The sequence below is a fragment of the Triturus cristatus genome, chromosome 1_2, assembly GCF_964204655.1.
Source record: "Triturus cristatus chromosome 1_2, aTriCri1.1, whole genome shotgun sequence".
Taxonomy (NCBI): Eukaryota; Metazoa; Chordata; class Amphibia; order Caudata; family Salamandridae; genus Triturus; species Triturus cristatus.
Window position 1 is genome coordinate 594,555,048 of NC_140580.1, and position 72,089 is coordinate 594,627,136.

The window sequence follows — 72,089 nt, forward strand, 5'->3', positions numbered from 1 at the left end:
TCCAAAATTGATGCACCCGCGGGGACTGACTTACATAAAAAATCAATATAAGGGCCCCAAACCTCTTTATCATGCCTCGGTAAGTCTCCTGGTATCTTGTCTGGACCTGGAGCTTTTCCCGGTTTGACTGCATCCATAGCTAACAGAGTATATTCCAAACTAAAATGTAGAGGGGCTATAGTTGGGATTGTTACATAGTCTTGCATTTCAAATTCTATATCACTCGTAGAGATTGAATAAAGACAGGAGAAATGGCTGACCCATGTTTTAGCATCTAAGAAAAGGTCCTTGCTGCATCTCCCCGCTGTATTTCCATTAGATATCAATCGCTAAAAACTAGGATGGTCCTTGGTTTTGGCTGCACTAATCAATTCAGTCCAAATATTATCATTCCATTTTTTCTTAGTTTGTATTAGTAATTTCTTATACTTGTTACTTTTCTCCCGTAAGGTCACTATATTTTTAATTTTTGTTGCCAAAATAAGTTCCTTTTTTGCCTCATGTCACTCTTTGTTGTACCAGGGATTATTTACATCAATTTTCCCCTTTTTACATTCTTTCGGAACCCTACTCAAGATAGGTGTCAATGCATCTACCAATGCATAATGAATATCCATAATTGGGAAGGCTGAAGCAGAGAGATCTACATTCGGAGAAATAGTATCTACAAAGATTTCGTAAATCTGCTTCATGACCTCGTCATTTCCCCCTATAGAAGGATATTTTAATGCTCTACGATTGTCACTTAATAATGGTTCAATGACACTAGAATACTTGTAGTCTTTTTTATTCCATTCTAAAACAAGACTACAAGTCGTAGAATTCAAAGGAAAAAACCTGACTGGAGCAACATATCACGCATGGACTTGGGAAACTTGGCAGCTATGTCTTTTAGACGACCTCAGTGGTTGAAGAGTGTGGGATCTATTGGGAAAAATGTTCCTACTCCTTTTAAATTCTACAATAATAGTCCCATATTTTTGCATTAAACAAAAAATCTGATCTTCTGGTGCCTTTGGCTGAAAGTGAAGGGACAGAGATTCAATTTCTGTGAAGCAAAGGTGGAGGCAGAAAGCCAAAAAAGAAACACAAGTGTTATTGCTCCCAGAAACAATGTGTGCAATTACTTTATGTTACTTAGTTATATGGAATGTTTAGACTAGCTGACGTTTGTGGAATGTTTGTATTTAATTCTTACTTATGTCGCACAGTTCAGAGAAAGGATGGAAGCTGTGTCCATCCATGCTCTTCAGCTGCAAAACACATATTGCTGGCTTTTGCTCTATGAGTACTCCCTCTCAACATTGGTAACAAGTGGTGAGGAGGTACACAAATCTTTTCAAATTCTGGGATTTTATATGGTTTTGTACTCAAGACTGGATATGAAGAAGGAGATTTAAACTTGGTTTCATCTTGTTTATCATCGGAAAGAACGGATTGGAGTGTCACTGACCTTCTATTTTGCCTCAAAGGACTCAGAGGCTGGATTTAACTACTTTGAGCAATTCCTGCAGGCGAGATTGCCAGTGCGCTCTGTCTGCGGTAAACACTGCTGCATGTGCCTGTGCTTACCACCAATCCTGAGCATGCCTTTCTGGAACGTGCTGCTACAGACCTCCATCTGGATGCGTGCTGCTGCTGCATCGTGAGAGCGTGCTCAAGAGCACCTTCCCTGTCGCAGCCCGTACAGCGTCAGAGTCCCAGGCAGTAAGTGATGTTATAACGTGGGGTCATGCAGTATGACCTCATAAGGCAGCCATTTTTAGTCTTCTGCAAACACTGCTTTCTTTTGTTTTACGGCGTATTTCAGTGTTTGTTTGGACCTTTGCGGTTTTAACGGCATCAGTCGTGCAATTGCAGCATTTCCGCTGTGCTTACAGTACGCTTCAACAAATTTGTTTTCTACTGCCTATTGGTGTCTTTATCGTGCTCAGGTGTGTTTCCTACATATTTACACACTTCTGGGGATCATTGTGACTTTTTTCTGTTCTATCTCCAAGTCTGCTCTTTTGTTGTGGTGAAGAAGGGACAGTGAACTAGTCATAGTGTGAAGAGTCGACACTGGACAAATCCATTCAAAATGAGCACACAGAATTATAGCATTTGACAACCTCAAGCATTTGGGTCAGCTGGGTCAGAGCCTTCTTTAAAATGGCAGAAGTGGAAGGCATACTTCACTAATTACATCAACAGAGTAAATGAATCAGGAAAAATTGCTCCAGTACAGAAAAAGAGAATTTTGCTGCATTCCTTAGGTGTAGCTGGGTTGAAAGTATATAACCAAATGACCAACGTGCAGTCTTCTGGTGATATGAATGTGTATGATTAGGCACTTTTGAATTCAGATAGTTATCTTGCTCCTAAAGTTTGTATTGGTAGAACAAGCTTTACATTTTTCCAAAGGAAACAGGGTGAATCAGTAGATAAGTATATCTCAGAGCTCATAAAATTGTGTTGGAAGCAAATTTGGCACTATATATGATGATTTGATTAGAGATCAGATTAACATGCACACATGTAGTTCAGCTATTCAAGAGAGGCATTGGATGAATGGTGATTAATCCTTGTAGGAGATCCTCTCCATCGTACATAAGGCGGTATTTCTAGTAGATGCGCTGTTGCTCTTAAAGAAGTTACGCATAAATCTGAGGTTGTAGGGAAAGTGAATATCAGTGTGGATAGGAAAGGAGCGTCTAAATGTTGTTGCAACAAAACTAAAACTAAAGAGCAGGCAAGGTATTAGAAATGTGATAGTACAGATCATTTGGCCTACAGTAAAATATTTCCTGTGGCTAAACAAAAAGTGCAGTAGCTGCGGCATTCTAGGTCATGTTGCTAAAGTATGCAGCGTAAGGAAAACTTGTGTTAAGTATATGTGTGACTTTGGCGTGGAAAGTAATAAGTTTGGAGATAATGTGGATAATGAGGATGGTAATGCTTCAGTAAACAACCTTGTTATGAGTGTGAGGAATAATCTTGTTTTAAAAATCAGTGATACTTTATGTAAAAACAAACCAGAATGCTTGATGGAGATTTGTCGGGTGAATGTGAAAAAAAATGTATGACTTTTGTACACCATACAAAATTATCAATGAGGAATTATGGAAATCATTTTTTGTGCAAAAGGTGGGAGAACAATTGTTGAACCCTGACATACATCCAGATGTTTACAGTGGAAAAAAATGTATATGGTAGGTTATGGATGGTTTTCGTTCAAATGTTGAATAGTATCCTGGATCCTAAAAGTAAGGAGCAGATTTTAATGGTCGACGAAGGCATTACGGTGGGTGATAGAATGTTAAAACAATTTTGTTTTGTCTTCAGTAAAGAGTTGGATAATCTTCAAGGATTCAAGCACAAAATAATTTTATAGTATGATGCAGTACCCAAGGTGCATAAAAATTGCAATATTCCCTAATTGGTGAAAGATTACGTTTCTAAAGCATTAGAAAAGTTGTTCGCTTCTCGTGTAATTGAGCCAATAGAGGTTTCAGGTTGGATATCTCCCTTAGCGATCTCCAGAAAAAGCAATGACAATATAAGGCTATGTGTGTACGTGTGCCATTCCAATAACAATATTGTTATAGACAGATTTCCCTTGCCTAAAATAATTGAGATGATTATAAGTTTAAAAGATGCTAAATGGTTTTACACAATAGAATTATCCTCAGCTTACCACCTGGTTTCTTTGTGGTCAGAATCCATGAAATTAACACCTTTCGTCACCCCTTTTGGCTGCTCCCAATTTAGGCGTATGCCTTTAGGACTGGCATAGGCTGTTGCCATGTTTCAGCGTCTCATTTTCCAACTATTTAGTAAAAGAAGGGGCTACTTTCTTCCAAGACAATATCTTGGTGTTTCGCTCTAGTAAAGAAGAACATGAGACTAGATTATTGAAGGTTTTGAGGATTTTGGAAGAAAGAAGTCTTACTGTAAAACATACTAAATGGAGTGTTACTTATTTTGGGCATGTCATTGATAAGCTGTGGATCAATCCCAAACCCACCTTAGTGATAGCTATTGAGAACGCGTCTATAGCCACCAGTAAGGAGGAAGTAAGATCATTTCTGCGTATGGCACAGTTTTGTGCAAAATAAATCCCCAATTTTGTAGAGAAAAAACATACATTATTGACAAGTTGCTTAAGAAGAATTGTGCATTCCATTGGTCCCTGACTGTGATGATGATTTCAAGTTCATCAAGACAGCAATTGTAAATGAAATAGCCTTGCGACGTTTTGATCCCTCAGCACATAGCATCTTAACTACTGATGCAAGCAATAAGGGTTTATGGATGGTTTGTCCCAGAAGGACTGCAAAGGTAAAGAGCATATAATAGCGTATGCGTCCAGGTCCTTGTCTCCCATGAGGAAATATACCTGATAATTGAAAGTGACGCACTAGCTTGCGCATGGACCTTGGAGAATTTCAAGTCATATATTTGGGAGAAGGCTTAAACTATTTGCTGTGGCCATAAACCCTTAGTTAAAATTGTAACTACTGAAGGATCAGCTAATGCTTTGTCAAGACTGGGCAGACTATCAAGTCAAATGCAAAATTTGATATACAAAGTAGTCTACACTCCTGGGAAAGATAATGTTATGGTGGACTTTCTCTCAAGAATGCCTGTTATGTCAGAAAGGTGAGAAGATGAAACATGGAACGGGTTCCCGGTGGCTTTGATACACAATCAGGGTTACTCTGCCATTAACAAGAATGAATGGAATACAGGAGGTGCTATTGAAAGTGATGAATGGGTGGCAAAGAAAGGAGTCACTTAACACATTGGTCAGACCGTTTTTGGGAAATTAGGTCAGAATTGAAAGTTAATGAAGGAACCCTGTTTAGAGGAGATAGGATCATTCCACCAAAAGGTATATGTGTGATGATAGTGGAATTATGCCATGAGGGGCATTCTGGCATCGTCAGAACAAAATCTGTTCTTAAGAAATTATTCTGGTGGCCTAGGATGGATATCGCTGCAGAGAGAGTTCTGAGGGAATGCTAGTCTTAGTCCACAGTGGATAAGCCAATACATACCATGAGTGACTGATTTCTTTCTATGGAACCATAGGAGACCATCCTGATTGATATTACTGGGCCTGTGGATGATCCACAGTAGCATTTGACAGTGTTCATTGATTTATTTTCATAATGGCCAGTGGTTAAAGTAGTTGACAAGGCAGATAGTGATTCTGTTCTAGAATGTTTGAGTGACACTTTCATGTATTGGGTACTCCAGCATCCATTGTGAGTGACAATGGTGTTCAATTTCTTTCCAACAAAGCCAAAACGTACTTTGAGAGACTTGGGATAAGACATAGGACCAGATCATTATAAAATCCTATTGGCAATGGAATGGCCAAGAGATTTAACCACATATTAAAAGGCACCATTCAATTAGCTATCAGTAAAAATGGTGATTGGATTGCACAAGTTGTTAGAACGATTTGGGCTTATAGGGTCACATGCAAAGATGCAACATGTTTGCCATCATTTGTGATTATGCGAGGACGGAAGATAAGATCTAAATATAACCCCGGATGTTTGTTTTCTACTGGGGTAGAGTTATAGTCAAAGGAAGATGTACAGCACAGGATGGAACTCCCGCATTACAAACGTAAGGTGCATTACGCTTCAAAGCATGAAGTGAGACCTGCTAGTATAGAAGTTGATGACTGGGTGCATGTAAACAACCCTAGTTTTGTTTGTAAGGGAAAGAGTAGGTTCTATGAACCAAAGAGGTTGTGGAGGTGTTGCAGAATGCTCTGAGACTGGGGAATGAAAATGTATAGAATCTGAACAGGATTGCCATTGGGAGGAAGGTTGATTGCAGTGAAGCAGGTGAATTTGACTGGCTTCAGGATGAAGCTATGGTTAAGGAGTCTGGAAATGTTTCCGGAACATGTGAGCAAGCTGTGCATGAGAGTCCAACACAGGAGGTTGTTTTGAATTACTCTGCAGTTGATAATGGTGGGGAGTTGATTGGTGTGACAGAAGAGACGGTCAGTATAAGCATACCAAGCTCATTGGATAATGCAGGTGCTAATTTGTTAAAGTCTGTCAGTGTAAGCACACCAGGATGCTTGTTTCCAGTCCAGGGAAGACATGGCTTGGCAGTTCGAGCTGGACTGTTCCTATGAGGCACAGGGTCAGACTGATTTGCATATGGCCATGTCTGAACTGGGGTGGCGGAGTGAGCTAAAGAATTATGATGAATTAAACCCAGATCAGTTGACTGGGGGTGAGTGCTTGCAATGTTCAACACTCCGTCCATCATCCCCTTTGGTTTTGCTTTGTTCGCCCTAAGTTGGCAGGGTATGCCCAGACGTGGGTCCCTTGCTCACTTTGCCACTGGATTCAAGATAGCCTGGCTGATGAGGATTATGACCCCGAAACCGGTCCCAGGATGCTTGTTTCCAGTCCAGGGAAGACATGACTTTGCAGTTCGGGCTGGAGTGTTCCCATGAGGCACAGGGTCAGATTGATTTGCATATGGCCATGTCTGAACTGGGGTGGCGGAGTGAGCTAAAGAATGATGATGGATTAAACCCAGATCAGTTGACTGGGGGTGAGTGCTTGCAATGTTCAACACTCCGTCCATCATCCCCTTTGGTTTTACATTTATGTTGCAGTCAGACACTGTCAATATTTAGTTATGCATCTGCTATGTATTCTTAAGATTGATGTTCGACAATGTATTTTGTCACTTATATATGTATATAATCTATTTTAACTTTATTTATTTTAATTTGTGTTTATGGTGGGAAGGGGGACGTGTTATGCTGCTTAGTTACATGGAATACTTGGACTAGCTGGTATTCGTGGAATGTTTGTATTTAATTCTTAGGTATTTTGTACAGTTCAGTTGGGGGAAGGACACTCTACTGAAGGCCATGTCCATCCGTACTCTTCAGCTACAATAAACATATTGCTGGCATTTGCTCAATGAGTGTTCCTTTACAACAAATTGGTTATTCAGGAAATCTGAAGGCTGCTGGGGAGCCAGTACATGGTTTTATATGATGGAGATATTTAAGTCTTCATGACAACTGAGATTTATTCTTTTTGTTAGAAAATGGCCTGGTATCAGCTGAGTTCTGTGGTGTGTTCTTCTCATAGTCACTCATGAAAAGAGGTTTGCACTCGGTGCAGTCTTCATATTACTAAAAAGGTGTATATTTTTAACACACTTGTTTTATCTTGCACACTAAGGGCCTGATTACGATGTTGGTGCAGTTGCATCGGCTCTCCGCCGGTACAGCTGCGCCAAGGCCGTGTGAGGACCGACTGCCCTTTAACTACTTTTTTTGACATTGGCGACATTTCCTTTGCCGTTCCCATGGAGGTGCCTATAAAATAGGCACTGCCATGGGAATGTCAAAGGAAGTTCCAGCACGCATGGACTGAAAAATCCATGCCATGCTGGAACTTCTGTGCATGCACACAGTGGGCACATGTTGTGCTCCCCTGTGTACATCCACAATGCATGAGGCTCAAGGGGGCCTGGCAGTGCCCCCTTTCTTTCCTTACCACCACTGTTCTCATGGAGGAAAGACCTCCATGAAATCAATGGTAGTGAGGAAAGTCGTTATATGTTTGGCGGGATTTCAGCAGTCCCACCAAGCATATAGATACCTCTGGACCACCATGCCACTGCGAGGGAATGGTGGTTACCTGGCGGAGTCAGCGGTCCCAACGCAACACGACCACTAGGGTCATAATGAGGAGGTTGCAAGACCGCCACTGCCGCCTCACCACAAGTCTGGCGGTCCAACTTGGAATTGGGCCCCGAGGGCCTGATTTAGGTCTTAGCGGACGGGTTACTCCATCACAAAAGTGACGGACATCCCGTCTGCCAAAATATAAATTCCATAGGATATAATGGGATTTATATTTTGGGCAGCCGGGATATCCATCACTATTGTGATGGACTAACCTGTCTGCAAGATCTAAATCAAGCCCTAAATCTCTTTAAACATTTTGCAGCAGCCTATCTTATAATGTGTTTAATACAATTTAAAAAAAATACTTGCTTATTCACATTGCTTTTGGTCTCAGGCATCACAAATTCCCCAGTGCACCAACCAAGAATCCGTTTTTTAACTGACTGGTTACACACACTATCATCTGCACTAACCGTGTTGACCAGTTGCTCTTTCATAACATAAAATAATGGGTTTCCCATCGATTTCTTTAACTTGCATTTATTTTTTTCCTTTATTTGTATTTACCTGAATATAAAAGTACAACAAAATGGTTGTAGAACGATGTAGCCGTCTTTTTTTTTTTTTTAAGTTTAAAGTTTATTGAAGATAAATAAGTAAAAATAAAAAAGTCATAGCATACAAACAGCAGTAACAACATACAGGGAAAAACATCATATAATGAAATCAAAAAAGGGGAGATAAGGAAGAAAAAGATCCAATGTACTAACAAATATTATTGATACCTGAGGTTCTATGTCATATACAAGAACTGTAATAAATATAATACAATCATAAATTCATAAAATACAATAATGAAAAGAAAAAGGAGTCATTCAAAGTGTATACTTAAATCTAAGCTTAAAAAAGACAACATAGGATTTATGGAGGCTTTCTGACTTCATCTGGAGTATTTAATAGTAGCGGACTTAGAAGCTAATTCAGTTAGGTATGTGGATAAAGGGAGCCATAAAAGATCTCTTTTAATAGATAAGGATAAGATGTAGCCGTCTTTTTAACTGAAAGATAATGTACTTCTCTACGTGTTGTAGGGTGCCGTAAGTGGTGCTTGGCAGAGACACAACACTAGCCTTTGTAGTCCTAATGTGCAAAACAATCTAAAGGAATATGCAAATATCTCTGTACGTTCCTTTCTTAATGCCCTCATCTCCGAAACACAAGCAAACCCTTGCTCTGCTCGAGCTTCTTTTTAATCAGTATTTTCACTTGAATGTGAAACTATTGAGCAGTTAGGTTTACATTTTATATGCATATGGGCAAGCTCTTATAAAATGCGAAGACGTGATTGAAGATGGGCGGACTGGACAGCTGAAATAAACAGAAATGTCTGTGCCTTGTGCGCGGCTTCCGGAGATTTAAGCCAAGTCTATTACTGTGTTTTCCTCACTTTGTCACAAATTTAATGACCATCAATAACAGTTGAATGAGAATTGATGGGGAGATAGATTTAATTAACCCACGTGTCAGCAGCCTAGCACTGGCTGCCCGTTTTCGTGTTAATGGAGCGACTCGAGGAAGAGGAAAAAAACTCTCCCGAGTTTTCAGTGATTCCGCCAGAGGCAAGAAAATAAAACGTATTATTCATCAGCTGCTCCTTCCAGACACACTCCAAATAACTCCACGTGAAGTCTTGCCAACCTGGAGGTGGAAATCAGGCGCGCGCTGCGTTAACCAGGCAGCCACGCTACAGGGAAGCCTAGTCTCGCCGACATCTACTGGGCCAAGCCCCACCGCCGGTCCCTCCCCGGGCTGCAGGCACCCCTGGGTGCTGACCCAGCCGTACAGGCAGCAGTCTCTACAGTCCCGGAGTGTTTGATAACTGTAAATTGGTGAGAATCGCACATCGGACTCCCACAAAACGACATCTACATGAGGAGATTACTTTCTTGGCACCATCTTTTGTACCTCCAAATACCCTCCCTCTCCAAAGGAAATGTTGGTATTATATGGATGTCTTTATTCTGAGGTCTATGTGTAGAGGAGTCCTTAAGCCATGTGCCGTTCCTAGTATTAGATGCATTGATTTTCATTCTCATTAATATCAGTATAGTGATTTGAAGATCTACCGTAGAATTAAGGTTCCTAGTGGTGCATTGCTCCCACATACCTGCGGACCGTCCTCCAGGAGGGGAGTTCACGGTTAGAGGGGTGCTGGCTAGATGTCCCTCCATCACCCATGCACAATGTGAACCTGAGTGTGCAATGGTGGTGTGAGGGGCAGTATTTCTTTACCAGCAGGCCGGGTTCCAGGATTTTTGATCTAGGGTGGCCATGAAGATGAATGGCAGTGGCCACAAATTATAACAAAGTGGTTTGGATTCATTTCAGGCACTGACTTATGTCCAATATGACACATTTTACACAATAACCGCAACCCAATAAGCTACATACTTAGAGTTCCCTTAAGCAAGAATTCCTGCACCAGGACTGGTGAAGGGCGGAGGGGGGGTTGCTTGTCAGGACTTTAATGTGTAGAAGGAGGGCGGTATGTCCATGGTCATATATAGCAGTAGATCCTGACCTTCTGCTACACATGGCCCCTTTGATGATTTTAATTAAAAAGTAAATAACTTTGTCAGCTTGGCACTTTGCCAAGCATTGAAGTATAAAAATGTGATGCAATGAGCCCTGTCACTATTTTGCCCACACCTATCTAATACCATCATAAACTGTTTGCTGTTATTTATCTTTTTTCTATGCGCATGTTCACAGAAAAAAATACAGTTATGGTTCTGGCTCAAATGCAGAAGCTACCAGTTATGGTTATCAATGCACACAACACACACTATAAATCATGCCATCCGCCATGCTCAAAATATCAATTTGCCAAGAGATAAAAAACAAAGAAAAGAGCATTCAAGAGACCAACACGGCAGGCAGCATGAGCCATGTGTGTTGTGGGCGTTGTTAACCATAACTGGCCAAGAGCAATGATTTTCCACATTTAAGTGAGTACCATGACCCAGATTTTAACTGTGTCCTCTTCAGTGAACATAAGAGGAATTCAAGCTCTATTTCTGGATTATCTTTTGAAGTATGAGAATAAAGTTTACGAAACTTCAGATGCCACTCTTGAAAGTACATGTGGTTACAAGAATGAAGTAAACCTTAAGCTTTTCCTAGTGTATATAGGATGAAGACCATCTTTTAAACATCTTTTATTGTTTTCCTAATTTTTATATACAACTAACAGGACAGTACAAAAATGGCATCCGTCAGTACAAATAACAAACCAGCAATCAAGCATATGATTAGAGATACAGATGTCCTCCAGTTTGGATGAGCCAATTTTGTCCCAGGATTGAGAAGTGACCAGCCTAATCAAGTCCGGAGTCCAATCACTTAACCAAAGTGGAGTATTTTTAGGCAATTGTCTTCCTAAAGTCGTCCACTCTAGTGCATTCTGCAAACCTGTGATTGATAGTTTCACGATTAAGATTAAAGGAACAGCTGGTCTTGCACTATACAGTTGCACTAATAAGCCATGTTGTTCCAAAAAGTGCGATTCCAATCTAAGCCAGAGCATCTTGATCCCCAAGAGCCATTCAATAATAGGGATTATTTGGGCTACCCAATAATAATCATGAATGCCCAATCCTCATTAAAAGGCAATTGCACATATTATTTTATTGAATGCCATCCGTGATGGGACCCAAGCCACAGGAACATGGCTGGACTGGGAACAGCAAACAGACCTGGCAGATTGCTACTCGACTGGCCCTGGGAGCAAGGGGTGTAAATAGGGGGGGGGTGCGAGCAAGAAGTAGCCCTCCCACTTTTGTTACAGGGGGCCGATATTGTATTGCAGCGCTGCTGCAAAACCGACCCCCAGTGACAAAACCGACCCCCACAGGCAAAAAACTGTCCCCCACCCGTTGGCCATGAGGGAAATAATGGCCGGTGCCCACTACGGCCAGTCCAACCCTGCACAGGAAGGATGTCAAGATTGATTGCAGTAAGTTAAAGAAAGAGGGGGGCAATGTGAAAGGGGACTTTTGTAAGATGCAGAGAATTTGTTGGAAGGAAATCATTTTAAACAAGGCACCTCTTCCCGTTTTGTGGAGTGATAACCTCCCACAGGCCGCCATTTGTCCTTTAAGCTTATTTAAGTATGGTTCAATGTTTAAAGTCCAACTTTCCTCGGGATACATACCGATATGAATATCTAAGTATTTAAAATGTCCTAAAGTAGTTTTAAGTTTAGAAATATTTATATTAATCTTAGTGTCTTCCTCTTTCGTAAGAGAAACCAAAACGGTTTTATGGCACTTTACCTGCAAACCTGAAGCATGTCCATATATTTTTATAATATCTATGGAAGGCAATTTTCAAGCATACATATTTTATTGAGTTTTTCATTTTTTATGTTCAATTAAACAATTGGTAAATTATCATGACAACACCTCAAAAAGAAAATGCGGAGACTTTGCATGATGTACATATTACATTTATCACAAAATATGGCATAAATGCAGGCAAAATGGCATGATAATCCATAGGAACACTTATTGGCGGTTTCATCTACGAAATATTCGTGCTAACAAAATGATCACACTATTACAAGATACACCCCAAGCAACAAATCTCGTGCTAAATCATGAAAAAATATGTTGGCCACATCTTTGAAAGCTCATATTATTTTAAGCAACTTACTGTTGTTGCACAGCTGAGTTGTAACTCCGTCCCATGATAACGTGTGGGCATTTGAAGTACAGTGCAACATAAAAAATATTAAATAAAAAGCACACCTAAAAACTTGATTGAAAATAAAGTCATATATTTTAATACAGTAGTGGGTCTTTTTCGAAACAGTAAATCCAACTAAAACATTTCATACTTTCAAATAATTAGCAAAAAACAGTATCTCCAACCTGAAAAATGTAGATGGCCCTAAAATTTAAGGAGGACCTTTCTTCTTGGTCTCTTCGCAGGTGAAAACCAATAGTCCTCTGTGGGAAGCAAATGGAAAAGCACCTACCTTAAGAACTCGGGATCCCGGGATCATGGCCACACCTCTGTGGCTGACCCCGACTCGTTGGCCAAAGAGGAGGGTTTGCTTTGGGCTCCTACCGGGGCACGGGTGTCGTCACTTCCGCTCCCGCCTGATATTGGTGGGGGAGGGTTGGGGGCATATTTAGGGCGCCCCGGCCCGGGCACTCGTCCTCTTTACATCCAATGCGGGAGAGGAGGCGATGAAGGAATGTCCGGTTGGCCCTGGTCACCCTTGTGGCGGTAAGGAGAGCACATCTATTGCTCTCCTTACAATGTCAAGGGGAGTCCTCCTGCATACTCCCCAGGCCAGCACTGAGGGGGGAAAGTGACCACAGAGAGAATGGGGACACCAGCCGGGGGGCAAGGGCACTCAGTTATGCAAGCTAGGGCATGGGACTGCTGCCTCTGGTTATGCCCTATGAACCCCTGTGGACAGCCTGGTGTTGGAAGGGTGGGCCCCTAGGGTTGCAGACAAGGAGGAGATGGCAGGGGCTCACCTCTCAAGGATGCAGGTGGGTTACACCTACATGGTTCTCCTTGGGGGCGCGGATTCAGAAGGCCCTTTAGTGCTGGATGGGATAGGTGACATTCGAGAAGCACATGGATTTTGTCTTCTGTATATTGCCAAAAAATGATTCTGATATTGGCTTATATTGTTCTTATGCTGAGATGATTACGCTTGTAAATACGATTATAGAAACTGGTATTGTTAATGTTGATTCAATTTTTGAGTTTTAGATGATGTTAGAATTAAAAATATATTACACCCACAAAGCTTGCCTGTCAGTCACTGATTCGTGGGGTTGTCGGGGTGGGATCAGAAACAACCTGGCGATCTGGGTTCTATCACTACAGCAGCTCAGACAGTGCTTAATTTGTTAAAGAAAAGTTTACATGGCCCAAAGTTCTGCTCATGGTCAGCACTATCGAAGGTTGGAGTGCCAACTACCAATGTGGCTTAGTTTTTATTCCTCCCCAAGCATCTTTCATCTACCACTAGACAATCCCTGCTGCTTTATCTCTGTCTTTCAGGTTATTTTTTATCTCTTCTTTTTTCCCTCTTTCACAGTTTTCCGTCTTTTTCTTCTTTCTTCTTTGAGTTTTCTCAGTCTTGCTCAAGATCAGAAGTCTCGAACCTTTTCTGTAACACCTGCTACTTATCTTCAATAAACATCAATCGTCAGCATATCAGACAAGATTATATTAGTACCACCCATGAAAGATTAACAGCAACGATCACCTAAGTGCCTCAGACAGTGTTGCCTAAGTGATGTAAAAAAGACTTCACCAATTTGGAATACTTCTCTACATGCGTAATACATAACAGCTATAACTATAATACCCCAGGGTAGCAAGGTACTATAAGCCATAAGTCTCCCTAATGCACCATGATTTATCATCCATATATCGCATTAATCACATATGTACAAAATCTATCACTTTTCTCAAAAAATCAGCTTATGAGTTTTGAAAATACACACATTTTTATCTTGAATATACGCTTTACAAGGTTGGTGTATACATATATATATCCAAGCAAAGCTTCAAATTTAGTAGGCTGAACTGCACTTAGGATAGTTACTTACAGGTAGCTGGAGAGCTGCTGGTAGCTCACGAACTACTCCTTGAAGAAGCCTGCGCTAGATCAATGTCCGATGATTAAACATAAGTGAGTGCCAACTGACCCCACCTAAAACCACCAGCTCCAATTGAGCACTGAATTTAGGCTACTGTAGTAACGCGATACCAAAGGGGATGATGGACGGAGCGTTTGAGCAAATCAAACACTCACCCCCAGTCAACTGATCTGGGTTTAATCCATCATCATTCTTTAGCTCACTCCACCACCCCAGTTCAGACATGGCCATATGCAAATCAGTCTGACCCTGTGCCTCATGGGAACAGTCCAGCCCGAACTGCCAAACCATGTCTTCCCTGGACCGGAAACACATCTTGGGACTGGTTTCGGGTTCATAACCCTCATCAGCCAGACTATCTTGAATCCAGTGGCAGAGTGAGCAAGGGACCCACGATAGGGCATACCCTGCCAACTAAGGGCGAACAAAGCGATACCAAAGGGGATGATGGACGGAGCGTTTGAGCAAATCAAACACTCACCCCCAGTCAACTGATCTGTAGTAACGCGGCTCCAGAGCTTCCTTCCATTATTGGAAGGGTTCGTTATCAAAGGCAGCAAGAAAATGAAACGATGGATGGGAAATGAGTGAAGCCAATTAAAGCAGCCTGTTCAAATGAAGATTGCCTCCTTGGACATGTAGCAGCATGTATTTATCCAGCATATACCAAAACCTTTGGAAGTTAGGTGGCTGAAGGGGTATTCATTGGCAGTGCTTCTAGGAAGCGACACTGACTATACTTCAGCAATCACGACAGGAACGTAAACAAAAGCGCTGTAAGTCAGAATCGATTTGCCTTCTTCAACACCCTCCTGTTCCACTTCACGCCTGGGCTTCCCCTCATTTTCAGACATGATTGCTTTTTATGTCTTAACGCATGCCTGTCTTGCATCCTCGTGGCGCCAAGGACGCCGCTCCACATGCATCTGGCTGGCACACGTGTTTGGAACTGTCTGCAGAAGCAGCGGTTCTCCTGGGGTGTGTGAATCAAATGTGTTTCGTATGCGAAGGAGATAAGATATTCACAGCGATCCAATTTGTTTTTTTACGCCATGAAAATAAACCCAATAAGACTGCTGGTTTGGATTGGGGTGGGGGTTTGCATTCACTCCACACTCTGGAGAACTGCATCATTGTTGTCTCTATACGTTTCATTCATTAACTGAGAAAGGAGGAAATTGGGTGTCTTGTATGATGAGCAAGGAATTATAATCCTAAATTCTTAGCACCAAACCCAATGCACAGTCTTTCTAAGAAATATATTGGCTTATAGAAGACATCTGCAAATTGTTTGCTGCTATTCATTTATCTCCCTAAAATCATATTCCACTCCCACAGGTGACCCACAGCCCTAGATGTCTTCTGTTTGGCATTCAGATGCACTTGATCACCATTGGACTACTTTTCAAGTACCACTGAGAGACTCAGGGTCAAAGGTCTCCATTTCTAGGAAACGTTTTAAGTCATTTCTGACTGCATTGATCCAAGCACTGAAGTTGATCACTAACAAGAACCTGACAATCCAATGGAATTTTAAAGCAGTATTTATCATTTGCATATTCTGAGATGTTTTGCTGGTAGGTCTTTCACTGCTAGGTAGTGCCTATTTCGAATGGTCTGCCAAAATATTCTAATGCCCAAAGAGCCATACATATCCTGCATCTGCTTTGAAGCATAAACCTGCATACATTTTGAAGGATGTGGCTGTTTAGTGATCACAAGATAGTGGTTTCACTTTAAGGAGCTCCCTCTGTGGGGGTCCAACAATCCTCTAAAATCCGGGCAGCATTGAGTGTTATCTTCTGCCAACATGCCCTTTGACGGCGCTCGGTGACTGGTGAGCTGTGGGGGCTAGTGCAATGGTCCCAAGATGACAACAGCAGATCCGCTGGAAAGGGCCACTGATCTGGGGGGCTCAGCCTGCTCCAGTGGCCAGATGCGGTATTTTCTAACCGCCAGGCAGAGCAGGACTAGGCGTCTTGATCTGTGGCCTGATTGTGGAATCTATTCCCCTCCACCGTGAAGCAGTGAGTGGCATGGACCGGCTATGCAGTTGATGAAAAGAGGAGTCCTTTGGTCTCTCTGGTGGGATGTGCTGAGGCCTGCATATACTATTTGTTGCAGGGTTCTGCCCAGGCTAGCCCTTCGGAGGGAAGGCCTGGCTTTGCCCTGTGTCAACTGTGCGTGGGCTGCACTGAACAACAGTTTTTAACATCTTCTTAAAATTCATGAAGTTGGGACAACTGTGAATATGAGGAGGAAGACCTCTCCAGTGATGTGAGGCCAAAACAACCTGCCATCAAATCTGGTGGTACAAATGGTTGGGATCTGTAGGAGCACTTTGTTAGAGGACCTTAACTGTCTGGAAGGCGAAGAATAGCTGGGTTTTGAGTGCAAGAGAGCAGGTTGAGTCTAGTATAAAGCCTTGTGCGTCAAGCAGCAAAGCTTAAAGATTGCCTGCTTTCTAATAGGCAACCAATGTAATTTGTTTAGTATGGGAGCCGAGGGAAACAACCTTTACAACACAGTCATTACATCGCACTACCTTACATAGCAGTCATTACATCGCAACATCCTTTACATCGCATGTCATTACAACGCAGCCATTACATCGCATGTCACTACAACGCATGTCATTACAATGCATGTCACTACAACGCAGGCATTACATCACAAGTCATTACAATGCATACCATTACAACGCATAGTACCCTTACAATATCCAACACTTACCATACTGTTGCACTCACTGGAGTTAGAATAGTAATTTTTACCCCTACACTATCCAACACTTACCCTACTGTTGCAGTCACTGGAGTTAGAATGGTAATTATTACCCTTATACTATCCAACACTTACCTTAAATGTGATGTAATGGTATGCATTGTAATGGTATAATGCGATGTAATGGAATGCATTGTAACAGTAGTTTCTGAAAATGCGATGTAATGGCATGCAATGTAAAATAATGCGTTGTAAAGGATGTTGCAATGTAAAAACTGCATTGTAAAGGCATGCGTCGTAAATGTATGCGTTGTAATGTCATACATTCGGGAGCCGAGGATGACCGAGCTGGTAGGTAACACATTAACCGAGCAGCAGTGTTCTGTACCACTTGTAGTTTGACCATCAAGGTGTCATTTGCTGCCACCAGCAGTGTGTACCCATAATCCAGGAAACTGGATATAAGAGCCTGGACCAGGGTTTTCCTAGAGGTGGGTGGGCACCAGGGTAAAACTTTTTTTAACATCCTCATTGCAGCAAAACAGATGCCGCATGTAGCATTAACTTGATCTCACATGGATAATTCTTGATCTACTTTTGTTCCCAAATTTCTCACTACTTGCTTGGGAGAGGGGGCTTGTCCAGGGTCAGAGGAACACCAGTAAGCTTATCAAAGCTCGCAAGCTTTTCCCAACAGCACAATCTCAGATTTCTCACTATTCAGTTGGAGGCAGTGGTTAGCCATCCGGTCTGCAAGTCTCCTCAAACATAGGGCAAATTAGTATTTCACCTTGTCTTGACCACACCAAAAGAGATGATCAGTTGAGCCTCGTCTGCATATGACAAGATCTCCACATCACAGGATCTCCCAATTTGTGCCAGCGGTGCTTAATAGATGTTGAATAGGGTTGGACTCAGGCAGTGAACCTGAAGCACCCCTTTGTTGGTAAGCATCTTTCTTGATTTAAACAGATCCAGACAAAAGTATTGAGTATGGTTGTCAAGAAATTCCCTGAGGCAGAGTAGCACTCTGCAATGAATACCTGCTTCATGTAGTCTGCGAATACGAATGGGATGGGAGACCATGTCAAACGCTGTGGACAGATCTAGTAATACTAACATAACTGGGTTCCTGCATCTAGAGAGAGTTGGATGTTATTGGTGATTACCAGCAGTGCCATTTCAGTACTATGCATTGCTCTGAAATCTGATTGTAAGGGTTCTAAGATTTTGTGTTTTTTCTAGAAAGGATGTTAGCAGTTTGTTAATATAGCTTTCTAGAGTTTTTGCGAACCGCAGTAGTAGCGAGATGGATCTGTAGTTGGCAAGAGCTTCAGGGTTAGCGGAGGGCTTTTTGAAGAAGTGGAGATACTTGTAAACACTTCCAATCAGATGCCACTTTAACAGAAGTTAGGGAAAGATTGAACATTGTTTCTCCTGAAGGAGCCAGGCAGTTGGCTAGACTAGTCATTATACTTGGTGGGCAAGGATCTAAGGGGAGCCTAATTTGGCGAGGGTTAGCATCTTCTGCACCTGCTCCTTAGAGCAAGGTTTAAAGACATCCATTACAGCCTTGGCATCTGGATGAAGTTGACTCAGTTCCAGTGTTGTATCTGATTGCTCTAAACTAGGGGGAAAGCTCCTATAGATGGTGTCCATCTCTACTTTACTCATCCCAAACTTCCTCCTACTACTATGGTCTCCCAATAAATACTTTCTAGACTCTTCATTCTTCTATCCCTCCATTACCCTTTTCAATCCAACTAACAGACTCACATGCCCACCGCTCAAATTAACTCGAATTTCCTAATACTAATTCACCACTATTCCTTTTTGGTATGCAGAGAAGCATGCTATTCGCTAAAAAGTGCTTCAAACCCTCATTAGGGGTGGTAAGTGCTAAAGAAATGCAATTAATTTTATCGGCAAAGAAATCGTAGAGTTTCTGAGAGGCTGGAGTGATAGCTGCACAGGCATGAGGATTCAGGAAGCTATTTAACACTTTGCAAAGTTCCCTTGCAGAATTGCCCAGTAGGGCAAATGTGAAAGTAGTTTGCTCTTTCCATGCCGCCCTAAATTTATTGTGATAATCACGGAGCATGGCACGGTAGGCTGCTTTATCCACAGGAGGCTTAGTGGAACGCCGTTCCAGGCATTTGCATTCTGTTTGATGGCTGGCCCCTGGTTGACTGCTGGCACCTCCGTAGAAATATTAGAGCCAGTGTAAAGGAGCCCGCTTGGAGGTGACACGGCGAGAGTTGATGCTGTTTGAGGCCATGAGAGCAGACCTTTGGGCGGTGTGGTAGAGTTTACTTTTTTCAGGCAGCCTCAGTAATGGACTACCTTGATGAGACCAGTGTGCTGTTTCCCCTGGCATCACACTCAACCAGAATTTCTTACCCTGGCCAGGGTTGGTGGAGAGGCTGACTTGCAACTGGAACAACTGTCCTGCCACTGGAACTTTTCTGCGATCTAGATCCATGACTTGCCCTCCCGATGGCCTCTTATGGAAAGAGACTGCTCATGCCTTCCCTGTCGGATCTCATCTGCGCTGCCAGACAGGAAGTAACTTAGGTCTCCATCACTTGGATTGCCTTGACGGAGCTTAGCTAACTGCTGACATAGACTAACCAGTGCCAAGCAACCCACTGAGAGATATTGCTGTCTTCACATATGCGAAGACACTCACCCGGGAGGTCCCTTTCACCAGCAGTGGATCCCACCAGGATAGCTGCAGTTTCCTTAGTGGGAGAGGAAATTATGACTGGACCCTCTGTCAAAAACTGGACATGATCCTCCTGGCAATTGTAGAGACCAGGTCGGACCTAAGGAATAAGGCTTATGCAATGGCCTTTGAGCTGGGTCTCTTTGGCCTAGACCAACCCAAATTGAGTGAAATGCTGACACCACCATGCAAGACCTCCAGCTGCAAACTGATGACCTTAGTAAACAGGTTAGTGAACTCACGGACAAGGTCCGCTATCTAGACAGCAGAGTAGAAAATGCCGACAGTTGATCCAGACGCAACAATATTTGCATTGTTGGACTACCAGAGAGTGCAGTGGATACAGACCTTGCCATCTTCATTGCAACCACAGGTCTTTCCTACTACTTCACTGACAAACATGCTCACCAGATGCTTGCCAAATGCCCACAGCCTGGGCGTCCCTCCCAGTCCTATCATAGCTAAACTATTACATTTCAAAGACAAAGATGTAATAATTCAAGATGCAAGACAGGCGGGTCGCATAATTTAAAAAAATGCACACATCCTAATCTTCCAGGATTACACCATTGCAACTCAATGCTGGCGGGCCTCATTCTAGACCATTAAACACAGACTGAGGGTCCTTGGACTTAAGAACTCTTTATTTGTACCCACTAAGCTGAAAATTATTTAAACCCACTCTCATACATTTTAATGGAACTTGCGGACTTATGGCAATGGGTCGAGCAACAACAAAAGAATTTACCAGCAGCAGGTAGTGTTTCTCCTCCAGCGTGCTTGCTGCCTGCCATCTGTGGTCACAGTGCCCACTGTGGGATTCCATTGTGCAGATTCACTTCCATTGAACCTTTGCTGGCTCAGTCTCAGCATGAGAGTGATTCAATCTTAACTACTGCATCACAACTGCGAAACTCAAACTTGCACCTCTTCATGACAATTCAGATATTTCTTTGGACCAGAAATCAGGTGCCTCTCAAAGGAGTTCTGCATCCATAACTCCCCACCCCCAGCAGACAAGGCCTTAAACAGCTGTAGGCATATTAGAACTATATGTCCAATCCATACTTCACTCTTGGAGGGAGGTAGGCACACACTGCTTGTATAGGTTTCCATCATGTTGGGTACTCATCTCATGTCACACACCGCACACCTGCCTTAGATATCCATGGGCTGTTGAATCGAGCTCGCTGTCTAGTGCAGTCATGGTATGCCTCATCACTCCAAGTCAAGGAGGTATTAGTAACATTAGCTGGTCAAGATTGAGCACTGACTGGCATGCTCTCACTCACTACATATCCTTCTTTATGACACCCCCCATCGGATCGCCCTACTGGTCACTCCCTGTTCCATCACTGCTGGTTCTTACCCCCTGCGGGTCCACTATGCCTGCAGAATCGCTTAATACAGGTTCTTTTACGTTTTATTGTGGGGCAGCTAGATTTTGCTCTGCCACCTTGGCTTGGGGAGTTGGGTCATTCTGCTAGCCAAGCCTGACCTTCATTTCTTGATTTCAGGGGTCACCAGGTTGCATTGTAGGACATGTCTGAAACTATTTCACAATAGCTATTGAGCTCTGATAGCTCTCTTCCTCATTGTACTTCAGTACCCTACAATACGTTCAACACTGATGTCAGGAAACATCCAGAGCATGTGCACCACAAAGAAGCAAACACTGTACACTTATACTTCAAGCCTAGAGGGACCCACATCACCTTTCTACCAGAGACCCGTCTTGCTAAAAGGGAGGGTCTCGAACTCCAGAAATGCTGGAAAGCTCAGTGCGACTGTACAGGCCACTTTGGCTATGCCAGGGGTGTGCTTATTTAGATGAGGCAAATTATCTTTTAAAATAGTGACAGATGCAAAGGGGTGCTATTTGCTTTGGGAGAGGAGTTTGGATGGCACTGCAGTTTTGCTGCGTGGTGTACATTTGCCGAATGTTGTCTTTACAGCTGGTTTGTGTGTCTCACCTCCTCTGTATAACTGGGGGGAGGAGGGAATTTCAACTGCATTTTGATGTCATAATCTCCTCGTACATGTACAGTGTGCACTGCTGTCTACCTAACACAGTGGTAATTACACTGGTTGCTAGTTTATAGCTGGATGGCCATTAACCTCTCTGCCAAGGAATGCTCCTTCTATTGTCCCCCCAACTCAACCTTCACAACCTACTGGAATTTTTCCTATACCACCTTGCCACACAGCTGTTAGTGTCCAAAGTGGAATATCTTGGCAAGACCCTCTCCATTCATAGCTATCTGGATCAGCTTAAGGGCATCTTTTGCTGGCTGGAGTAAGCTACAGTGGCAGAAGAATCTGTCAGAGAAGAATTACTAGCTATGAGGGAACGTCATGTATGACTGATTGAGTCCTTGTGCTGCATCGATTCCAAGGCATACCATGCCAAGGTCATGTGAAGGAGGACAAGTCTGGGAGGTTACTGGTAAAACTGATTCAGCAAGCTTCTACTACTATTCCCATTGCTGCCATCCACTTTTCCCCCCAGATACTATAGTTTACTCTCAGGTATTGAAGATATTAATGCAGCTTTCTGCACCCTCTGTCAAGCATTGAATTGTCCTGAGAACTCTCCACCGCAGTCCAACAGTGCTGCATTGTTTTGTGCGATAACCTTGCCAGATGTGGCTACTGATTATAGAGAATTACTAGAATGTCTGATTATGGGACATGAGCTCTGTTGTGCCATACTTGACTCTCCAACATGGGAAACCCCTGGAGTGAATGGTCTGCCAATCGAATATTATAAGACATATGCAGACCTGCTGTTCTAGAACCTGGTGGAATTGTCTCATTCCTCCCTCATTGCTGGAGTAGTGACATAATCTATGTGAAAACGTCTCTTGTCTCTCTCCAAGCCGGGGCGTGACTTCCCTAGAAATTACTTCTTACAGGTCTTTGGCCATGTTGAGCAGTGATTGCAAGATCCTAGCAATGAGACTACTAAAAGCTATGCCTGACTTAATTCACCCCTGCCAGAATGCATTTATGCCTGGTAGATCCACCTCACTCAATATAAGTAGGCTATACAGGCTACTAAAAGACTCTCCTCCACACTGGCCTTACTCTTTCTGCTTAGTGCTAGATTTAGAAAAGACCTTTTATATGCTCGATTGTGACTACATGTTTGCAGTGTTACACAGAGTAGGTCTAGACAACATGCTGAGATTGTTTAGACTACTTTGAGAAATTGGGTTGTTATTAGACTTGAGTTTGAGCCCTAGTCAAGCCACAGCCACAATTCCTTTCAGGGCGAATCACAAAAAGTCACTAAATTAACCTGTCAACAACCCTGGGTAGCGTGGTGCAAAAAGCCGTTAGGCTTAACTTTGAGGCAACGTGTCAAGTGTTTATACCACACAAAAACAGCAATAAAGTAAAAGCACAACACAAGAAAAATTCCAAACCATTTTGGAAAATAGATTACAGTTTAATACATTATTTGACATCAATGCAACAAAAATCCAATTAGTAGAACCAGAGTTAGGATTTTTAAAAGTTTTTAGTAAAAACTAGTGCCTAAAAGATTAAGGCACCAACCACAGCTATCAAGTCACGTGAGACCGGGTCAAAGTTGAAAAATAGTGCAGACCGTAATATAACCCGGTTCGGATGCAGGAAGTTAATTGGGCCTGGTCAATGCCTAACTTCGGACTTAGAAACATTTCTGAGAAAAATGTTTTTAGAGGGTAAAGTTCAGTGGGGCAATTCTGCGGAGGGAGTTTCATGGCCGGACAGCCTTGGGTCGGAGCCGCAGTGAAGATTTCTACATTTAGACTTAGTCTCTGAAATTGAAGTTGAAAATCTCCAGCAGGACTAAGCAGGTGAGGACAATTGCACGAGACTGGATACCCCTTTGGCGAAAGGCCGCTGAAATGGATTTGCAGCTGTGGAGTCGAACGTAGGGGAGAGGCTTCAAAGTCAATCCGACCGGCAAAGGAGAGGAGGTTGGTCCTGGTCGCCTCCTGATTCTCAGAGCAGTTTTAGCCAAATGCCCCCACTTTTGGCTTTTGGCTATCTGGGCACCTTAAGCACAGTTTCTAATGGCTCTGAACAGGAGACCAGCAAACTAGCCCTTGTGAGTCACACTAAAGGTCCTGGAACAGTTGCAAATCCAGCCCTTGTACCCTGGTGACCTCCTTATGGAAGGTAGAAGAAGCTCCTACACAGTGGCTTTGAAGTGCATGGAATTTCCTGACTCCTCTGCTCTGGCACCAAGCTGGCTGCAGTGGCAATGTGAGGTTATTAGGCCCTTTATGTAAAGGCAGAGCACAGGCTATTCAGTTGCATGTGGGGCTGTGCTAAGCTCCACCGCCCACCCTGCTCGCAGATGTCCCATTCAGGCACACCTAATCCCTCTATTGTTTGACTGTCTGGAAGGAATTCGCAAAGTTTAACTGTCAGTTACACTCAATTATGTGAATGGGCTACAGGCACAAAAGGACTAAGGGCAGAAAATTCTCAACTTTCTAAAAGTGGCATTTTTACCATCAAATATGGTGTTTATATTACAATTTCAAAGACATCAAACATGGCATAGCTACCAGCTCCCATTTTGAAATTACAGCTTATTAAATGTAAAAATGAATCTCCAATGTTATCCTATAGGGGGGTAGGCCTCACAGTAGTGAAAAACGAATGTAGGTTTTCTTTCCACTACCAGGACATGTAAAACTTAAAAGTACATGCCTGACCATTTAATTACGCAGCACCCTGCCCTGTGGGCTACCTAGGGATTACCATAGTGGTGACATATATGTAATAAAGGGGGAGTGTAAGGCTTGCTAATGGGGTTTTAATGCCAAGTCGACATGGCAGTCTAGAACTGTATTCAGGCTTCAGTGGCAGGCCTAGGACATTTTACGTTGCTACTTAAGTGGGTGTCACAATAAGTTCTGCAGGCCCAGTTGTAGCATTTAATTTACAGGCCCTGGGTATGTTGTTTACCACTCTATCAGGGACTTACCAGTAAATTAAATATGCCAATTAGGTGTTAACCAATACTACCATGTTTAAAGAAGAGAGCACATGTACTTCAGCATTGGTTAGCAGTGGTAAAGTGCACTGAGTCTTAAACTAACAAAAACGAATTCAGCAAAAAGTGGAGGGTAAATGGCAAAACATTTGGGGGTGACCCTTCAGAGAGGGACAGGTCTCACAGCTACTCTATTCTGATACATCAGCTAGGGTTAAAATTTGGCAACTTATTTCTGGCCCATGCCCCGTCAGCTAGGGTACATGCCAGGGGTGCTTGCTGTCTCCATTGCAATCTGTGTTGACAATTTAGCCTTTGGCTCATCGCTTCTGCCAGTCAGGGAGAGTTTGAAGTATCTCAATTAATGATGATTTACATGCTGACTCCCTTTATGCAGACGATGTTATAATATATATCAAAGATATTCGCTAGGGCATGGATGCAGTAGCGCCTCTCCAGAGAGCCTTCAGAGCAACTTCAGGTTTGGGCGTTAATTGTGCTAAATCGTGCCTGTTCCCACTGCATTTAGGCAGCTCCAAGCATAATATAAAGGTAAACACTCATCAGATAACATGGGGACCCTCCAGCTTTCGATACCTGGGAATTAATATATATAATGCCAGCAAAGACTTGCTGGATGGAAATTTGATGAAGGCAGCATCCTCCCTGCGGGCACAAATCATGTTCTGGTACTCCTTCCCTTTGACAGTACAGGGCCAAGTTGCCTCACCAAAATGGTAATGTTACTGAGACTCCTATATTACTTCACCAACTTGCCGATCCCTGTACCTCATAGGTTATTTCACACCTTGAACACCATGGTGTGGAACTTGATTTGGAACAAAAACTTGCGTAGAGTTGCCCTGGCTAAACTGCAGCTCCCTAAGGAACAGGGAGGACTGGGGGCCCGGTATTTGAGTATTACTCTTTGGTAGACCAGCTTTAATGGTCAGCCTTTTGTCTGGCTGGCTGGCCTTAACCTGCTTGAGGTGTGCAGCAGTGATATGCACAGTGCTCAGACCATTGCCTGTGATCTTTTCATCCTTAAATCAGGACTACCTAAGGCCCCAAACAAGCTGATGCTCCTATCTCATAGTTGTTATCATGAGGCTTCTTATAATTGGGTGTAGATAAGGTATCAGGGGCTCATATAGTAATTACAGAAGAGTATAGTGAACTGGATGTGAGGCACAAGGTGCATTCAATACTGGGAAGATACACCCTACTCCCCTAATATCAATCCGCGATTGGTGAATATAGTTTATAGGTTTGAAGCACACGCCATTCAAATCAATTACAGTGTAGTACAAAAACAGAATATATAATATGCAGATGGTTAGATAGCTTGTCTTCAGGTGTTGTATTTTATTTGATCTTCTTCTTTTAGCCTAAGCCAACACGTGTTTCGTCGTTTTATGGGATGTATCTTCACGACTTCATCAGTGCTGTTATTTTAGGGCGGTCCCGTAGTTAGACCTCCTATCTTGATGCAGTATAGGAGGTCAAGTGTTCCAGTACTTCTAGGTTTACGTATGCCATACGGGTCCAATTACTGACGGCATCAGGGATTTCTTATTCAGAGCCCTGTTACAGTCGGCAGCATAATATTCTTCCTTTGAGCCTAATTAATAGACTGGGCTATATATCTGAACAGCATCATTGGAGAGGCAATACTGTTCCTGACTGCTCAATTATTCATCCTGTGACTACTCCATACCCTGTCGCTTATAGATGAGGTGATTCCAGGAGGTGTCACTCCTGGAACTTCAAGAATATAATATTACTCGAATTAATGGTCAGGAACAGCTGTTTTTCTCTCCTTGACTGGCTGGAGTGAGTGACAGATGAGTTGTTTCCTTGCGGAACTTTCATTGACAAATCTTGGCTTGCCTGATGCGGACTCACCTGGATTCCTCTATGAACTAATGCATACGCTGTGTGTTCTGAGTGGTCTCTTTCTTCTTGGAGACTGCTTAAGCTGGAATGTTTCATGTCTCTTCCTGTACTCTTGAGCTTTGGTATCCTATTTCAAGGTCTCATTAGTATCTGACTAGCGGTCTTCATAGCTGAGATATTGATGCACTTGCTTACCTTAAATTTCTGACAAACTAAACTAAGTCATCATAACGACTCAGATATGATGATTGTCTCTCTTTATTTGAGTATACATTCCTAAATTAGGACTAATGAATAGAGGAGATCACATTAGAGAGATCTCAGAACATAAAATACTAATGTTGTTATTCTGTATACCTTTGACTGAACTCTTGGTGTGCATGATTTTTGGCTCATCTATGTTTCTTCAGAAGATTTGGGCTTGCCGTGATAATCTTTTATCTTTATAGTATTGTTTTGAGGGTAATCTACAGGAGTCTGATTCCTAATCTATAGTTACGTTATCCAATGCCTGGTCCTCATTGGATGACTGTTGGAACCCTTTATATCCAACACCTCTCGGCACTAAGCAAGATCCATCGGAGGACCAAGAGAATGGTATGAATTCTGGCAGGGAGCAAATTGAGAAATAAAACCAATAAAAGTGGATGGGCCTAGTAACACTACAACACTATCTCATCTTTATTCTCATGACACATATCATATCACCAGGCTTGCTTTTGTTTTATGAAGTTGAATTTCATTGTTACATCATCTATGTTCTTCATGATGTACTGATTACACCATAGTGTTCTTTTTAGGTGGAGCCTGGGCAGGTTATGTGCTGCTCTGTGAGGCATGCTGTATTGGAGCATGGACTTGAAGCTCCACCCAATCTCCGCCCCTATTTTTTATTGCCCTCTGTCATTGTCCTTTGTAAATGCTGGCTTCTGATTCGTTAATAGGCTTGTTTTTCCTTTCTTATTACCGCCGTGTCTTAATTTGTAACCTCCCATGAGGACTGGCCCTTTTACTTCTGTTGTTACACGGTATGTCTTTTTTAGTCTGTAGGCACTATTTTCTTTAATGAGTGTCTCCTACTACAGGCACAACATGCTTTCCTGCAACATTCAGCCGCCATGCGCGCTTTCACTTTTCAAGCAGCCTGGGACAATGGTGGCCGCTTCTTTGAAGTAAAAGAGGTCTTGCATTTACAAGAGTTTGAGCTATTGGCATTATAAATGACAATGCCTTTTATTTATGTATTAATTGTCAAAACAAACAAAGGGCATTATCCTTTACAATGACAGTAGGTTAAACTCACAAATGCGAGACCTATTGCATTGCAAATGCTTGTATTGTAATGTATCAGAGTAAAGCAGAAAACCCAATACATTTGGTTTAAAAAAAATATAGCTATTCAATTTTCACTACCATGCATGAGTATGATGAACAGTGGAAAAGAGAATGGAAAGATGGATGATAGCTCTTTTCAAAATAGAGTTTAACTGAAACTTGCAAATCTTGAAGCGGATCACACAACGTGACCAGGAATCATGCTGTGCGTTAGTGCATAAAAGCATAGCTTACAGAGGTGGGGTCAGAGCCATACACCACTGCGTATTAACTGGCAAGGAATAGAGAGCTTTTTACAGGATTGATGAAATGGTGATGTAATCATTTGCAATAATCTTTGGAGCAGGGACAATCCTAGCAATAGTAATCCACTCACCAGGGCATCAATGGCAAAGTTCATTGATGGACTCCATTAAGAAGGAATGGTTGAGAGTTATTAAACAACATTATTGTGACTTTATATGAAGATGATTCTACATCTTTTCTAATCTGTCTTTGTTCGAGTGCCATGCCATGAGTTGGCCAATTCATCGGAGAACTTTAAACCATCATGGGCCTCTAGAACTGCTGGTCTGTCTCCTTGATTTCACCCTTATGTTGCGATTTGCGTTTCAAACACGTGAAGGTAGTTTCAGGGATACATTAAAATCAACGTGGCAGGCACCGTGTATGAAATGTGTGATCTTGTTCCATTTTTAAGATTGCGTCGAAGTAGTCTCCAGACTGCTTGATTGGTGTATAAAACAACAACTAAATTATCACGCACAGAAACGTGGTATGAAAATATATCAATCATGTCCACCTTCTATGAGTCACTGGCTTTCTGTTTATCACATGAAAAGCTATTTGAACATTGTCAATGACACGAGCTAAAAAACACGTTGTTTGTATTTTTAAGGAGCTAATGGTTGTCCGTAATTTTAAAGGTAACAGTGGTGGATTGTACAGACCACCTCCTTTAATATGTCTCATGCACAGACTTTAGCCATGGTATATATACCTTTTAACATCATTATGAGTTATTTCAGAAACAGACATCCTGGAAAGATTAAAGGAGATGCAATGATTTGCTATGATGAATGAGTTATGCCTCCCTTAGTTTCTGGCCACTGAGACAATAGTCTGGGTGTGCCAGGATAAAAGGATGAATCTGGCGGGCAATGATACTGGCCAACTTAAAAAACAGAGAAATCTATGCATCATGGGTTTCAGTTTTTGATTTATGTATGTTTTTGGAATTCATAAACTCTCTTAAAAATCTGACAAGTTGTGGTTGTGTGGCCTTCAGCTACCCCTTTAGCTCTTAGTATTTGAACAAAGTTTTGCAGAAGTGTTCATTTGCACACACGGCATTTTGCCCCTTGTAACTCCGCTTCAAATTAATTTTCCATATGAAGAAAAGCCTTCCACTCCACTCAGCAAATACAAGGGTGTTTCAGGCTTCTTCACTCTGAATTTTCATTCTTACTCCAAATGATTGTTTACGTTATGGCTGGAAGTGCATCCTGGCAGTGAAACACCATTGTTAATGTTTTTAATACCTACAAAACATATGACCTGGGGCCGTATTATGTACCCCACCCTTGACACTTTTGTATTAAAGAAGGAGTTCGACACACCTGCGCAGCCCTCCTGTAATACAGATGGTATTGGCGCTACCCTAAATGAGCGTTCCCTCATTTGCATGGAGGCATGGCCCCATACAAATAAGGGAATTATTGCACCTCTATGCCAGCACCGTATTTTGGACTGGGGAGCAGAGGGAGAGCCCGCAAGGAGGTGCACTGACTGTCTGCTAGAAAGAGGTGGCACACAATCACTGTGATACTCTGTAGAGGGGAAAGACCCATGAGCCTCCCTCAAACACCCTCCTGTAGGTGGGTTCAATCACTCACTGCACCTGCCTGCAAGGGTATCTCTATCCCCCTAGAAAGTGCACATGATGAATATTTTTTATAATTCAATGTTTTCCTTTAATATCAATGTTAACATGTAACATTCATTCAAAAGAACTAAGTACGTATCTTTCAAGTGTAGCTTGACCATAGCCAAAGTAGGCCACATTGTAAAATGGTTGACGTCTGGTTGCCATTTTTTCCATGTTGTTTATCTTTCTTTCTTTAAGGAGAAAATTGAACCAGCAATCTTAAGTGATGTATCATTTGTTTTCTGTTCCCATGTGAAATTTTATTTACACAATCTGTGGGAAATGCATTAACGGGTACCTGTTAGGTACTGCTAGCTCGAAGGACATTTAGTATGAGTCCATTGTATAGTAGCTTGAGAAAAATATTGAAATTGTTTTATCCTTGTGAGCCTTAACCTGATTGGTTCTGCTCCTGAGAATCATGTGCGGGTGTAGTGGAATGTTAGAAATGTGTGATCTAAACAATGCACGTAGATGAGAATTTACATGTTTTTTCAGACTCCTTTACTGCAGATGTCTTTCTTCTTGGCTTTAGATTTAGATACCTCCTATTCTCCAACTCAGGAATTACAGTGTGCTTACTTTACAGGAGAACTGGCCCAGCTTGACTTCCCTTTTCAGACAACTTTATAATGTAATGTAATGCAATGTATGATGGATTTGTAGATCACTGCTTGTCATCCATGAGGGTATCCAGGCACTGAGTAAGTGAGTGTAGGCGTGTGGTGAGGCTGGGCCTGAGTACAGGCAGTCATGATGGTCTCGCAAGAAGACTAATTGAAAAGCCAGATCTTCATCTTATTTCGGAATTCAAGAAGTGAGGAGGAGGCCCTGATGTGTTTGGGTGGTCATTCCAGGATTCAGGGGCTTGGTAAGAGAATGATTAACCTCTTGTTAAGCTTCTGTAGATGTGGGGTGTATGTGAGTGAGTGAGAGTGATGCTGAGCGAAGTTGCTCTGGTGAGTTTGTGGGTTTGAAGATGGTGATTGAGGTATGCGAGTCCCGTGTTGTGTAGTGACTTGAATGCATGGTGAGAAGTTTGAACTGGCAGCGCTTCTGGATTGAGAGCCAGTTGAGCTCTCTGAGAATGGTGTGGTGTGGGTTTTATGCCGGCGATTGAGGACGGGTCTAGTGGTGTGGTTTTGTATGGTTTGAGGTCTGTGAAGACACTTGTTTGGGTTGCCGGCATAGAGTGCATTGCCACAGTCCAATCTGCTTTGTGATTAGGGCTTGCTTGATAGTACATGTTGTGTCCAGTGGGAGCCACTTGAATAATTTACTCAAAATACTGAGGTGACGACAATGACCTGGAAAGTTATGCTGAGGTTGATATCCAGGATGAGGCCTAGCTTTCTATCCTGGTCGGTTGGGGTGGGTGTGGGTCCAAGTTCAGAAGGCCACTAGCTGGAGTCCCAAGGTGAGCTCTTAATCCCGAAGATCAGCACTTCAGTTGGTATTGAGCTTGAGGCAGCTTCTTTCATCCAATTGGCCACGCTGGTCATGCATTTTTTTAAGTTTGTCTAGGTGGTGGCTGTGTCATCTGATAGGGAAAATGAGCTGGTATCTTCAGTGTAGAAGATGGTGTTGATACCTGTGGAATTCCACAAATAAGGTCCTTGGGTTCTGATGTGAACAGTATGAGCCTGACTCATTGTGTTCTTCCCGAGAAGAAGGAAGCTAATAGTATGTCAAAGTTTTTATTGACTTTGAATTGCATTGCATTATTAACACGCACGGAACGAACTGCGTTAAGTGGGCGCGCACGCCACGAATGGCGTAAAGTAACTTAGCATTTAAAAAACCGTACAAATTCACTGAAAAAACCATAGGTTTCACACACGTTATAGTTAGGAATTAGCATTTAAAAAACCTTGCAAATTCACTGAAAAAACCATAGGTTTCACACATGTTATAGTTAGCGGAAATTTTACTGATAAAAAACCAGTGAAATTCCCCCGTTATAGTTAGTGTAGGCAACTATAACTCACGCGACCGCAATCTTCTGCTGATGACATATGTGTCTTTATGAAAAAAAAATATTTGAAATATATGTATAGCTAAAAATGTACGGAAGAAGACATGGGCAAATAAGTGTCTAAATACAGTATTAGCATCAGCAGAGGATTGCGGTCGCGTGAGTTATAGTTGCCTACACTAACTATAACGGGGGAATTTCACTGGTTTTTTATCAGTAAAATTTCCGCTAACTATAACATGTGTGAAACCTATGGTTTTTTCAGTGAATTATATATATATATATATATATATATATATATATATATATATATATATATATATATATATATATATATACATATATATATATATACCCACCATATAAATTCAGCATTTATAGCTACCTGAGGTAACTATAACTTTGGCCCCCGCAATGCACTGCTTATAACCTCACATATTAAATCACTTGTGACATGGTCAGTGACATCACTGATGAAATACCTCATGACATCTCATTTGACATTGTACGAGTGAAATCTGAGCCTAATTCTAACCTCCCTGTAACCTTTGTTTTTTTCAGTGAATTTCTAAGGTTTTTTAAAATGATATTTCCTAACTATAACATCCCTGTAACCTTTTGTTTTTTGAGTTTCTAAGATTTTTTTAATTTTAATCTCCTAACTGTAACCAGTAACCTTTCACATTGAGTGTGTGAGTGAGTGCCTAGGTGTCTTAGTAGGTCTGTGAGTGGGTGTGAGAGTGTCTGAATGGGTCTGTCAGTGGGTGTGTGAGTGTCTGAGTGGGTCTTGGGGTTGCTGCATAAGTGTCTCACTGGGTGTGTGAGTGGGCGCGTGAGTGTCTGGGTGGATCTGGGAGTGGATGTGTGAGCATTTGAGTGGCTCTCTAAGTGGGTGCATGAGTGTCTGAGTGGGTATGTGAGTGTCTGTGTGGGTCAATGAGCAGGTGTCAGAGTGGCTTTTCAAGTGCCTCCATAGGTGTGTGAGTCAGTCTGTGAGTGAGTGCATGAGTGTCAGAGTGGCTCTGTAAGTGGGCATGTGAGTCTCTAAGTGAGTCAGTGAGTGGGTGTGAGTCTGTTAGATGGTCTGTGAGTGAGTACATGAGTCTCTGAGTGGGTCTGTGAGTAAGTGCATGAGTGTCTGAGTGGGTCAGTGAGTGAGTGCATGAGTCTCTCAGTCGGCCTTGGAGTGCATGAGTCTGAGGGGGTCTGTGGATGAGTGCATAAGTCTCTGATTGGGGCTGTGACTGGGTGCATGAGTCTCTGGGTGGGACTGTGAGTGGGTGTGTGAGTGTCTAAGTGGGCCTGTGAGTGGGTGCATGAATGTGTGAGTGGGTCTGTGAGTGGATGCATGATTCTTTGAGTGGGTCTGTCAGTGAGTGCATCAGTTTCTGAGTGGGTCTATAAGTGAGTGTGGGAGTCTCTGGGTGTGTGTGTGAGTCTGAGTGGGTCTGTGAGTGGGTGCATGAGTCTATGAGTGGGTCTGTGAATGGGTCTGTGAGTGTCTAAGTGGGACTGTTAGTAGGTGTGTGTGTGTGTGAGCAAGTCTGTGAGTGGGTGCATGAGCTTCTGAGTGGCTTTGTGAGTGGGTGTATGAGTGTCTCAGTGGGTCTGTGAGTGGTTGTCAGAGTGAGTGAATGAATCTCTAAGTGGGTCTGTGTATGGGTGTGTGAGTGTCTAAGTGGCTCTGTGAGTAGGTGTGTGACTCCTTCAGTGGTTCTGTGTGAGGATGCATGTGTTTCTGAGTGAGGAGCTGCTGAGAGTGTATTGACAGTAAGTGCGCTGTCAACTGGTGTGCAGCCAACCATATATGCACATCATAAATCTTGAACTCTAGGCACCCCAGAGTCGAAAAACACTATAATCAACTCCCACAGTGCTACTGTGGTGTACATGAATGAAGCTGTGCCCGACACTAGCAGCATATAAAGTCTTAGACTATCGCACATCACCGGTGCCTGCCATGGTCATAAAAACTGTTTTCTGGATGCAAGGAACTTTTACTCTCGTTTTCGGCCCTGGCGCAGCACAGAAGAATCCTATTAATCGCCAAAGTATTTTGATACGGGGGCAACGACACCTGTTATTTTTTTCTGACAGGGTATTCGCCCACTATGACTGCACAGTGGACAGGCAAACCAGAGGCAGACACTCAGGTGGCGGGCAGCAGCAGAGGGTTTTTGTTTTTGCTGTTGCTCGTAACCTCTGCTGCCACAGACAAGTGGCTCCTTTCTGCATGTGCAACAGAGAAGCTGTGCTCTTTGACACCACCTTACGGAATGAGATGTATAGTCCTGGGGGCCACAGACACACCCAGCCACTGTCTGGCAGACAATGTAATGTTCACTATCAGATGAAAACACTCGAGGACCATCTTTGTGCCATCAATTGACTACTTTGATCAGCGCAATGTCTCTGAGATAACACAGTAACAGTGAAATCCGAAATGCTGCCATGCGAGGAAACAGCCTACTGCAGTGAAAGGATCACCATCCAAGGGCAAGAGCAGACCTCCTGGTTGACCTCAGTGACTGCAATAAGCCTGGCAAAAGTCAGTCTGCATCCCATTGTTCCCAGCACACCCATGCCACAGTTGCTCCCTGCTGATCAGCCTGGCTAAGCACTCACCTTTGGTTGGCGTAGGCCAGTTAGTCCAACAGTGGTACACTGAAGAGAGTGCAACTAATTTTAATAGTCCTTCAAATTTAGAAACTGCTTATAAAATTATGGTGCACACACCTGAAATTTCGGATATTTATGATTCCCTTGTCTTCATTGCTTGATTCTGCTCACAAGAAAGTGTCACTCACAGTCTTTGAAATGTCACTCATAATTACACAGAAATTATGAAAATGTCACACATCGCATTCTAAAACCTTGGCAGCTATTCCCTCTTCCCAGGCCGATTTCAGACCCGGGGATCCCATCTCTTGGGTGTCTGGCCTTGATTGAATGGGGAGGGGGACCGCTGCCCACCTCTCTGGGCCAATTCGGGCTGATTGCCCAATGTTAACTGAATGGGGGGTGGCACACAATCCCCCTCCCCAGTCCTATTTCCACTCCGGGGACCGGGCATATTTCCCTGGGTGCCCTGGAGCCTACCCATGGCACCCAGTGTGCTATGAGACCACAGGGGGAGACTCAAGGCCCCAGAAGTTCCAGCTGGCTTCAGCCTCCTGTGACAGCCGGCATTGCTACTGTGCACAGTGAGCTACTAGAAATGCATCTCCCTGTGTGCAAGAGCAATAGTTTCATCACTTTCCCTGCCTGATTCTACAGGACATAGCAGGAGCCGGCCCTGGGTGGTGTGGTCACTGAGGCCATAATTGGCTCAGGTGGAATGTCAATTGTAGCCCCAGGTGGTGGTGGTCCCTAGGGCCGAAGCTCTGGGTGGACCCCCCTCTTTAATGTTAATTGTAGACCCAGGTAGGTGGTGGTCTCAATTTTATTTTTAGCGCCGGGGAGGCGGTGGACCCTAGGGACCCAGGGTCCACATGGCACACTGCATTAAATTTAACAAAAGCCTAGGGGGGTCCACACGGCCCCTCCCCTTTTCATTTCATTTATAACCTCAAGGAGGGGGTGGTCCCCAAGGCCCATAGGTGGTCCATGCATCCCCCTGCATTAAATTTAACAAAAGCCCTGGGAGGAGCTGGTCTCCAGTGCCTAGGGGGGTCAATACGCCCCCCCCCTTATTCATTTCATTTATAACCTCGGGGAGGGGGTGGTCCCCTTGGGCCCAGGGGAGGTCCACGCATCCCCCTGCATTAAATTTAACATAAGACCTGGAGAGGTGATGGCCTTCAGGGCATAAAAATGCCCCTGGAGGGGGGGCACTTACACCCCCTACTTTAATTTAATAAAGGAGGCATGCCCTTGTACCTGGTCCACCCAGAGGCTAAATTAAAACAAGAGTGGTGACCGCACTTTTTTTTGGTTCAAATTCACAATGATATTCGTGAATATTTCTCAAAAATCATTGTACATTTACAAAAAAAATTGCTTTTTTGCCCTGTCGGGGTACCTCTGGAAGCCCAAGACTAAGGCTGAGGGCGAGGGTATTCTTACCCTGCCCCCTTTTGTTTTTTTCACTTTAGCCGATTCCCGTGATGGCTGCTAACACTTACTGGTTGAAGTGTGGGCAGTCAATCAGAGCTCTGCAGAACTCTTCAAGAGCTCATTATTATTTGTGAAGTAGTCGCAATTGTAGATATACAAATTTTAATTTCCTTAAATATATTGCAAGCTACAGAATGGATATACACCAAATAACAAAGAGCTAGTTTTCTGCCAAATGTGGTGTACTTCCATTTGGTGGTTAGAGCTGCAGGCGTGTCTAAAGAGTCTATGGGAATTAACATGGATAAAGCACTTTTTGTCCCCCCTTTTTCTATGCTCCCTCTTGACGGATGACCCTAAAACTGGCACTTTTAGGTGGAGGCCTCCTCTACCGGCTGTTTGAGAGGGGGAATATGTTTGGGAGTAGTCCGACACTGGACTGCTCCTTGTGACTCTCCACTCTTTCATCAGTGATGTCATTTGAGATGTCATCAGTGATGTAATATGTGACATCATCAGCAGTGCATTGCGGGAGATCGAGTTATAGTTAGCTGAACTAACTATAACGGCTGAATTTCACTGGTTTTGTACAACGACATGACATTGCCGTCTGCTATGGCAGGGCAGGAGCATGCCATAGCAAACTCTGCTTTGCTTCATTGAAGCAAGAGCAGGGAAACCTGCTCTCGCTTCAATGAAGCAAAGCAGAATTGCTTTTGAGCAAGGGGAGCTGCATGTCAGCAGCTCCCCTTTCTCAAAAGCAGTGCCGGCTCCCGCAGGAGGTGGGGAGCCGGCGGGACCATGGGGGCATTGGGGCTCCCCCCACGGTCCCAATCACAGAGGCCAGGACCCAGGGGATGAAGTCCCCGGGGCCAAAAGTTGCCTGGGAGGGGGGCCACGCGGCCCTCCTCCCCTCTAATAATTTTTTTTTTAAAAGACCGGCCTCCACATAAATAAATAAATTAAAAGTCTGGCCATGCCCCGGATGATGGGGTCCCCAGGGCCTAAATTGGCCCCTTCCCATTTAAAAAAATAAAATAAAATAGGGGTCAGGCCCTGGGGGATGGGGTCCCCAGGGCCCAGAAAATTTAAAAGAAGGGGGGCCACACAGCCTCCCTTGTAAAATATATATATTTTTTTTAATGGCATCTTGCCGGAGGCCATGCCCCCTTTCTCCACCACTCTGCAAACACGCCCCCTGGCACGTTGTTAGATGGTAAATGAATTCCCCTTGAATAATGAGGGTCCCTGGTGGTCAACCAGCCCACCAGGTACCTCCAATATGCGTCACAGTGCTGCGTTGCAGAGAGGTGGTCCGAGGCCATGCCCCTTTTCAGCATGTGCCAATGGGTCAGCCTGCTTCAGCCACTGGCTATCTTCACTTTGAGTGACTGAATTTAGCCCTTTCTGAAGCATCACATTCAGAACAATCACAAACATGGTAGTTGATTTCAGTGCCAGTGTTTTTATTTTAATTTTTATTATTTCTTTATTTTTGCCTTTGTTTGTAGAGTCTGATGTGATAGGAGGGTGCATTATATCAGATATGGCACAGGGCACATTCCAGCTGTATCAGTTCCTTCCTGCTGCCAGTGCTGTTGTAAATTCCTTTTGGAGTGGCCTTTATCTGACTGCTTATTCGTCACACCATTTCAGCAGTTCAAATTAACTCTGAATATAACCTTATGGAGATGCTCTTTTTTCCTTCTTTAATTGTCTTTCTTTCTTCTTACTTTTCTGTCTTTCTCTTTCTTGTCTTTTTCTCTTTCTTTCTGTTTCTCTCTTTTTTCTCATTTTCTGTTATTTCAAAAGCCAGGGTTGGCAGCCAATTGGTTTTTTGAAGTCTGAGTTAGCCAATACCTTTTTGATTTTACTACAATTCTGTATATAACATAGTTACTTATAGGGGTTTTCAGCCAGACTTCACACATTAGTCTGTGGTTGTGTCATTCACATTGTTCTTCCACCCACACCAACATGCATCAAGGGGCAACGTGTCAGCCCAGTTCAGCCATTGGCTGACTTTGCTACAAGTTATGGCTTGCTGTCTTTACACAAAGAGTACATCAACACACAAAGTTGTTCCCGTCAGTGCCATGGAGTACCGTGACAATCTGTGATTTTTTAGACCAAAACAACATTTTTCCTTAGCAAATGATTTTTTGAGGGCCTTGCAGATTCCCGAACAATAACGTTTTGCAAATACCATGAAAAAACAAGATTTGCCAACAGGCTGGCGACCAACGCCAGACCTATTGGCTTTGCCAGTGCTTGTCTAATTTTCATTGTTCATGAAAACACCAATTTCATGTTTCCATGAACAGTGCCAATGCACAGGCCAGCCCTCTCAGCCTCGTCATCAGGCTCCTGGTAATAGAAGGAGGATGAGGGGTTTGAGGGCGCTGAGCGACAATCCAGCTACAGAGAGTTGTTTAAAAACACACCAGACTGATGGTGGATATCTGGATTGCACATGTGAGGGGCATAGTTCAACTGCGATCCACTCACACAGACCCAATCCATTTTATTTTGAAGATATACTGTGCATACCTAAGGCAGCACAGCATATCTGCTATCATGTGTCTGTGCACATCAGAGCATCCCTGGGGCCAATGAGAAGCTACAGAGCAGCAAGAAATCATCCACATCACTGGCCCAGCTTCTTATAGGGCTGCGCTTCCAAGCCTATCAAAAAGGTGGGAGACGTATTGAGATGGGTCCACTCCATTGCAAACCAGGCCTCGCTGCTCCTTCTGGTTCATTGGGAATCAATGCTTGCTGGCTCCAATGCCCTGTGGCAGATTCCTGCTCTACTGCTGCCACGGAGCCTCCGAGTTGCCAGCAATGGTAAGAAAAACGAATGTGGTTTCTCTGTGCATGTTTGTGGTTGTTTGTGAGTGATTGGGATTGCGTGAAAGTGTGTGTGTGTGCATTTGTCAATCAAGGCAAAAGTGAGTGATAATCGGACTTTGAAAGTGACCATGAATAATTGAAAGTGAGTGCGAGGGAAGGAGTGAAGAAGTGTGGGCGCATTAGGATTGAGGAATTGTAGATTGTAAGAGGGAGCATAAGTGAATCAGGGGTGCAGCTTTCAATGGTGCAAGGGGTTTAGTTGTACCAGGGCCCAGAGACAGTGAGTGTGTTTAAGTGCTTTTGTAAGTGAGAGAGAGAACCATTGAGTTGGAGTATGTTTGTGTGTAAGTAACAGCGAGTGTGAGTGAGTATGAGCAAGAAAGAATAAGTGAGAGAAAATGAGGGTGAAAAGAGTGAATGTGAGATGTTGTGATTATGAGTGGATCTGAGAGTATGAATGAGTTAGAATGTGTGTTTTGCATGTTTTATGATTGTCAGTCTACCGCTGGCTGGCTCACACGCTCTCACTTTCACTCATATTTACTCACATACTCAATATAATTCTAGACATATGGTGCAGGCATGGTAACATGCTCCCGCTGGCATTTTGGAAGTACACCTTGTATTAGAAAGGTCACCCATAGCAAAATGCAGGCACTGACATACTAGAAGTAATTTTAATCATAGAGGTCCTTGAGGAAAAATGCTGGCACTTGCATTCTGGAGGACATTTTTGGGATGGGGCTCTTTCAAAAGAAACTAGTGCTAGGACATTGCAGGTAATTCCTGGCATAAGGGAGGGAACCTAAGCCAAAATGCAGACCCTGAAATACTGAAAGTAATACTTGACATGAGGGGACACGTATGTCAAAATGCTGGTTCTGGCATACTGAGGGTAATTTTTTCCCTCAGAGTGGGCACACATGGCATATTGGAACTGAGGGGGAAACAAGCCATGATAAAATCCTGGCTCTGAAATCCTCTAGGTAATTTTTGAGTCAAGGGCCACCCAGGCTATGGGGACAGAATAATTGGCAAAGTTCTGGTACTGGAATATTGTGGGGTAAATAATTTTCATACGTGGGTACTGTTCTGCTTGGGTTTTCGGATCAGATAGAACCCGCTCATCAGAGCCTCACTAACCCAGTCAGAACGTTACCCCCTCCCTAGAACCTATTTATAATCCTGCAACCACATATATCTATCACCTACGGACAGGGGATTCCTACTATGTATACCAAGATCTCACAATCGGCGGCCTCGCGATCCCATACAGATCCAGACCTCTCTGCCCATACGACAGTATCACAAGTGGCGGCCTCGCGGTCCCATATGAACCCAGACCTCTCTGCCCATACGACAGTATCACAAGTGGCGGCCTCGCGGTCCCATTCGAACCCAGACCTCTCTGCCCATACGACAGTATCACAAGTGGCGGCCTCGCGGTCCCATACGAACCCAGACCTCTCTACCCAGGCGGCAGTCTCACAAGTGGCGGCCTCGCGGTCCCATACGAACCCAGACCTCTCTGCCCATACGACAGTATCAGCACAATCGGCGGCCTCGCGATCCCCTACGAATCCAGACCTCTCTGCCCATACGACAGTATCACAAGTGGCGGCCTCGCGGTCCCATACGAACCCAGACCTCTCTGCCCATACGACAGTATCAGCACAATCGGCGGCCTCGCGATCCCCTATGAATCCAGACCTCTCTGCCCATACGACAGTATCAGCACAATCGGCGGCCTCGCGATCCCCTACGAATCCAGACCTCTCTACCTAGACGGCAGTCTCATACGACAGTTCATCCTATGATCACCATAACATACAAAAAGGGAATCAGTCTCACTATTCATCAGATCACACAAGGATTGCCAGTTCGGGCATAACCTGTTCTCAGGTTCGAGGGGCTCCTCTTTCCTCTATTCAGTTACCACTTACCTGATCAGGGTTAACATCTGTTCATGTAGCCACAGCTGACTAGAAGAATAGGCTACCCTCTTATACAAGAACACACATCACATGTCAGTTCACTACAAACTGGATACTTTATTACTCATTACATACACAATCACATAACATTACGATATAACACATAACCTGCAAAGAAAAGTGAAAGATTAAGTTGTACACTCTAATAAGAAAGGGTCGACATCACCTTAGTAGTATGTAGCCTGCACTCAGTGGTCATCTAGGTTCCCTTCTCGTCTGTGCCTCGGCTCGCCTGGAATCACCCTTCTCCGAGTCACTGGGACCTCTTCCTTATCGGCTACTCTCTCCTCTTTGGCTATTCTGTTAGGAAAGCATCTGTCTCTCAGTTCTTCTCCGCCTTCAAGATGGCGTCTGTCTTCCCTGGAATAAGTAGTAGCTTTACTGCTAACGGCTAGATGCCGCCTACAGACTGAACATGTAACTGCCTCAGACTTTCACTAATATAGAGGTGCATTTCCTCATGGAAAATTCCGGCCCGTAACCTGCCGCCCACCAAATTCTTGTACCTCCCCGTACCAAGGACACGTTCCCAGCCGGCCGGCCTGATGTAGTGTCTTCGGCATGAAGAAAAATACAATCCTTCGATAAGAGCCGGCCCGAACCGGTTCTCTCCAAGCGAATAACACCTCATAACTAAAACATTACTCTTGGCCTAGAAGCATCCCAAGCTGCCGAAGCAGAAAGAAAGATGGAGTCTCTCCCGTTTGAGGCCTACCAGGCCTGAATTCAGCACAGCTCCATGAAATACCCTCACTACAGGACAGGTTATCCCTAATACTAACGAATCTATCCCCTAGGCTATGTGTGCAAGCCCTGATCTATGGGGAAGAGCACAGAATCATGTCGAAGTGCCTAGTAAATAGGCTCCATTCACTACTCTAACCCTTAGGCTTGAATGGTAAGAGACTGAAGTCACATTCAATCACTTGTTAACACAAGAAGGCCAGGAAAATCGAGCAGAACATTTCACCCTTGACTTCAGTCTATTATACATTCATTAAACAGAACTAACATCTGTGGAAGAATAATACGAAACAAAACTAACTGATCTATGTCTAGTACCAGGTGTGCAGAATTGAAGTAGTGAAGGAATACACTGAATAAAGCAACAGATGGAAATCAAAATGGCGATAGTAATCAGAATACCTCCTAATATTTGACGTAATAAATGTAAATCAGGTAACCAATTAAAGAGCCAGTCAAACCAGCCCTGGTCAATGTGTTTTCTAACTTCTTCTGTCAAGTCATGTAGCTTATTAATGTGAGCTCGAATGGATTGTGTATGATCAGACAAGTTAAAACAACAAAGACCCTCAAAATCAGAACAATCGTGTCCATGTTTAAGCAAAAGATAATCAATGGCCGCTCGATTTTGCAAGATAGCCCTTCGTTCACCCTGGGCGTCTAATAGCATGTCCGACAGGACTGTAGAAGTATTATTAATGGATTTCACCATCCAGCAGGCCATTTTCTCAATAGATTTGGCATTATAAACTGCCAAAGCAGGAACACCAATAATTGAAATAGCTAGGCTAAGGTATTCGGACTTAGAATATAAATGCAAAGATGAGTCACAATCCTCCTGTAACCTCACTGTATCTCGAATCACACGAGAGTTGGCATTCGGATGTGAGGAAAACATCAATAAACTCAATCTAGTAATGGCACAAGGGCCTCCAGAAATATTTGCGGGGACATATGGCCAGGAAGTATTACCACATGAGAAAAGCCATCCGGCAGGTAGTAACATCGTGCGATAATGACTGGGGGCAACTACCATACTCTTGCAAGTCATGTTATTCTGAACAGAAGTACATATTTTCGGTGTCCTTTGAAGGCACAAAGTTCGTTCATGAGCGGAGAATGAGGTGGCACCTTTCAATTTTAAACGCATACATTCCGAAATTGCACTAGGATTACACGTAAGGAAAAAACACAAATCACCTTGTGTGATATTATAGGTAACTATTTGGGACTGGATGGGGGGTATCGGGTCTGACAGTTCAGTACACAAGGGGCAATACTCATGGGTAGCGAAATCACCCAGAAGAACATTGGGGCGAGCAGTTGATATATTGAAAATATGAGTCAAAGTCTCCAACGAAGCAGGGACAGCAACCAAACAAGTTGCCAAAATGTCATTCACTGATCTCATCGGTGTCAAGCAGAAATGAGGGGCGTTAGTCACCCGTTTCGCTAGTGAAGTCCAAAAGTTCGACGACGAATCCCACGCAGCGAAGGAACGCGACACTCGGGTTCTCAACTCATCCCGGGTTGATGGGATCCCTCCTCTCTCGTCGTACCAGCCCAAAAACAGTCCAACGCCGACACATCCTGCAGCAACAGTCCAAAGAATGATCTGAAAGAGAATCAAATACAGGCATTATTCATTCTCGTAAGTAACATTTGTCAGCCGGGACTGCTTCCCAGCTATCTTTCCCTGGTCTCATAACTAAAATGGTATTATCTTGACCGGTTGCAATGACCTCTGCTTGTTCAGGGGGATTCTTAGGCGACTGCACCCAAACTCTGGCCCCAGGATTATCTGTGGAGCCAAAACCTTTCTGGCCTCGTACAGTTAGCAACGTTGGGGCAGTGCCTTTTGCCATCTCACCACTGAAGACAGGCATTATTAGCAATTGAGCCACTCGGTCAGTTTTATGTATCAGTAAGTCAACCTCACTGCTATTCAGCAGGAGCACCTTAATCTCTCCCTGATAATCACTATCAATGATTCTTTCAAGCACCTGAATGCCTTTTACAGCCAGCCCCGATCTAGGGGCAATTAATCCGAAATTTCCAGGTGATATCTGAACACCAACGCCTGTTTCAATGATGACTCGATCTTTACTTTTTATAATGGTGTCATCCATGGCATGCAAGTCTAAACCTGCCGACCCTGGGGTCGCTCTGCATGGAGCCAAAGCTCCGGGAGTAATCTCCCAGTACATCACAGTCTCTCTGATCTCATTGGGTTTAGCATTAACATTCGGAGGAAATAAACGCATAAGTGGGGATTCAGCATTTAGAAAAGGACGGTTATTCAAAATCAATAGCGCTTGAGGCAAAAAATCTCGCCAATTCTTATACTTGTCATCTGTTAATTTGCGCAGTTGGTCTTTTAGCAGGCCATTCAACCTCTCCACAAGACCCGAGGCCTGTGGATAATATGGTATATGAAACACCCATTCAATATTGTTTTCCACACAGAATTCCTGTACCAATCTTCCACGAAAATGGGATGCATTATCAGATTGAATTTGGAATGGCACACCATAATACATCATAATCAATTCCAATGTTTTAATAGTATTCAATTGGGTAGCTTGCTTACAGGGAAGGGCCACCAACAGGCCACTGTATGTATCAACAATGGTGCAAACATATTGACAATTCCTACTCATAGGAAGTGGACCAATGTAATCAATCTGCCAAATTTGAGCGGGCAATTTCCCGCGATGTAAATGACCTTTAACAATTTGGGGCACTTTGCGCTGCCTGATATGCTGACAAATGGGACAATGTAGAATAACATTTTTAATTAAATCTAGGGGAATATAAATTCCTCCATCAGCAGCCCACCTGCTAGTGGCTTTCTCTCCAAAGTGTCCTGCTTTCTGGTGGGCCCATTTCGCCAATCCCGCAATATCAGAATCTTGCGTGTCCACCACTGCCTCAGGAATTTTAGATTTCTCATCTGCAATGTTCTGAAAGAATTTGTCAAGAGAGTCTATCGGGGTATGAGCATCCACATGGAAGATTGTAACAGTACTCTGTGGGAGCATTTCCCAAATCTCCTGCCATAATTCTTTTCCCCACAATTCCTTGGAATGGATTTTCCAACTATGGGAATGCCAAGTCGGTAACCAAACTGCCAGTCCATTGGTAGTAGACCAAGAATCGGTGAAAATATGACATGTGCCAGGTAACTCTTGTTTCAGAACTTGATAAACAGCATAGAGTTCAGCAAATTGACTGCTCTTACCCTCACCAGTTGTACTCAGCAATTTTTGTGTGATCGGATTATAGGACACTGCCTTCCAATGCCGTTTCGTCCCTATGAACCTTGCTGAACCATCCGTAAACCAGACATGGTTTCTGTCCTCTGCGGACAAATCATCAAAAGGTTTACCCCACTTAACAGGAGATTCCTGTACTAAAGGTACGGAACATTCACTCTCAGTTTCAGTTGATGGCGCCCGTGCCACCTGCTCATGCAAAGATGCAACTCCTTTTTGTCCCACACGTGCCCTGTCTTGTATATACCATTTCCATTTAATCACACTCGCCTCTTGAGCGTGTCCAATTCGGTGAGTTTTCGGCGAACTCATAACCCACTGCATGATAGGAATTTCAGGTCGCAAAACTATATCATGTCCCAAAGTCAATTGCTCGGTATCCACCAGAGCCCAATAACAAGCAAGTAGCTGTTTCTCAAAAGGTGTATAACGCTCACCAGCATCAGGTAACTTTTTGGTCCAGAAACCTAACGGTACTCTACTCTTGCCTTGTTTCTGCCACAAACTCCAATTCACATAAAGGCCTTGTACAGACACATTCAAATCCACATCACCATCACATACAGGCCATAAATCCAGAGCATGCTGAATTGCTTCTTTTGCCAGACTGAACGCATCTTGCTGTGGTTTACCCCATTCAAATGCATTCTTTTTACGAGTGATCTGGTACAAAGGGGCCAATATTTGACTCAAATGAGGAATATGCTGGTGCCAAAATCCAAACAAACCAATGAAGCTTTGGGCTTCTTTCCTATTTCTCGGAACTGCAAAATCAAGAATTTTCTGTTTAACCTGAGGGATCACTTCTCGGTGCCCTTCATGCCAATTAATACCCAAAAATTTCACAGCCTGGGACGGACCTTGTAATTTATCCGGGTTGATTTCCCAACCTTTCTCACGCAAGCACTCAATGACTCTATCCAATTGGGTCTGAACTTCCTCTTGTGATTCACCTTGGATCAAAATATCATCAATATAGTGACATATCTGAATTTGTGGATGAACTGGTACCTCAGCCAGATGCTCTGCCACCAGCCGGTGACATATCGTAGGACTATGCACATAGCCCTGAGGAAGACTTCTAAACGTCATCTGATGCCCGTTCCACGTAAAACTGAATTGTTCCTGACACTCAGGGGCAATCGGAATCGAAAAGAAAGCATTAGCAATATCAATGGACGCATACCATGTACCTGGATGTTTCTGGATTCTTTCAATTAGGGTAATAACATCCGGTACTGCAACAGTCAAAGAGGGTGTGTGTCTATTCAATTCTCGATAATCAACAGTCATGCGCCAAGAATTATCACTCTTACGTACAGGCCAAACAGGATTATTCCAAGCAGAAGTAACTGGGGTTATAACTCCTGCATCCACCAACTCCTGAATAGTGGTACTAATCTCTTCATGACCACCTGGAATACGATACTGCTTCTGACGAACCACTTTTGTCGCCTGGGGAACTTTTATGGGGGGCATTCTTAAACGACCAACCCGTACAGGCCTGGACGATATATAATGTTTAGTTCCAAATTGGTAACATCCATCATCTAAGTGCAAAGTCATTCCTTTCAAAATATCAATTCCAATTATGAATTCTAAGAGTGGCACCACTAATACAGAGTATTCTTTTCTAGGAATTCTACCTATTCTCATTTCAAGTAAGGTTTGAACTGCGGGAGTTTCCTTTCCACCTAATCCGGTAATTGTAAAAGGCTGACCTTTAAACTTCTTTGATTTTCCATGAATAAGAGTGGCCTCCGCTCCTGTATCTACCAATGCTCGGGCCCTTTGGATATTACGATGTCTCCAATAAATATCAATATCTACATAGGGTCTATTATCTCTGTGAGCCCATCTGTGTACTGGAGCTTGACCTATTTCCTAGTCCTTTTTATTGTGTTCTGTGTACCAGGATAAATCAGGATAAAGACTCTCACGGTTCCTAGGTATCGATACCTCCTGTTCATATCCATCTCCATTACGAAATGGATTACTGTTCCCTGCATTGTACTGCGGGTTTCGATCGGCCAATATGTGTCGATCCTCTCGCCTTCTCAACTCAGGGGATTGATCCCTATCATCTCTACGTCTGCTGTTAATATAATCATCTCTCCCCCTCTCTCTTTCCCCCTCTCTCTCCCTGTCTCTATCACGACGGGGGGACAAATCACGCGCATAACGTCGATCATCACGACGATAAGAGCGCCCACGGCGGTCGTCATCACCGCTACCGTCAGAAAAACCACGATCATTCTCAGTTGTCCGAACACGCCGGGCACCCTCCTTTCGATCCAAGCCACGTTTGCGAAACATTTCCCACAAACGAGAAGTAGTCTCACCATCAATGTCCTCCTTCCGCACACCATCGGCCATAAGACCAAAAAACATATCACGTCTAGTAAGTTTATTGTCACCAGGAGTACGAGTGTCAGGCCGGGACTGCCGTTCAGGTTTAAACCACTCACCCAACTCACCGAGTTGGCGTACCGATTCCAGCACCACAGATAACATGTTACCAGTCTGATTAATCAATAAAGTCATCATGACCTGCTTATAAGCAACAGGGGAAGAACGAATAATACGATTCCGCACAGAAGATGTCAAGAAACCATCAAGCAACCTGTCAGCAGTATTTAGAAAAATTGCCGTTTTCATCACCTCCTCTTTGAGACGTTGCGCAGCATCGCGCAAAGTATACCACGGTTTGTCATTCAGAGGCCAGTCAGACTCAGTAGGATATTTTTGATTACAACCCTCAGTCGCCAATTGAAGCAAAGAAATTTGACCACCACCATTAAAGTTACGAAAATGATCCTGTACAGTAGAATCCGAACTCAAGGAACAAAACTTCAAACAATCGCCAGCATCCAGCATAATGCCAGCAGCGCCCAGTTCATAAAGGCGCACCATCCATGTGAGCAAGGGCTCACCAACTCGCTGTCGAAATCGCTGCAAAATATCACTAATTTCTTGTTGAGTAAAATCCTCCAAAGAGTCTAAAGCAATACCATTCGGAGCACCGGGAGCCTGCTGCACCTTCCGCCGAAAAACTGGATGCACCGAGACCGCGGGACGAGCATCACAAGGAGCTCGACCAGTACACGTAGAGGAACAATCAGTAGAAGAAGCATCGACCCCGCTCGAAGGACGAGCGCAATCACGGGGTGCACCCTCAGAGGCGCAAGAAGCAGACTTACAATCACGGCCGGAGCGAGAGGACTCGCGCTTGGCAGACTCCTCACCCGAGGAAGGAGAATCACTCGAGTTCCAGATATTACCATCCCATTCATCAGGATTCCAATCCAGTCCGGCTTTCGCCACGACCAGACGCACCTTTCGCGTCGAAACCCGACCACGCCGATTCTTGTATTTATAACGAGCAATTCGCACAGCCGCCCTCTCGGCAATAGTTTGGTACGTCTCAAGTTTGTCAGCAAGCAACTTATTTTGACACCGCAACAAAGTATGAGCATTCTGAATCTCAACAAAGTTCGCTTCCACATCTTTATGCACATTCTGTAACTTCAACAACCTCTCATGCAGGATCCTGTACGCAGACAGAACAATCCAACCTCTGCGCCCCAAAACGGGAAGCTCATCACCCTTAGATACCGGCGCCTTCTGCAAACAAGTAATCACATTAGCCGGCTCCGCCAGCTCCAAAAAAGAATTCCAATTCTCACTCAAACCAGTAGAATCAGCCCACTCACAGGCTAAGGCTTCATAAGGCGTTGAATCCCAGCCGGGAATATCAACGGGCAACTTAAAAGTAGAAAACATCTTTGAAAAGAAAGAAAAAGAGAAAAAGAAAAAGAAGAAAGAGAAAAGAAAACTACACGCAGGTATATACAAATAATATAGAAACAAAACCACGCACGCGCCGAAGACAAACACGATACAACCACAACGCACACAGGTTTCGTAAGCGGTTCGTGACGCCAAATGTTCTGCTTGGGTTTTCGGATCAGATAGAACCCGCTCATCAGAGCCTCACTAACCCAGTCAGAACGTTACCCCCTCCCTAGAACCTATTTATAATCCTGCAACCACATATATCTATCACCTAAGGACAGGGGATTCCTACTATGTATACCAAGATCTCACAATCGGCGGCCTCGCGATCCCATACAGATCCAGACCTCTCTGCCCATACGACAGTATCACAAGTGGCGGCCTCGCGGTCCCATATGAACCCAGACCTCTCTGCCCATACGACAGTATCACAAGTGGCGGCCTCGCGGTCCCATACGAACCCAGACCTCTCTGCCCATACGACAGTATCACAAGTGGCGGCCTCGCGGTCCCATACGAACCCAGACCTCTCTACCCAGGCGGCAGTCTCACAAGTGGCGGCCTCGCGGTCCCATACGAACCCAGACCTCTCTGCCCATACGACAGTATCAGCACAATCGGCGGCCTCGCGATCCCCTACGAATCCAGACCTCTCTGCCCATACGACAGTATCACAAGTGGCGGCCTCGCGGTCCCATACGAACCCAGACCTCTCTGCCCATACGACAGTATCAGCACAATCGGCGGCCTCGCGATCCCCTACGAATCCAGACCTCTCTGCCCATACAACAGTATCAGCACAATCGGCGGCCTCGCGATCCCCTACGAATCCAGACCTCTCTACCTAGACGGCAGTCTCATACGACAGTTCATCCTATGATCACCATAACATACAAAAAGGGAATCAGTCTCACTATTCATCAGATCACACAAGGATTGCCAGTTCGGGCATAACCTGTTCTCAGGTTCGAGGGGCTCCTCTTTCCTCTATTCAGTTACCACTTACCTGATCAGGGTTAACATCTGTTCATGTAGCCACAGCTGACTAGAAGAATAGGCTACCCTCTTATACAAGAACACACATCACATGTCGGTTCACTACAAACTGGATACTTTATTACTCATTACATACACAATCACATAACATTACGATTAGGCTGTCCGGATTTCGGTTTTAACCGACTCTACCCGAGATTACCCTACCGATTGCAAATCAGCTGACCCGGTTTAAACCGAGTATCGCTGAATTTTTCAAATGTGATTCACCACTTGGCCATTTACACCTTTTGGCCACTTGAGGGAGCCAAAGCAGTACAATCCAGCATCCGAGCAGTGAAGGTTTTGAATGACAGCAGAGGTATGTATATCCCGAAGCCAACGACGGCCAGGTAGGAGTAAACGAGCCAGGCGATGAACGGGACGGGGGTGACTTCTCGGCGCCGGGACGTCCCTCCAGAGCCCACACTAGTGTCTTGTGAGCTGCGTTCCTGGCAGCGGATTCAGCAGGGAGAAGTAAGTGCCCCCAGCTGCGGCTTCAGTGCAAGCAGCACACCTTCGGCTTCTTGTGGGTTTCTGCTGTATACATACTATGGCAGGTGCTTTCTCCTTCCTCGCTTTTGCAACTATGGAAACAGCTTCTCACTTTATTTTTTCCGGTCGCTTACAATCTCCTCGGTCCTAGCGCACACAGTGTTCACAGCACGTAGCTGACAGGGCCTCGCCTTAGTGTAAGGTTACCCGATGTACCCACGGCTCCGGGGACATTGTTCAAAATTAGCATTCATATCTTTCAGATGAATACAATTAAACTTTTTAACGGCCTCTTTCGACATAAAAGTTGCATGCATAAATTACCCTTTGAAGGAATTTGCATAGACAGTGCATCAGAGGCGAAACTAGAGCCAAATTTCGGGGGGGGCTGAGCAAAAATTTCGGGGTGGGCTGAACTTTAAGCAATAGGCAGAGTGGCGCTGCAGGGGCTCTTAGAAGGGGTGAAACAACAGCGAGGCCCAGGGGCGTAACACAGGCCCCCGCAGCCCCCGCGGTGCGGGGGGGGGGCCCCCAAGCTCCAGGGGGCCCCCTCACCGCCCAGTGACGTATGCCACCTGACATCAGAACACAACTCCTGCAACACACTGCCTAGGAAACAGGACATATTTTACGGGCAAACATTTGTGTTTTAAAAAAAAGAATTTAAATGCATCACGAAATGGCATATTTCCTCTCGTCTCTCAAATACATAAACCAGACTTTTGACATTAGTGTCAACCCAAACGAGAGCGCTTTTAATAGGGCACTCGGCTTCAGCCATAAGTACAGTCCTGGTTTACTTGCGACGGCCTCACGTTACGTGCCGTCACGTGACTCTATTTTCCAACAGGAAGAGTCACTAGTAGAAATGCGGCAATTAAACGCGGGCATTAATGTTTCTTGGGCGCACTACTTCCAGCCTGTGTGCCGCCCGTAGTTTGCTGCCCCATCATCATGCGGGACCACAGAGCACTCAGCAGAAGAGGTCAGACAGTCATCTGTGCAGAGGGAAGATCTCTAGAAATCTGAGTGCCTCCACAATGCCGTGATGAAAGAAGAGAACCCTCTCGTCCCATCCGCAACTCAGGTCTGACAATTCATGTTGCTTTCTAACATTATGATGTCGATTTACAACATTAATAATAATTCAATTTTAGGAGGCTGCCTGAGCCTGCAAGTTAAGTAGAACTGTGCGCTGGACCCTGCAGGACCCTGTCATGGGGCCCCTCCGTGTACCTTGCAGGGGGGCCCCCTCAACTTTCGTTACGCCACTGGCGAGGCCTCATTAACATGCAAATGGTCTTTAAAAGACCTGTGAAGTGCTCGGGTGCGGCTGCTTTTTTGCCCGGGAAGGTGTCTCATCCCGGGCTGCCACACACGACGGGGGGGGGGGTGGGGGGGGGGCTGAAGCCCTTTGAGTCCAATGGGTGTTGCGCGCCTGCAGTGCATCGTGTTGGTCTTTTAGCAACCTTAAATGTCTTAGATTTTGTCTTAAATCGTAACCTTACATGACTTCATTTTAAATCTACACAGTACTCTGTTGGCTTTGAAAGTAAATAGTTAGCGATCTAGTCATTGTACAAAATGTGACTTTGCTAATAGATAAGCGGAAACAACCAGCTTCCCAATTCTGCATTTATTTTCCGTAAAAAGGCAATTATAAACTAGAACACACAACCGAAGCATTCAAATGCATGAATATTTATTATATCGGTCCAAATGGTAATTTTTGTTTACAAATGTCACTTTCGGGATATTTCTTTCAGGGGTCCTAAGGCAACAACCACCAAGGGATTCTGAATAGGGAGTACCAGTTTGCATCTTACTCGGCATAGTATCTCCCTAATTGATTGATTTGATGTAATTCAAGACTCGCAACTGTAAACCAATTATTTTCAAGAAGGTTTTGATGCAGCCAAATAGTGCTTGTTTTGGATATAAATAAAACCATTTTATCAGGAAGAGAAAATGTGTACTCATTGTGGACCAACATAAAGTTTTGATAAATACACTCTGTTGTGTATGCTCTTTAGGCGGTGGATAATTTGTGCTGGTGAGCACCTTGACTTATTTCTGGGGACTGTGGCAGTTGGAATCCTCTCACGGGTGAAGGCAGTGGTGGCTGGCATTTATGGAGCGGATGAGGCAGGCAGGCAGGTGTGCGTGTGCAAATATTAATATTAAAAATAAAACTTACCTGAACCGACAACCTCAGTTCCAGATCTCTTCTGAGGAACTGGATACTGCAATGAGGGCACCAGTCCTGGCCCTGGTCTCCTGCTGTGATTGCAGAGCCATGACTGGGGTGAGTGGCCTCACTCAGTGTTCCCCTGCACCCTGCACTCTAACCCAGCTGTCTTAAGACTGCTGACTTAGCGGTTTCAAATTGTGCATGTCTGAGTGGCCGTCACAAGACAGCCAGCCAAAGGGACAGATGGCCAATGGTACCCACGCGTAAACAACGCAGAAAATGCAATATATGCGCTGTGAGCCATTAGTTTGACAGACACCAAATGAAGTACCAAATAGCGTAGTTTGTACCTATATACCTATATACACTGCTTGGTCTGGTCAGATGGTGATATTCTGGCATTCTTCTCTTCAGCACACATCCTGATCGCCCTCTTATCCACTTTAAATGTCATACAGTGTCGTCCTTACCATGGCTGGGGCCTGACGAAGAAAGCAAGCAATAATAACAGCAAAGCGTTCCATAAACACCGGTAAAACACTGTCTCAGTTGTTTTTTATGGCGCGAAAATGAGTAACCACTGAAAAGCACTGTTTTTTTGAGGTATTGAAATCACTGGAAAACACTGAAAAAACACCACCAGAATTTACCAAAAATAGAAACTGAAAACAGGAAAGCCTAATTACGATATAACACATAACCTGCAAAGAAAAGTGAAAGATTAAGTTGTACACTCTAATAAGAAAGGGTCGACATCACCTTAGTAGTATGTAGCCTGCACTCAGTGGTCATCTAGGTTCCCTTCTCGTCTGTGCCTCGGCTCGCCTGGAATCACCCTTCTCCGAGTCACTGGGACCTCTTCCTTATCGGCTACTCTCTCCTCTTTGGCTATTCTGTTAGGAAAGCATCTGTCTCTCAGTTCTTCTCCGCCTTCAAGATGGCGTCTGTCTTCCCTGGAATAAGTAGTAGCTTTACTGCTAACGGCTAGATGCCGCCTACAGACTGAACATGTAACTGCCTCAGACTTTCACTAATATAGAGGTGCATTTCCTCATGGAAAATTCCGGCCCGTAACCTGCCGCCCACCAAATTCTTGTACCTCCCCGTACCAAGGACACGTTCCCAGCCGGCCGGCCTGATGTAGTGTCTTCGGCATGAAGAAAAATACAATCCTTCGATAAGAGCCGGCCCGAACCGGTTCTCTCCAAGCGAATAACACCTCATAACTAAAACATTACTCTTGGCCTAGAAGCATCCCAAGCTGCCGAAGCAGAAAGAAAGATGGAGTCTCTCCCGTTTGAGGCCTACCAGGCCTGAATTCAGCACAGCTCCATGAAATACCCTCACTACAGGACAGGTTATCCCTAATACTAACGAATCTATCCCCTAGGCTATGTGTGCAAGCCCTGATCTATGGGGAAGAGCACAGAATCATGTCGAAGTGCCTAGTAAATAGGCTCCAATCACTACTCTAACCCTTAGGCTTGAATGGTAAGAGACTGAAGTCACATTCAATCACTTGTTAACACAAGAAGGCCAGGAAATTCGAGCAGAACAGGTACCCATAACAAAATGCTTGAATTGACACAATGAATTCCCCATATTCCTAACATATGGGGAAACCTCATTGCAAATTTTGAAAAAGATGTGGTGATATTAAGCCACACAACTTTCAAAGATCAACAGCCACCACTGTGGTATGGGATGTGACTGCGTATTGTGTTTTCTGGGAAACAGCTCTGTGACTCTCCTGTCTGTATTCTGTTTATTTCTCTTGGAAATTATAGAAATATAAATTATGCAAAAAAAGAGCAATGAAAAGGAGAGAAACCAGGCATGAAAAATAACCTGATTGAGACAAAAAGTGTGGAATTATGAAGTAAGAACAACCCAGTATGCATCAATCCCAGACCTCAGGAGGGCCAGCGACGGGCTCCCGATAAAAACTTGGGGGTTATGCTCATCTTTTGCATTAATAAATTGAGCACTGATTCGGAAGAAAATCCTTGGTTTGTGGACCCAGAGATGTTTTTAGGCACGGGCAAAGTGGGCTCTGGCCCAGGGCTGCAGCCTTTCAGGGGGCCCCTGTTAGAGCCCGCTCTGTTCTGCAGAGACTCTTGCCCTGGTGACGATCAATAATTCTTAAGCAGATTGTTTCAAATCTGAATTTTCCTTTACCTTATTTTTAAAGTGGGTGATGCATGAGAGACTATGACAGATAATGGGCCAGATATACAACCATGTCATTTAGCGTCTCACGAATTGCGTGTCGCAATTTGTGAGTCGCTAAATGCCATGTACAATAGTGTCTGAAACTGCTAATGGGGTCCTATATTGCATGCCTCATGCATATTAATGAGGCACTCACAATTTGCGACCCCATTAGGAATGGTTGGCCCTCCCAGGTATGGTGGCCTGCTGGGCTCAGCAGACCTCCATATCTGGAACTGCTTTTAAATAAAGCAGTTTTTTAATGCACATTTTAAAAAAGAAAAATGAAACATTTTTGTTTCATTTTTTAAGGGCAGGTAGTGGTCCCTGGGACCGCTGCCTGTGCCTAAAAAATATTTTCAATGCATTCACAGAGGGGGAGTGGTCCCCTGGGGACCCCTTCCCATTTGCGAGTGCTTTAACACCCTCTTTAAGAGGACGGTAAACTGCGAGTGTTTTGTGACCACAATTGCGGTCTCAAAACATTCTTATATAGGCCTCTGACTCACTATTAGGAAGGGACGCCCTTGAAACATCCCTTCCTAATAGCGAGTCGCAATTCCTATTTAGCGAGTCGCAAAAAAATTGTGAATCGCTAAATAGGGATTGTTCATGTCCCTTTTAGATTTTGCATGCGCAAACTGGTCGCAAACCCGTTTGTGCATGCAAAATAGGGTTGTACATCTGGCCCTTTGTGCAGAGAAATGTTGTTTGTTTCACGCATCATCCATAAAAAGGTTTCTTTTAGATCAAAACGGGGCCTCACATATTCATATGTCACTGAGATTACTTGCAGTAATATTAGTGAGTTGTTGCTGTGCTACAATATTGAAAATAAAGGTCATTATCCCTAAAAATGTGATATAAACACATTTAGAATTTGGACCAGTCTGCCAGTGACCTCGCCAAAAAAGGGCGCGAAAGTGCTGAAACTGGATCATAACTTCAAAGCTGTTCTGAACAGGGGCCCTCAAAATATGTTTGGCCCAGGGCCCCCAAAATCCTTAAGATGTCCCTGTGTGGACCGTCCCCAGTGCACTGCGGTTCATAGCGAAGCAAGTGCCTACGCATCGGCTTGGATCGTCTGCACTGGGTGATGTATACAATGTGGTCCAACCCTACATGCGTTCTTCGAGGCAAACACACTGCTTCAGTCAAGCGGCATTGAGGGTCACTGGTAGCAATCCGGTGTGTCCTTTGAAAAATCTGCCCAGCCAGAAAGGGCCAATGAACACATTGCAATGCCTCTTTGGCTGCAGTGATGCCCAGCCACCGACATACTCAGCATCTAGCACGGACATCCCTCTGAAACAGAACCAACACACAGAAAAGATGTCTCCTGCCTGGCCTCTCTGATGAATAGTAACTCCAAGGGCTAAGATACGATTTTAATCATCGGAGCCAGACGCTTTCAGTTGTCATGCGGTTATTCACGGATTGCTTATTAATTTATGTGTCTGCTTTTGTATCAGATGTGAATGTGTTTACATTTTTATGAATGGTGCCATTAGTTTTGTCCAGGCAGAGACACGTCATTAAAGATTCGAACTGACAAAACAACTGGAATGGATGCTCTCGGTGAAGAAACCGCAGAGCCAATGAAACCGCTGCATGATCAAACGCCTGGGCTGAACGATGAGCTGCAAGGTGCTTCACTTCAAAAGCCAGACACCTGATAGGCTGCAGCGAGTTTAGGGGTGTCGACTTAATTTTAAACTGATAGGGTATTTACATTTTTGACGGCTAGTGTAAAAAGAGCCTGTGATAGAAATCATTAACCATTATGGATGCTTTGTTCCGCTGAGATCATCAACGCCCCAGGTGAACAACTATCCCTATTGCTGTGATTGTCAGGGGCTTACCCTGTGGCCTTGTCACTATCTATGTCTGTTGGCTGGTGACTGTCTTATCTGAAGGTGTTTGAAAATGAGTGCAGTTGCTCTCTGTTGCAAAGGCACTGCATGCCGGTGTAGGTATACCAGGTAATTGATGTAGCTTTGTAGTTGTGCTTTGCTTGGGTAGTACTGAGTGCAGTCGTGTTGAAAAGTGGGGAGATCCCTGTGTATGTGCTGTGGTCCTGTGGGACAAGCAGTCAGTCACAAAGCAAATGGGATGCAAGATTGGGCATGGCTGGTCCTTCTCTTCTGCAGAGGGGACTGTTTCTGGAGAAGAGAGGGAGGTCCCGCTTCTGTCAGGTATGGGCTTGCAAATATGAAAAGAGACTAGTGTGCCTAGCGGCCTTTTTCCTAGCTTCGATGGTCATTCTTTCTTTATATTTTTTCTCTTGTTCAATATCCTTATGTATTGTTGTTTGTTTCTTATGTATTATTTTGCTTTATCTATATAGTGTATACTACCCTTATGTAGGGCACAGAAGCTCTTGACTACATGGGTAGCATGCTACACCTTCTATGGTGTGTGGTTGGGTGTGTGTGGTCTGAAGGGTGTTGTCTTTATTTTGATCCTGTGTAGGAAATGTTTCGATGTCATGCGTGAGGACCACTGAGGTGCAGTTATTGTGTTATGGGATGCAATAATTTGAAGAATGATGGATGAGGAAGTGAGAGACAGGCACACCATTTTTGATTTTTAGTAAACTGGCAACTTTGAGCAGCATTGTAGGTCCCTTTATGGTATTTCTTATTTTCATAGCTCAGTTTGGAGATTACTGTACTGGGTTGTCCATTCGGAGATATTTTGTTAAAAGTGTATGGTGTTGCGCAGGCGTAGGTTAGAGCGAAACATGGATCAGATATCGGATGGGATGGGCTCTGGTAATAGCATCCATTTACTGTTTGACATTGTGAGGTGTCTAGAATCGCTCATAGTACGGGGCTGGTTGGGACCAGCGGTGTCAGACTGCACAGTACTGCATAATGGACAGGATGCGTAGCAGTTTCTTATGTGAGTGTGAGAGTGCCAAGCAATATAAGGAAATTCTCATGCAGTCCGTATGAACTACAATTGACTGCCCAACTACTAAGTGTCATGGTATTACTGTGTGTTATATATTGTATTGTATTGCAAATACATTTATATAGCACTAACTACACCTCAAGAGGTATTTGTCGGAGAGCACGCTGCTCCAAAACCTAGGGTTAGTTTTTTTAAAAAATGATTATTGTTCATTATTTGGATCAGTCTTACGCTCTTAAGGAAATCATGATATGCATTTACTAAAATTTCTAGGTGGTACATTCAATTTATAGAAGATAGGTGTGATCTTTAGTGGAAGAGGGGGATATGTGTATTCATGCATTATTGACTGTATTAATTAATGAGCTAAAAGAGATTAAGCATTGTTCAGTTGCAAGAGCATGTCTTTCAAAGGAGAGGTTGTGATCTTTGAAATGAGGTGTGGGAAATCTGCTGCGAAACAGTAATAGGAATTAAGGAAAACAAGCACGTGACTTGGAGCAGACTGTGCGCGGAAGAAGGAATCATGCAGAGGCTGGAAGGTATGTAGAGAGTCAACAATCCGAAGTTGGGAGTCAAAGATAGTTTCCATGCATATTTTTAACTATAGTGTGGAGCCTTCTTGAGATTGCATGCAGAACTGTAGAAAGAAATGCACTCACCACGTATACCACGAGCCCTTCGAGCCCAAGTTTAGTGTGGGCCGAAGACTTTGGCCATCTTGAAAATACCCATAGAGGGTAGGGTAGGGTTAGCTTGTGAAATCTTCGCCCCCTTCGTTAGGGTGCCCCAGAGAACATTCCCACCACGAGCACGCTCAAGGCACAAATGTAGCATCTCCAGTCACCCACTGCAGAACAGTCCTGGACCTGTGGAAGTTCAGAGGACGACTGAACCTGCTTTCTGAGACCTTAGAAGAGCCTAGAAGACTTGACCTGCTGTCCCTCTTGTACCAAGGACAAAGAAGTGGACTCCAAGGGTCATAAGACTGACCTCCTGTTACATCTCCTGGGACACAACAAGCTACAAGAGGACTTTTCCTGCAACTGCCCAGCTGACCAGTGGTTCTTGGACTGGACCTTCCTGTTGGCATCTGCCTGCCACCCTGTGAGTCTTTACGTGCCTCCGATGAGGTCCTGTGGGGCTTTCGAAGTGTACTCTTTTGGTGGATTGGGACTTAAAAACCTAAAGTCAGAAGGTAAAATCTTTCACCAGGATGAATCTGGTTAGTGCATCCAACCAGTGTCAAATTGTAACACAAAAAGGTGATGGACGAAATGTTAAACATTGTCAAACATTCACCCCCATTTCCACATCTGGGCTTAATCCATCGTTATTTTGCTCACCATGCCATTCCAGATTGGACCCAGCCATAGGCAAATCAGCTGTGACCATGTTTCCCTGGGAACAGTCCAGCCTGAACTGCCAGGCCAGGTCCTCTCTGGACCAGAAAACAAGCATCCTAGGACCGGTTTCGGGGCTATCACCCCTCATCAGCCAGGCTAGCTTCAAACCGGTGACACAGCTAGCAAGGGACCTACGTCTTGGCATACCCTTCCCACTTAGGGCAAAAATGCAACACAAAAAATGATTGATAAAATGTTGAACATTTTCAAACACTCACCCCCAGTCACAGATCTGGGTTTGATCTGTCGTTATTTTGCTCGCTATTCAAGTTTGGACTCAGCCATGTGCAAATCAGCCTTGACCCTGCTCCCCCTGGGAACAGTCCAGTCCGAACTCCTGGGCCAGATCTTTCCTGGCACCGGTTTCAGGGTATCTTCGCTCATCAGCCAGGCTAGCTTGAAACCAGCAGCGTAGCAAGACTGGATCCTGTTCTGCTGCGACCATTAACTATCTATATCTAATTAAAACATTACAAATTCATATCTCCGGGGAATCTTTTGCAGTTTGCCAGGCCATTGCTGTCCTTTGAGGGGAACGACTACCTATCGCGGCCCCTGTCGCAAGGAGAGCGGACCACATTGCTCTTTCCAGCCCCGTGAGGGGAACGGCTGCCCAAACTACACTTCCCAGCAGCCTTGCGCCACCCTGGCGCTGCATTTGCGCCGGGAGGCGTTCAAAAGCACCGGAACCCTCCCGCATCACGGGAATCTTTTGCAGTTTGCCAGGCCATTGCTGTCCTTTGTCCTGAGGGGAACGACTACCTATCGCGGCCCCTGCCGCAAGGAGAGCGGACCACATTGCTCTTTCCACGCCGTGAGGGGAACGGCTGCCCAAACTACACTTCCCAGCAGCCTTGCGCCACCCTGATGCTGCATTTGCGCCGGGAGGCGTTCAAAAGCACCGGAACCCTCCCGCAGCGCGGGAATCTTTTGCAGTTTGCCAGGCCATTGCTGTCCTTTGTCCTGAGGGGAACGACTACCTACCGCGGCCCCTGCCGCAAGGAGAGCGGACCACATTGCTCTTTCCACGCCGTGAGGGGAACGGCTGCCCAAACTACACTTCCCAGCAGCCTTGCGCCACCCTGACGCTGCATTAGCGCCGGGAGGCGTTCAAAAGCACCAGAACCCTCCCGCAGCGCGGGACGCACGCGCGGGCGAAGCCCGGGCAAAGGGCGGGCCGTCTGTGGCCGTCCAGGGCAGGAGGAGGCAGGGCTGGGCCCTTTCTCTTTGATCTGCCTTTCGGGACAAAAAGAGTAAGATTCATAATTAACTGTTTCATCCTATTCCAGTACTTAGTATTCGATAGGTTGTATTACTTTTTAATCCTTCTTGTGTGAGTACGGTATTGTGACTTACGGCACTCTGAGCAGCCCAAGCATATATTAACTCAATTATGCCTTCCCGTACTCCCCAAAGTAGACCCTCACTACTAGGAGGGTCAGTATGAGGAACTTTGGATAACTTTATTATTAGGGCTACCTCAGTGCTTGAGAAAGAAATAGCCTTGGTAGAGCGGCGCCTATCGGCTGATCACTTACTAAATAAACGCTCTTCGATTGGATCAATCCAGTTGGCTAACACACCGGAGACCGCACCACCAATGTCTTGTTTGGTGAACAACTCATTGAGCGACGCCAGTACTCCCTTACTTATGCAAGATAGCATTCCCTTGGCAAAAACCTATAATGACTCGATAGGGCTTGTTTCTAACTTATCTTCTGACATATCCTCAGACCTTATTACCATAGAGAGACAGACACCTAGCGGCGATGTTGTAACCGCTCAGGTGCAGAAGAGAAAAGAAACCATCACCGCAGGCCCTCCACCAAAAAAAAGGAAGAGGGGAGGAAAAATAAATAACAAAAATAATATTATCAGTAACAATAAAAGTAAATCAGTGAAAGCTACTAAGATGCCTGTTTCTTTAGACGTCCCAAAGGCCTTGGGGGGGGGGGAAACTCATTCGGACCTCCATTACTTTGACCCATTCATTAATGAGCTAATGGAGATACTTGTCAGATCACTTCTACTTCCACTTCTTGAAAGAATGAAGGGAGTGTCTAACCAACTTGGGTCACTGAAGAAGTCGATTCTAAGTAACACCGATCAAATAAAAGATCTATCTATTAATAGAGCGATACATTTAAATAGCTCCATACAAGTAAAACCATCTTCACTGATAGATGATAGACAGACTAAGTCAGTGGCTGTTAAAAGTTTATCTCCCCTATTGAGTTAAAAAAATCTGACACCCCAATTGAAGGATGATATTGAGTCAGAAAGTGGGCAGACAAATCCCAGCGCGCAAACCCATGGGTCTGATTTGCCTAGACGAAATGAAATTGCTTCTATGGTGCCGGGAAAGTCTGACGGCGCAAACAGTCAACATATAGATTTGCCCCCGGAGGCGGTCCCATATGTTGTGGTTTTAGTAGAAGTTCCAATACTAGAGAAAGGGAAAAAAGAAGGATACTATGATTTAAAGAACAAGGTTGTACACTGGTTGGGTCAGAACAGACCCTTACCCCCTAATATTGATGGGGAAATTTTAAACGTACGCAGACTCGGCTGGGTTGGACACCGGCCGAAGGAAACACAAGGGGATTTGATTATTGTTAATTTTAAAGATTGCAGGGCAACAATGCATATAACAAATTGGTATCAAGGGTTAGGGCAGAGTGTTATTAGAACTTATGATTTGACTTATTTTTATCCCCAGACACTAATGAGGAATCCAATACAGATTAGAGTCCATCCCCGGCACCAACTTGGGGGCTTCAACTTTAATATTCCTATTTCCAATCGTTTTTCAACTCTCCGAGGGCTGGAGGACGTAGATTGACTCCCTATTAGGGGAAAAAAACGGGATTCTCAAGAACTTGCTGACAGGGTATTAGAGAACAGCGATTCTCTAATCCCCTGCCCAAATTCCATTACAGTTCACAATAAGAACGTACAACAACAGGATCAAAGCACTGTCCCTCAATGGGTGGATGAAGTGTTGGAATCCCCCCCTCTATCATCAAACATTATGACCCGCTGTAACCGGGAGGTCACTAAGCCAAAAATGGATGTTGTATTCTGGAACGTAGCTGGACAACGCTCCAAACTAGGGAATGATGTCTGGACAAATTTTATTTTAAATTTTACTATTCTGTGCCTACAGGAGACATGGTTGACAACAGAGATCCATGTAGATGGGTACAAAACGTATTTTTCACCTGCCCAACCTTCTAAGTCTGGTAGGGTTAAGGGAGGCCTAACTATTTATATTTCAAACTTGATAAATATAGACGAGATGAGAGTTATAAAACTTGACCATAATTTCCAGATCCTTAGTTTTCGTATAAACAAGAAGGACACTTTCCTGTTGGTAAACTTTTATAACAATCTTCCCGAGATAGAAGCAGTGAACTTAGTAAATTCTATCTGTTCCTTAATATCATCTATTATAAGGAAATTAGCCAGGGAGGTAATTACCATATGGGGTGGAGACTTTAATCAGACTTTTTGTCAAGTAACTAACAAATTTATCTGTGGCATCCACGATGAGAGAGATAACCCTATCCCCCATTTCAGTCACACGAGATTAGGTAGCTCCCTAAATGAAACCATGTTCAACCTAGACTTAGGAATTGCCAATAATTTAGTGAATCCGAACATGGCGATGGCCCCTACATTTCATGGGAGAGGTTTTTACACCACTATTGATTTTATCCTGGTGTCAAATGGAGTAATAAGAAGAGATAGTTCTTTCCATTTACACCAGAATGCTTTGAGTGACCACTATCCCCTGAGCATCACTATTCAACTCTCATATAGGTCCAACCCTAATATCCCTAGCTTATTGGATCAAAATAATTTAGTATTAGACAGATTTAATGGCTACTCTCTTAAATGGGCTCTTGTTGATCCCGTTGAAATTGTTAAAACTGTGGTAACCAATGTACACTCGTCCATTCAGAAATGTTTAGATTTGGCTACTACAGATGTTGATGTTATTACCAATTTTGGCACTGTGATAAGGCCATAAACGAAGCCCTAATGGTGAAAAAAATAAAACACCAAGGAAAAGACAGGGCTGGTTTAATCACAGGTGTACTGTAGCTTATTCAAACTTAAAATCTGCTTTACGTATGACAGTTAGGGTTCCCGTCGAGATCTCTAAATTGAGGAGGGCATATAATTCTGCCATAAAAGAAAGAAAACTGTAGTTAAAACAACAACTCTGGGACCAATTGCAAAATAGTGCTGCATTCTGGAAAGTGGTAAAATCACCTTTTTTAATTGATAACGGTGACTCCCCCAAAATTGAGGTTGCTATTGACGAAAAAGACTGGGTAGAGCACTTTTCAAAAATTTTTATGAACAACTCAGCATCTTTTACAAAATTGATAACGATTCTCGCCATCAACGGTCTTCCCCGTATCCCATTGACCTGGTCATTTCATCAGACCAGATCACTCGGGCTTTGAGTGCAAGTAAGAAAGGGAAGGCCCCGGGCCCCGACGGGGTCCCAATACACTTTTTTAAAATCTATATTGATCTTTGGATCCCCTTTTTGACCAGGGTCTTTATTGCATTGTGCACAATGGGACTTCCGGAATCCTGGAAAAAATCTATACTGGTCCCGATCTTTAAGAAAGGGGACCGGAGCTCAGTATCCTGCTATCGCCCAATTTCCCTATTGGATTCCCTGGGGAAAGTGATGGGTCGAATAATTCTTGGGCGTTTGCAGGAGTGGGCGGAGGATAGTGGTATCTTATCCGACCTACAATATTGGTTTCGTGAGGGTCTGGGGACCATTGACCAAGCCTTAAATCTATCACTTCTGATGGATAAATATGTAAATGTCAAGGCTGGAGCTCTCTATATGGTCTACGTTGACCTATCTGCCGCATTCGACTGTGTCAGTCACGCTAAACTCTGGTCTGTTCTGTTAGAGATGGGGGTGGAGCAGAGCGTAGTTACCTTTGTGAGGGAACTATACTCAAATGCGACCGCCAGGGTGAGGTTTGGGACCAGTGGAAAACTCACTGCGTCGTTAGGAGTGGAGAGGGGTGTCAGGCAAGGATGTGTCCTGGCTCCCTTTCTCTTCACCCTTTATACCAATGGATTGGAGAGGGAGATGTTGAGGGGGGCCCAGGACCTCCCTATGGTAGGTAATCATCCAATACCGGCTCTTCTCTATGCGGACGACGCAGTGATACTGGCCCACACCCCTAACGAACTACAAAGGGCGTTAAGTAGGTATTTATCCTTTATGGCCACCTTGGATCTCAAGGTCAATATTGGAAAAACCTTTGTTATGAAGGCCGGGGTTGGCAATAAAAATAAAACTAGGGCTATTTACCTGAATAATGAAAAATTGGCGACCACAGATCAATATCCTTATCTAGGTGTGATGATTGACCAGAAATTAAGCTGGAAAGCGGCAGTCGATGTGAGGAAACTTCAATTTATGAGAACTACCACAGCCCTTGTAAATTTCTCTAGGAAATTAGGTAAAAAAGCACCCTTGGAAATGGTTAAAATCTACAAAGCTAAATGTATTACAGTGGCTCTGTATGGAGCGGGTGTGTGGGGCCACGTAGCTTTGGATTCTATCCAGGGGGTAGAGAACACCTTTTTGAGGTACCTTCTTGCATTACCTAGGAGCTCTGCAAATTTTCTTTGCCACTTGGAATTGGGTCTTCCCTATGTGGCAGATCTGGCGAAAATACAGCCACTTTTACTGTGGCACCGAATTTGGTCGTCGGATAAAACAGCCTTTTCACAAACAATTATTCAAGACTGTAAAGCTCTGGAAAATGCACTCAAATCTAGGTGGCTATCCTATGTTAAAAGATTTTTAACTGACTTAGGGTTAGTAAAATATTACCATGATCCCTTTTTAATACGGGAGATATCGAGGAAGGCTTTTCAGAAACTCTGTCTAAACCACCTCGAAGAACTGCGACTCACTTCTGAGGTCATGAAACAATCAGTTAGACACAGCTTGACTGTTCAGACAGTATTTGGGATGCAGCCTTACCTAACCTATAGTATTACTGCTTAAGAATTGTTTCTTTTGGTTAGGTTTAGGCTGAACTTCTTCCACCGTTTAGTTGCTTTCCCGAGTAGAAACAACTGGGCAAAAAATCTACCTCCCTGTCCTTGTGATGGGATTTCTACCCAATCCACAATGCATACCATCCTTTTCTGCAAATGTTATATGGAACAACGGAAAAAATTACTTATTCCATTATTAAAACGAATGGGTTTCCGAACTTGTCGTCCAGCTTTTCTCTTTCTACAGTTCTTGGACGGGGCGGGGCTGGTTTCTAATTTTTTGCAGTATATTTCGCGCCATAGAACTAATTTAGGATGATTTTAATAGGGTTTAACTATTGGGATGGGTCAATGATGGGATTTGAGTGTTTTAATCTATATTTATTTATGACCGATTTTATTACTTATATATTGATGCTCTTTATCCAGTCATTTTATATGCATTGTCACTTTAGCCGTGATCAAATTCCCGTCATTATCTGTGTATGTATTTTTTTGGTTTTAAAACTTAAATTCAACAAATTTTTTAATGATTGTTCATTCTTATGAGATGTTTTAACACTCTATTTGTATGTGTATCTTTTATGACCTGTCTTCGGAAGGTCGAATAAAGAAGTTTTTGATTTGATTTGATCTCCGGTTACTCTAAATGGATTCTTGTCATGTTGTGTCATTTTGTTTATTCAATTTTACTCTATGTTTATAATTCATTTTAGGAATTTGTTTTGTTTTGCATTTTGACTTTATTACTGTTTTAGTATTACAAAGTACAAACTTTCTTCACACTTTGTCTCATTTTAGAAATGGGATCTCTAGTTAGCAGCGGTTTGCACTCTGTCCAAGTTGGGACTATCACTCTACTCAGGGTAAGGGAGTCACACAGCTAAGATAACCCCTGCTTACCCCATTGGTATCTTTGCATGAGCAGTCAGGCTTATCTCAGAGGAAATGTGTAAAGCATTTGTCCATACACACACAATAACACAGTGAAAACACTACAAAAGGAGTCCACACCAGTTTAGAAAAATAGCCAATACTTATCTAAATAAAACAAGATCAAAACAACAAAAATCCAACATACACAAGTAAAGATATCACTTTTCAAAGGTTAAATAAGTTGAGTCCACAGTAATCTATGGATGTGTTTCTTTTTAGCACAAGGTACCTTGGATATGTCAAAATCAGAAATGGAGCTAGGAGCCGGAAAAGCAAAGTGATGCATCGGTTCCTTACTCACAGGGAATGTCATGTGTCAGTTCCTTACTGCCAGAGGAGGTGATACCTGGGTTCCTTCCTGCAAGGCAGGGGAGGTGATGCATTGGTTCCTTACAGTCAGGGGAGGTGATGCGTCGGTTCCTTACTGGAAGGGGAGGGGAGGTGATGTGTTCTTTTCCGGACACACGGCCTCGGTTCCTTGCCGTGGTGGGGTGTAGATGGAGAATCCGTGCCCAGGGACGATGTGTCAAAAATCCAGAGGCACTGCATTGGTTTCACATCGACGAAGCAGGTGCTGCATTGATTCCACAGCAAAGAAGCAGGCACTGCGTCAGAGTTGGAGAGGTGCATCATAAACCTCAGTGATGCGATGCTCGAAACTCATGCTGCAGTGTTTCTTCTGACGTGCTGTGACAGAAAGCTGGGGCCTGCGTTGTAAGCCACGTTCGTTGCATCAAGTGGGGCCACGCTCAGGTACTGACAGCGATGATGCATTGAAGTTTGCAGCAATGAGTTGATAAAATCAGGCCCTGGGAGTTGATGCATGTATTTTCTCCCTCAGTTCACAGGATTCTACTTCCGAGGACCCAGGAACTGGATTTGGCACCACTTGACATGTCAGGAATCTCAGTAGAGGAGTCCAGGCACTGATAGGTAAAGTCTTTGATGACCCTGAGACTTCTTAACAGGAGGCAAGCATGAACAAGCCCTTGGAGAACCTTGGAAGCAATAAACAGAAAGCAAAGTCCAGTACTTTCACTCCCTGGACAGAAGTAGCAAGCAGCAGGCCAGCACAACAAAGCAATAGGCAGAGTGGCAGTTCCTTCTACAGCATCCAGCTCTTCTTCCTGGCAGAATGTCCTCAGTCCAGAAGTGTTCTGATATTGGGGTGTCAGAGGTCTAATGCTTATACCCATTTCTGCCTTTGAAGTAGGCAAGCTTCAAAGGCGACTCTTTGTAGTGCACAAGACCCTGCCTTTCCCTTGCTTGGCTCCAGACACACCACAGGGGGGGGTGGGGACTGCGTTGTGTGAGGATAGGCCCTGCCCTGTTCAGGTATCAGTGACAACGCCTCCCACCACTCTAGCTCAGGAAGGCCCATCAGCTTGGTGATGGACCATCAGGATATGCAAATCTCACCTCAGCTCCATTTGTGTGACTGTCTAGAGTGAATACATAACATCCCAACTGCCATCCTAACCCAGACCTTGATTTTACAGACAGGCAGAGGTACAGAATGGTTAAGCAAGAAAATGTCCACTTTTCTAAAAGTTGCATTTTCAGACATGTAATTTTAAAACCAACGCCACCAAAAGGTGTATTTTTAAAGAGTGAGTTGAGAGACCTCAAACTCCAAACCTCTATCAGCTCCCAATGGGAAATTACACGTAAAAGACTAAAACTAGACAAAAGAGGGAGGGTAAGTAAGAGATATAAGTTTTGGGACATCTGGGAACAACACAACCACTCCACTTGAAGACCACCTTGATACAACCATGAAAGTCCAATGATATGGCAATGGCCTTCATGCAAGGGCTTGAATGAGTAGTCATAATTGCTAGCTTTACCCCGTAAGCAGCAAAATATGGAAGCGGAAGCAAGGGGGCCCTCAGACTCGCAAAAGACAGGAATCCCACCTCCCAACCCAGGTACGCCACCAAGAGAGCGAACCAGACCGGAACAGAAGGGTTAGGGGCCCCTGATACCGCCCTTTCCAAAAAACATTGCACAATGAGGACAAAAAATATATATATTTCAAGGCAATCCCCATGTTACCCAATGGGAGAGGTAAGCCTTGCAATAGTAAAAAACGAAATTGGCAGTATTTCCCTATCAGGTCATGTAAAGAACACCAGTACATATCCCACCTTTTAAATACACTGCACCCTGTTCATGGGGATGCATTGTACCTAACTTAGGGCTGACTTACATATAGTATAAGGGAAGGTTTTGGCCTGACAAGCATGTGCACTTGCCAGGTAGAAATGGCAGTTTAAAACTGCACACACAGACACTGCAGTGGCAGGTCTGAGACATGTTTGCAGGGCTACTCATGTGGGTTGCACAATCAATGCTGCAGGCCAACTAGTAGCATTTGATTTATGGGCCCGGGCACACCTGGTGCACTTTACTAGGGACTGAATAGTAAATCAAATATGCCAATCATCGATAAACCAATCACCAGTACAGTTTTCACAGGGAGCACATGCACTTTAGCACTGGTCAGCAGTGGTAAAGAGCCCAGAGTCCTAAAACCAGCAAAATGAGATGCAGCAAACAGTCAAAAAACAGTAAGTCAGAAGCAAAACGACATGGCAAATCATGCCAAAGAGGCCAGGTCTAACATGCATTTTGACCGTATTACTGTTTTAGCACTGCATACATTTTTCACACTTTGCATCTAAATTAAGCCTGTCTGCTCTGTGCCAGAGCTACATGGAGTTTAAGCTCAGGTTAAGATAGTGACTTTAAGGTTTCACGCTGAAAAGGTCTATGATTATTACTTAAGCGGTGTACTTACCCTCCAAAACTAATAACCCAATTTCTCACACTGTGTGCAGCGGGTTTTCTTGTATCCAAACCCATCCTAGGTGACCAACTCTTATTGCGCAAGGCTGAACTTCTTTACTGAGGTTTTGGGTTTTTAAACTCTGGCTCTTGATAAATGGGGCACAGCAGATATTGAGTGCTTGCTCAACAGGCTCTCAAACCCATTGGGGACCTGTATTCTTAGCATGGAAAAAAGTTGATTCCTTTTATTCTTTCTTATTGTCCCTTTGGGGTGACCCCCACTCTGAATGTACTTGAAATGGTATGAATGATATCAGTTAAAAGCACAGAAAATATTACTTGGGCGAGTCAGTGAAATTATTTCCAAGTAGTGAGGAAAGCAAAGTACCTAGGGTAAATTTAAACTGAGTTCCAGATCTATTTGAAAAGAAATATGTAGCTTTACATTACTAAACAGTATTTTTTGCAAGTTGATGTTTCCCTTATTTAGCATAGTTCATAGTTTACACAATGAAACATTAACATTAGAAGGTTGAACTACGTTCGATGCCTATGGGAATGGAGACCAATGAATCAAGAAGCTACATACGTCAGATGTCTGTAGCAAACTTTGTGATAAAACTTTGCAAGCTGTATGTTATTTCTTGGGAAAGGAAGAGCTGAACTCACTCTTAAGCGAATGCTGTTGCTTGATTGGATCTAAAGAGGAGAGACCTGCTACACATTTTTCAACATTATTTTTGCCTTTTATATCAGTGTGTGTTCCTAGTCTAGTCTTAACACTCATCCCACATAGCGATTCCCCGAGACCCATTTCCTTGTCCCTTTCTGACAGTTGTGGCTATCGCTGCTGCTGTTATTTCCTTGCTTTATTATTGATGCTCGATTTGGACAGATCGCTACTGCAACTGTATGCTTTTGTTTGTAATATTGAGACTCGGGTGACTTTCATGAACAACCTTTAATTGAAGCTCAGCTGCTTTAATTTGATTTTTTGCTTTATGATGTCTTTATCTCACTCTTTTCCTTTGAATTCGAACTCTTCATAAGTTCTATTAACTCTAAATTCTGGTCCTGTTTTCTAGAAAAGGGTATTTAACCATTATGGAATGCACTCGACATATGATTTTATGATTTATTCTAACCATATTTTTATGAGATTTCTGTAAATTTACTTGAATTTATGTATTATTCCTAATAAAAAGAACACAAATAATTGTACTAAACTCTTAATGACCAATACACCTTTAAAATCAATTTAAACTTTCATCATTGCCTGTTCTTAGAATTGTCATTGTGATTTAACTTATGATGATAGATTAGCTCCTGGTTCAAAACACGGTGGCAAAGATCCATCACCTAAAGCGAGATATACTCAAAAGTCAGCGCAGGAACGGGGCTTAGCTCTGAAATTAATGGGAAGAAAAAGATTGAACAATATTTTTAAGTTTGTCCCAACTCCGCACTATCAGATGTGATCCACTTATAAATGTATTTTTGGGGAGAAATGTACACACATGGATCATTTTCTCTGTGTTGTGGAACAATATGCCTGTCGGTTTATCTGCGTTGGTCAGTAAGGGGTTTCATGGCAGTATCTATGGTGGGGGCTTCCATTTACCATGGGTGTTCTTGGACTAGATACCTCTGCACTCGAATCAAAGTACCAAATTAGTTCCTTTGTACATTTCTCTCCAGGAGTAGTTCTTATTCAAGGAGGTACTAGGGGTTTAGTAATTCATATACAGACTTCCATATAAACAAGCAACTACCTGTATTCAACCTTTTAACCAAAACAGCATTTATCATTGTGAGCGATGAAACTATTGTTTCTACAGATAAATCAGCTCTCCTCACTAAACCTAATTAAAATACATTATGCAGTTCTCACCCAATCTATAAGCCGATAGCAGATTACAAGAATAACCCTGAAAAGAGCAGGTCAAATCTGATTTTAGAGAAGTGGTCTTGTATAATTTCTACAGGCTGACCCATAGATGGCCTGGAGGTCATAACTGATACAAACACCACGAATAGCTGAAAGAAGGGACAGGTGGCACTAAAGGTATGGATTGAAGCCTTTTCTGTACCTGCAGCTGAACTTGCACATTGGCACATCTTGTCGCAGTCAATGGCGCTGTAGGAAGTGTAGACATGACTGGGAGGTGATTGGCTGCAAGGTGGCTTTGTGATGAACCTATATAAAAGGCAGTGACTTGTGCTCCTTAGCCAAACTTGTGCTAAGCCATTTATCTGTGCAATGAGACATAAAGGGCAAAGCTGCTATACTTGCAATCTGCATCAAATTGCTTTATTTAAGTAAACCACCCAGGGTGGACTGGAGGACCAGCATTGAGGAGAATGCTCAGAGCTACATTAAGAGTTAGAAAGTCCAAGTCAGGGAGTCCTCTGTACAGCACAATAGCAGCTTTCATATACCCCTATATGCTATCTGGTCGGTGGTCCACTCTTTTTACATCTCCAAAACATTATCTCTTTCTCTCATAGCACCTTTCAGTAGGTGCATTTCTAAATGTTAGGCCTTGTACTGGTGTGGAGAGAAACAAGAGCCAGAAAGGGCAAAGTTGTTTGGTTTCCTAAAGCCTATTGTGAACTTACAGTGGGCAGAGCAGTGACTACTATATGCTTGCTACTTATTCGATGGGCTAAAGACAGAGTGTCTCTGTGCCGGCACCTTTATAAAGAGATGCTTAAAGAATGCAGGCTCCAATTACAAAAATAGCCCCTACTTTGCGGAACCAGTCAGAGTGACCTGGTGCTATCATATTACGCCAGATCAGTGGGTTTCCCATTTTGAAAAGGTATATAACGCAGGTTGTCCAGCTGAGCCACTGGTAATATACCTATCCACTTGACTGTTACTCCCATTGGCTTCTCTTTGGACGAGATATACTCAAGCATCGAGTTGCTGTTGCTAAATAAGGCCCCAGGCCCTGACGGAATACCACTGGACCTTTTGTGTGGTAACATTGAGGTCTGGGCCCCTATAATGACCCTAGTCTTAAATGCGGTGGCCTCGAAGGGGATTTTGCCCGCCTGGTCTACTGCCACTATATTACCAATTTTCAAAAATGGGAACAAGGATAACCCGCAATCGTATCACCCGATCTCCCTTATTGATGCTGTAGTCAAGGTTCTGGGTCGGGCCCTTTTATCTAGATTGTTCTCGTGGGCCATAAACAATCTGAATTTCAGAGATACACATGAGTTTAATTTATGAATCTCTTGAAAGTAAAATATTTACTCCAAAATATGAGCACATTTATAACTTTTCACACTAGCCATTTGTTACTTGGGTCTTAGGCAGCACCTTAGGCAAGAAGTGACATCTTGAGGAAATTGGAGAGGAATGGAGATAAGTTGAATGAGATTTAAGAACTTTCCAAA